This window comes from Diadema setosum, chromosome 9 (assembly GCF_964275005.1).
Source record: "Diadema setosum chromosome 9, eeDiaSeto1, whole genome shotgun sequence".
Taxonomy (NCBI): domain Eukaryota; kingdom Metazoa; phylum Echinodermata; class Echinoidea; order Diadematoida; family Diadematidae; genus Diadema; species Diadema setosum.
The window spans coordinates 12,009,671-12,081,759 of record NC_092693.1 but is presented as its reverse complement, the minus strand read 5'-3'; the positions used below and the strand labels follow the sequence as shown (position 1 = coordinate 12,081,759).

At 38.4% G+C, this 72,089-nt stretch overlaps 1 protein-coding gene across 1 annotated transcript; it reads left to right on the top strand.

Moving 5' to 3' along the window:
* Nucleotides 1–14,509: 14,509 nt before the first annotated feature.
* Nucleotides 14,510–57,631, top strand: LOC140233009 (monocarboxylate transporter 13-like). Its single transcript, XM_072313115.1, has 6 exons — nucleotides 14,510–15,064; nucleotides 43,371–43,667; nucleotides 46,417–46,967; nucleotides 47,429–47,654; nucleotides 54,737–54,880; nucleotides 56,724–57,631. Exons 1-6 carry the CDS (start codon nucleotides 14,878–14,880, stop codon nucleotides 56,945–56,947), a joined length of 1,629 nt encoding a protein of 542 aa, XP_072169216.1. The 5' UTR covers nucleotides 14,510–14,877; the 3' UTR covers nucleotides 56,948–57,631.
* The last annotated feature ends 14,458 nt before the right edge of the window (nucleotides 57,632–72,089 follow it).

Genomic DNA, 72,089 nt, shown 5'->3' with positions numbered 1-72,089 from the left:
GATTTATAACTTTTTCACCAAAGTCACTGTCAGCACATGACATGTTACGGACTGATCCTAAAATGGTTTATGGGTTACAAACAATGTTTTGGTTATTAGTCCACATAATACACGGCAAAAGAAATGAATAAACGAAACAGTTAACGGACAAATAGTACAAAAATATAAACAAACAAAGTAAACGGAAAATCATAGTAAGATAAATAATTTAAACTGTCTTATTACATAAGTGCTTAGATTAAAGGATGAAAGATGGATTTGTATCATGTTTTTGTATTTGCTATTTTTATAGCTAGTGGCATAATCATACATTTGGGAAGAGCGTGCAATTTGGACCCTGCTAGAGAGAGAGAGAGAGAAAAAAAAAAGGAGAGAATGGTGGCAAATTCCCAGCCATTCTAAACAATAAGATCCGATGGATGTCGTAACATCCAGGTTATGACCTGAGTATTGATTATCATAATGCGTGGACTGCTTAATTGACATACCAGCAATGATGCCACGAGCGGTGCTCGCTAAAATAAGAATTGCCTTTTTTACATGGTCCAGGTCTTATCAAGGGAAACCTTGACGAGTAGGTGGTTCACAGTTCGGTGTACTTAACGGTGTACTTTGAATAGATTCCTTACAATGTTTTAAAATAAGGCTTTGATTCTTTGTGATCATCTGCAACTTGTATATTAACGTTTGTCGTAAAAGGCTCTCTAAATCGATAGATTTGGATATGCTAAATGATTTTTGCATTTTGGTTTTTCGAGTGATCTACGCTTTACTGGCTATAGCTTTTCAGTTGATCACTCTTGTTCATCGATTTTCCTTTTTGTCTCACCCACCGGAGGTGAAGGCGAGACTAAGGGATCCAAATGTCGTCCGTCCGCACTGGGGGTACCTTCATGTTATGGTGCCGTAAGAGGTCACATGATAAGGTCAAAGGTCATTTGAGGTCATGCGTTAAAGTTTACTTGCAAGACTCTTATCACACGTAACTCAGCACATGTTGCTACAATGGCAATCAAACTTAGGTGATGGTAGATGTCTCTTGGGAAGTTGAAGGTAACCACAAGGTCAAAGGTCACAGACGGGTCAACGAACTTTTAGGGCCCAATGTTAAGTTTTTAGGGCGCATTTCGTTTATGGCTCATAACTTTTGATCCCTTTGTCCGTTTGTGACCAAACTTGGATGGAAGATATCCCTTGGGGAGGTGAAGGTCGTCACAAGGTCAAAGGTCACAGACAGGGGTCAACAAACTTTTAGGGCCCAATGTTATGTTTTTAGGGCGCGTTTTGATTGTGGCTCATAACTTTTGATCCCTATGTCCGTTTGTGACCAAACTTGGATGATAGATGTCCCTTGGGGAGTTAAAGGTTATTACAAGGTCAAAGGTCACAGAAAGGGGTCAACAAATTTTTAGGGCCCAATGTTATGTTTTTATGGCACGTTTCGATTATGGCTCATTACTTTTGATCCCTTTGTCCGTTTGTGACCAAACTTGGATGGTAAATGTCCCTTGGGGTGTTGAAGGTCACCACAAGTACAAAGGTCATAAGCAGGTCAATTAACTTCTGGGAGTTATAAAAAATATTAATTCCTTGTACGCGAATGGGCGAGACACAATTTGGCACTTGCCTTGTGTTACCACTGCAAATGCACTGTTGATATTCATTCGTTAATGGGTAGTAAAGGAAACTTTATGGTCTGTTTATGTTCATTCGTTCATGTGAGGAAACTTCATGGTCTCCATTGCATACAAATTGTAAACAATATCAACATAAATTAATATATACTTTGTATTTTTATAGTTTTCTGTCGGATGGAAATAAAAACTCAGTTGAATCGAACTGAACTGAACTGAATGCTCGTTGAGTTTTCTGCACCTAACCTGTGAAGATTATCGCTGATCAACGGACATGGGGGCATGGACATGCAAAGTAACAATTCATTGACTTTTTTTTTCTACCCATGCTTTTCATGGATAATACTTTCATCGTAGGGGTAAGAGTAGGAGTAATATCCCGTTTACATCGAGCAAACTTGCAACAGACAGACCTCCGAAGGTTAGTCTCTATAACATCCTCCGTTGCCAGTATGAACGATCGCTGGACGATTCACACTAAACGAGGGACTAAAAGATATATATATCATATACACGAAGTGATCGTGATGAAAGGTCAAAGGTCAACATCAAAGGTAACTGAACTTTGGCAGGAAATGACTTTTCCTGGCATTACAATAACATTATTGCACATTGCAATGACATTATCAGGTACAAAAACAGGGAAATTAACACACAATTACATCCCCTGCAATTACAGGGAATGATTAGTTTAAAAGTTGAAGGTCGATAAAATTACATTATTCAATTCGTACTACTTATGCATACATATAAATTATATCAAAAATACAATCATGTTTTCTTCAATTTGTTACTCATTATCACATGCATTTTGTTAATTTGCGTTTTTGCAATTTATATTGCAAATATAGACATTGTATATAATTTTCTCTCTTTATTTGATGTAAATGAATATACATATGCAGACTTGAATTTGAATTTGAATGAGAAATCTACCTGAAAGTGTCATTTCCGGCCAATATTCAACTACAAATGTTTTAGTTGTGTCCAGTCATAATGTAATAATAATCATGACTAATGGATATAGATGAATTAGGATGTATTGCCTGCGTGCAGAAGGGGTTAAAGGTCAATTTTTCCTCAGTGGACAATAGTAGATAAATCAAAATGTAGGGCCTAAATAAACGGTCATGTATGTGGGCTATGACTGATATGGTTGCTATAAGTGGGAAAGAGGAGAAATTAAACCCAGCTGCCTGTTAGCTGCGGTCCCGAATCGTTCCCGTCATATAATAATATAATAATGAATTTTGACATCGATGAAAAATTGTCAGGTTTGAAGGATTTACAATTTCCTTATTGATCATTCTGAAAAAAAAAAAAAGATGGACAAATACATTCTGTATTCGCGTTCGGCAGATTAGAAGTCAAGATCTTGACTGCCAGATAGTACGAGGAAACTGGTCCTAGGCCTATAGGTATGTGAGTGTTGCACTTCGATTCTGACCCTTGCAGTTCTACCAAGGTCTAACTATGACCAGACGATCTGTATATTGAAATGTAGTATATTTAGCAAGAAAATGGTGAACTTTGAAAAAAAAAACACTAAGAAATAATTTGTTGTGCATGTGGTTTGTGTCATTTCAATATGACGAAGCCTATGCCAAGTGCCAATACTACAGAGTTTAATACAGGCGTCACAGAGTCTCGAAATTGAGCATAGTATGGACAAACGAAAAAGGAAATGCTAAAATTTGGCTCTGATCGTAGAAAGTCGTTACGACATAACGTATGTCCGCCGGTAGAGTTTATCAGGCTCTATCAGGCAGAGCCAACTTCGTGTGATGTGGTACCGAAATCGTCGTGTAGCCAACATCTTTCTTTCGTGTGTACGTAGGGTAAACTTCTTTAAGGGGACATCCAGTCCAAATATAAGTTTGTCTGACAAAAAAGAGAAAATTCTTACGAGTTCAACAGTAAAATTTTGACTGAAAATGGATGAAAAAATAAGGAAGTTATGACATTTTGAAGTTTTGCTAATTTCTGCAAAACAGTTCTTTTACAGTGGATATGGATATGCAAATGAGTGAGGTAACCATGTTATAACTTCACAGTTTCCATTGATCGTGAAAAAAAATGATGAAAATTCAATGTTTCTGTCATTGAAGTTTGAAACATGATTTTTTTGTGGTTGAATAACTTCAGAATAGTAATTGTGAGGGAAAGACGTGCTCACTTTGTCATTTGCATATTCATATTGACCATTCAAGAACTGTTTCCTGAAAAATTAGCGAAACTTCAAAATGTCATAACTTCCTTGCTTTTCACCCGATTTCAATCAAAAGTTAACCGTTGACCTCGTAGTATCTTACTCTTTTCTCTCAGACTAACTTATAATTTGGACTGGATTTCCCCTTTAATAACGATTTACACCTCCGTTGTATCGTTCGTGTAGGGTTCGGGTGCCATCATTTTGACCTTCTGTATAGGCATCGTACTTACTTCGGCTGTCGATTGACTTTCTACCAAGATCGGGGCCAACTTCGCACAAAATTGAAAATTCCATATTTGCATGGCCATCTTGTGTCAATTTCGGGACAATGTGACGCCACTTTAAAGGAGGCGTCACACTGTCCTGAAATTGAGCAAAGATTGATACACAATTAAAGGAAGAGTTCGACATCGGCTCTGACCGTATAAACATCGGGTCATTCGTTAGGGCATCTTACCCCTCCTTATGACCGGTGGAGTTTCTCATTGCAGCCTTCAATATAGCACCTTCGCCAGCGACGACAGAATCTTCGCGTATAGCCATAGTGTTTTCCTACGCGTATCCTTCGGATAAACTTCTTAATAAAGATTCGCATCTTTGTGTAACCTTCGTGTAAGGTTCGGGTGCCATCGTGCGATCTTCTGTAGGCATCGTACTTGCTTCGACTGTCGATTGGCTTTCGACCAAGATCCGGGTCAACTTGGCACAAAATTGAAAAATTTTTATGGCTATCTTGGGTCAATTTCGGAGCAGTGTGACGCCATCCGACGTGTGACAGTGGGGGCGCTGTGGCATAGTGGATAACCCACAGAGCTCTCTCTGGTGGATAAGAATCCCGACTTCCGATCGGAGGACCCGAGTTCGAATCCCGTCCAGCGCTTACGTCCTTGGACAAGATGTTTTACCCATGTCCCTCTCGACGCAGGTAGGCCCTACATAAATGGGTACCTGGCAACGCTAGGGTAATAATAATAATGACAGGACCCTCTGGTAGAGCATTGGCAGCACTGAAGAGGCTATAATATATGTACCCTAGGAAAAAAAAAAGAAGACCTTATTATCATTATCATATTACATCCTAATACAGAGCGCATTCCATGTTGTCCTGCAATGTGGGAATTATAGCCATGGAGTATAGTTCAGTTCATTGTAAGACTATAATTGAAGAGTTTGCTTCCAAAAGGCGCTAAATCCACCATTTTCAATGGATTTAGCGCCTTTTGGGAGCAAGCTCTTACATTATTATAGGGGAGTTCATTGCATACATTAAGATGAGATTGAAAACACGTTAACAACGAGCAGAATAGGGAATACCACAAACCAATCTGAGAAAGACAATGGAAATTCGTCTATATTTGTATAAAACGCAAGCGGAAGCGAGTGCTTCCCTAACTTCAGTGTCGCATGCCACACAATCCTCATTTCACTGGGAAATTCCGTATATTGGAGGGCTGAAGAGGCTATATATCACAATGTACCTTGATGCCCGGCATTGATTATCATGCAAAGAGTTACTCTGAAAATACGATATTAGCCAAGAACACATTTGTCTATATTCTGACCCAAATTATTGGAATTCCTTGAGTCCCGATATCAAAAATACCCCCTCTAATAATATACTCACTCAAAAGGAAACTGATTTTTTTTCTATTGCCATCTTATAATTCTATGCTGAATTGAATGGACCAGCTGTTTAACCCCTTATCTAAGAACCTGTGTTATTATATATATTGATTGATACGTATATATTCTAGCTCCTATTATTAACATACTCATACAAGGTTAGGATATTACCGGGATTATAAATCTCTATACTACCTTGTTCTTTCTCGCGTCACTTTTTTTTTTCTCGACATACCTCTGACGAGATCGCTGTCTCTGCTGAACGTTTTTGTCGGTTCTGTTTTCTTGTATACTGTTCTGTTAATTTTGTCTCATTTTGTCTCGTCTCATAGTCAACTCTCCATTGTACTGTTTTACTTCAGTCCCGTTTCATGTTTGCTTGTGTGTATATGCGTCTGTTTTTGTTGATCTGTCTTTCTAGAGGGCTTCTAGACATTTTCTTTGCTTTCAACTGATGTTTTTTGTTTGAGGGGCCCACATCATACAAGCTTTGTCTTTTTAGTGGGTCCCTCCATTTTTCGAATTTTGCATATCGTTCAATTACTTCCAATCATCCGAGTTTTATGACTATGTATTTGTATCATCGTAAGGTGCTACAATCATTACATTCTTTTCATCCTACATCCTACGCACCTTATTTTCTGTTACCAAAAAAACAAAAACAAAAAACAAACAAACAAGTGATGTCTATCATTATGTTGTTATAATTATATATATAATATATAATAGATAATATAGATTGAATTGAATTGAAAATTTCTATGGAGCTTGTGCTGCGTGCGAACGTACATATGTATGTGCGTTGTTAGCTAACTTTCTATGGAGAAAAGTCGAAGTGGAAATTAAATATCATTTGACCTGCAATTTTCTACTGGAAAGAAGTGCATCTCTTTCAACATTACGATAAAACTGTTTGTTGACTACATAAATCACCTCGGTAATGTCATTCAAAGTGAGGAGAAATATATACAAATAGACATGACAGATATAACTTGCGGAAAGCAAGCGGTCACCCACACAGTAAGTTCATCACGCAGTTGTATAGAAATGGTAAATAAACAAGTAACAATTAACGAAGGGAGATGGGTTTTCTCTCGAAACCAAGCTGGTAAGTATACTATACGTGTCTTCATGGCCGTTTCTTTTGTTCGTTCTACTTAGTTTGCATGAATGCGTGATCCAAAATTACGGGGCTTACCATCCTTTGTGCTCAAAAGACCATGACAGGTGGGATAGGTAATTCTATCATTCTTTGGACCATTGTTGTGATATTTTGAATAAGAAAATTATTTGTCTTGTTTTGGTTCAGTTATAAAAGTCACGGTTTATAATTGCAAGTATCTCCTTTCATTGTATCTTCCTTTGTTATAGGTCTACGTGTGTTATGTTGCATTCGTTTTGTATTTCTATGATCTGTAAATGTTAAACACTTTACTGTAATTACATTCTCTTGGTAATGAAATACAGTGTAAATGAAATTAAATGAAATGAAGATTTAAGCATCGCATGTATTGAAGTTCACTTTTCATCATGCGCTAACACTGGACCTCGAATGAAAGTTTCAGAGTTGAACAAAAGAGCTGGCGAAAGCCAGGAGAGAGGTGAAATTATTCAACCTTGGGCCCTGCTGCCTGAAACGATGCAATCACACATAAGTCAGAAAACAAACGTAAGTCAAATATCAGTCAATCAGAATTGCATATTCAGAGACTTATGTTTGATTTTCTGACCTATACGTTTGATCCAAACTTTTATGCAACAGGGACCAGCTTTCACAGCTTCTCCGGGCCCTGGCGCATGAATTATTATATAACGCCTAAAGAGATCCTTGTCATCTGATTGGTTGCTTGACATTGATCATTCGGCCCATTTCACCATGACGTCATCATCCGTGCAATTGTGGCTCCATTTACCGTGCAATTTGGATCCATACGATTTGCTCCATTGCACGCTCGCTGAGAGCCGGGCACACTACGCGTGTAAAACGCTTGCGTTTGCAGTGTGTGTATGCGACAGCGCGCTAGCGTAAAGCGCTCAGTTAGCACCCTCTCCATTTCAGATTCTCCCTTGTTTCTAAAATAGTTGATAAAATATCAGATGACAAGGATCTATTTTAGGCGTTATATAAAACAAATGATAAATGTTTTTCATTCGTACAATGGACAGACTATTTCATTCGGTAAAAGATGAAATGTTTGATCCATTCAACTCGGCTTCGCCTGCTCGTTGAATGGATCATTTCATCTTTCACCTCATGAAATATTCTTTCCATTGCACTCATAAACATTCATTGTATACTGTATTTGGTTTTATATAGCGCCTGAAGATATCTTGTGATTTCATTGGTTGTTTGACATTGATCATTCGTCCCATTTCACTATGACGTCATCATCCGTGCAATTGTGGCTCCATTTACCGTGCAACTTTGGATCCATACGGTTTGCTCCATTGCACGCTCGCCGAGATCCCGGCTCACTACGCGTGTAAAGACGTTTGCGTTTGTAGTGTGTGTATGCGACAGCGCACTCTCTAGATCTCAGATTCTCTCTTGTTTCAACTAAAACATCAAATGACAAGGATCTATGTTAGGCGTTATATAAAACAAATGAAAAATGTTTTTCATTCGTACAATGGACAGACTATTTCATTCGGTAAAAGATGAAATGTTTGATCCATTCAACTCGGCTTCGCCTCCTTGAATGGATCATTTCATCTTTCACCTCATGAAATATTCTGTCCATTGCACTCATAAACATTCATTTTGTATACCATTTTCTCTTACTGCGCACATGTCATTGTCTCAGTCGCTCGTTCGCTTTTGAGTTGGTCTTTTAGAGGTATATAATAAGATACGATATTGGAAAAAGCGTACAAATATGGGTGAGTGTCTCCGATTCATATCCCAATTTCCCGACAGTCAAACTTCGTTACTTCCATACCTGGAAAAGAATTCTCTATTAAAGTTTATGAATGTTTATTTGTAACACTTGTAATATATACAGTTTTCATGACACTTCATGGCAGCATACCTGAACACATGCAAGAAATCATGTAATAAACACCCCTTGGTAATACACACTCATATTTATGGTAAACGAAACGCATGTAACAATGGTCTCATAGTCCCTCACAAACTAAATTTTAAGCAGGGAGACATTGTTCTCACACTATGCTGCATGTCTTTAGAATTAGATCCCTGTTGAAGTCCGAAACGCCATCTCCATTCAGACATTAAAGGGGAAAATCCAGTCCAAATCTAAGTTAGTCTGATAAGAAAGAGTAAAATATTACGAGTTCAACGGTATAATCCATAATTTTGATCGAAATCGGAAGAAAAATAGCGAAGTTACGACATTTTCAAGTCTCGCTATTTCTGGGGAAAACAGTTCTTGAACAGTCAATATGAATATGTAAATGGCAAAGTGCGCATGTCATACCCTCACAACTTGCCATATAATACTACATAAAATTTTGAAATTTCCAGTTTTTCATTCAAACGCAATTATGTCCAAGGCTCAAATCCTCGTAAATCTAACTGATCACTATTCTGAAGGTATTCAACCAGGAATAACATCATGTTTCAGACTTCAATAACAGAAACATTGAATTTTCGTCATTTTTTTTTTTACACGATCAATGGAAAATTGTGAGGGTATGACATGGTTAGCTCACTCATTTGCATATTTATATCCACTGTACAAGAACTGGTTTGCAGAAATTAACAAAACTTCAAAATGTCATAACTTCCTTATTTTTCATCCAATTTCAGTCAATTTTTTTTTTACAGTTGAACTCCTAATATTTTACTTTTTGTTGTCAGACTATCTTATATTTGGACTGGATTTCCTCTTTAATGGGAGCATCTCTCTTATAGAGTAGAAATGGGCCAACCTGATACCCCATCATTGTGTAAGAGTATCACCTTCTTTTTCATAATACTGTAGTAACCGTTGTGTAATGTATTTTCTTACTTAGTTATTACAATTATCAAAGGTTTATTCAAAGATTAGATTATAAAGATTTACACCCAGTATCGCCATGGATTGTATATTTACGGACTATAATTTTATGTATACTTGGACGACCTTTTTACGTTACTTAGTGTATCTTGGATCAATTGTCACGTTGTCATTTTGTGGCAGGGCCCCCAAGAATAACAGTATCACTGATGGGGCTACCATGGGTAAAGAATACTGAATGAACAGAACAATAAATGAATAGATATTCAAAATTATTATCAAAATGACCGCAGCGTAAAGGTTAATGTTTTACGTTATAATGCTAAGAAGAATTGAATGCATGCATCCGACCAGTTTAGTCCCATATTTATTCAATGGGGTTATGTTTTCGGGGTCATAACTTTAGAACACAAACACCCCAGAGAACGTCATAGCAGGGAAATGCGAGAGAAGGAGAGGCAACTACTGCTCTCCTTTGAAGTCATGCGCGGCACCGCCGAGAAGTTATGCGTTCAACGACAGGTGTTACCCATGTGCTTTGACAAAAGAGAGCATCAATAATCGGGACTAGCGCTCTCACATCTAGAAATATTTGCTCCTACTGCGATTCGCTCTGTCTTTCAATGTGATGGCAACAATGAATGTGTGTACCTTGAATTGGATCAGCGAATCAAAATGCAGTGTAAAACTCACAATTTTAACAGCAAACAGTTTAAAAACACGCTGGAACACGCTTTAACGGATTACTTTATTTGAAAGATCAAAATATCCCTTATTAAAAGATAGAAAATTAACATGCGGAAATGTGCGCATTATAGAAAAATATTAGGTTTTTAAGAGGGCCCTCTAATTTTCATTTCATTTCGATTTGCGAATTACGAAGAAACTAGAAATACATGTTAATAATATTGAATTCTTTCCTAAACTATTCTAAATCAATTCGAGTATTTCATTTAAAATTTTGCGGTGAAATAAAGCTTGTAATTAAACGAAAGGTGAAATGCGTTCTTCGTCTCCGAACTTCGTCTTGCAACTAGAGCGGTGCCGAGCATGACTTCAAAGCGTAGTGGAATGCTATATAGACATCCCATTGTAACGCCTTGAACCCCAACATGTGTTTGCATGAATTACGAAGAGTTGCCACTCCATCTCTGTAACACCTCCCTGGCTATATAATTCCTTCTACTGACTATGCTGTATCTATTTCTTTATCTAATGTCTGCTGCGCGAATCGACAAAGGCATGGATATAATGTGTGGCTTTTTCATCCGTGAAAATGTCCTTCACCTGCTTCCGGAATGAAATTAAATTTTCAAAAAAGTTGTTCAAGACACTAAAAACTGAAAGAACAGTGAGGGAACAGTGTATCTTCGCAGGTACGAATCCGCTTTTACTGTTCACTGACAGAACTGTGCAATAAAATAGCATCAATCAAAGCCGTCCGTGTTTCGTGTGAAATTACCTATATTCGTTTCGTCAAAGAGCGCAAGGCCCCATGGTAACATGGTTACAGTTCGTTATTTCGAAGGTTCTTTAGTCCGAAGGTTCGTTATTCCGAAGGTTCGTTAATCCGAAAATGTGATAAGGTTCGTTATTCCGAAGGTTCGTTAATTCGAAAATGAAACAAAGCTCGTTATTCCGAAGGTTCGTAACGGACCCTATTTCATTTTCGGATCAACGAACCTTCGGAATAGTGAACCCTATTTCATTTTCGGATTAACGAACCTTCGGAATAACGCCAAAAATGTTAGAATTAACGAACCCTTTTTCATTTTCGGATTAACGAACCTCTAGGTATAGGCAATTTGTGTGTTTCGGATTAGCGAACCTCCGGATTAACGATCCTTCGGAATAACAAACCTTCGGAATAACGAACAGCACCCGGTGATATAACATGACTTGTCTGTGTCACTTTGCAATATGCATCTCAAAAGGATACACCTCATTTTCAAAATTGCTCAAAGCTGTTTCAAAAAGTTACATGATAAAAGACCAGGTTGCCTAACATCTTTTTTTTTTTCTTTTTTTTTTAAAGGGATATAAGAATCGTGTGTACAGTCTTTAATAATCTCACTAGCTAGAAATCAAGCACTACTTAATCTATAATGAAAATGAACCAGAAAGCAGTGCACTCGTAGTCAACTGTCTGTGTGACTTGCCTCTCATACACATGCACGTGACACATGATAATCATGTGCTGCGGGTGTCGATTGTGTCGATTGTGTTGATTGCAGTATAATGTAAAACATTGCGGTAAAAACTGATCCCGTCAACATAAGCCATAATCTAATCATCTCGAAACTCGGTCAAAATAATCTGTGCATGAGTGCAATGTTAGCTCTTCTATTGAGACATTTCCCTATGCTTTAAGGTTCTATAATTTTTACTTTACATAAAATTAGTGTAACTGCGTGATTTCCGTATAAATTTGGGAAAGTCAAGAATTGCTCCGCAACTTTACTTTTTTTTAAATCCCCTATACCTCACAATACCCTAGAGAACGTTTTGTCTTTGTCGCTGTCGTTAAATGTACTGTTTACCACTGGGAGCAATGGTTAAAATGTTCGAGTTATTACATTCGATGCGTGTGTGTATATTACAAAGCATTCTACCATAATAATTATGAAAATTTTGCAGTAAAGGCGATATCAATATTTTCTTAATAAACCGTAACTGTGGACATTTATTCTAGAAACGATTTTATTATAACAATTTTCATATTTTACATATTTAACAATATTTAACATTGATTATACTGATTAAAAATTTTACGTTGCTTGTTTCTGTCACTAACTCATATTTTATGACTATTTTGAAGAACTAAAGCAGGGTTTCTATTTCATCTACAAATGGTAAATAATGCCTTTTCAAACTAGCCACTGCACATGTAGGTTACAAGAGGTGACAAGTTTAACTCCCAGCAGTGTGCCCAGACTGGTCCCTTCTTTCTATAACGAGCGATATCACCGCAAACAGAGAATTACAGCAAAAACATATTTTAATTGATTGATGTAATTATACTCTAGGTCTGCATGTGGCCACAATTTTACAAATTCTGCATATTTTCTCCTTTCTAAGCCAGTCATTCTGAACCATCTGCCTTAAAGCCATTATTTACCATTTGTAGATGAAATAGAAACCCAGCTTTAGTGCTTCAGAATAGATTTAAAATGTGAGTCAGGGGCAGAAACAAGCAACGTAAAATTTTTAATCAGTATAATCAATGTTAAGTATTGTTAGATATACAAAATGTGAACAATAGTTATAATAAAATCGTTTCAAGAATAAACCGTCTATACAGTTATGGTTTATTGAGAAAATTACTGATATCTTCTTACATTTTAGGCTTTATTGCGAAATGTTTTATATGGCAGAATGTTTTGTGATGTAAGTGACCTATACACATGCATCGAATGTGATTTTTTTTTTTTAATCACTGCTCCCAATGGTAAACAATACATTTGATACTGGAATTCCGTGCTGCATACATGTACTTTTTATGTTTACGTTAAAGCTTTCATAGCACAGTGAAGCTACCATAATGGATATAAGATGCCAAAATACATCCCGTGGTTTCCTCTGCTGTTTAAGTGCTTTCCATTGATAATGATTTTCAGTGTCAAATTCTAATAGATTGACCGATTCATTGCATGTCTTTGTAAAAGTTACTTACCGTGCATATACTCATATAGGGGATTTCGTTTGCAGTCTACTATTTGTGTGTGTGTGTGTGTGTGTGTGTGTTTGTGTGTGTGTGTGTGTGTGTATCTGTCTGTCTGTCTGCCTGTCTGTCTGTCTTTGTGTGTCTGTCTGACGACAGACAGACTATACTCTGCTTTCATTTCATTTGTAGAAAAATCCGCCTCATGTTCACCATGACTACTTATGCGTGGAGTTAAATCAAACTAACAGGATATAGTGTCAGTTTCATTAGAAAATATTGAATTTTAGAGTTTCGCAATTTCTTGGATTTCGTTCGAGACCTGACAGCTGTTACATAAAGAGTTGCAATTGATCTAATAGCAATTTACTGATCGGAGCATTGGCATTTAACTCAATCAACCACGAGCACTAATCCCCCTCCCCCTCCTCGTCCGTAGACGAGTATGCCCCCCCCCCCAAGAAAAAAAGACTGAACTAATTATCAAGACAGTTCTGATGAGTAGCTGTGACCATAGCAATCTCAGTGGAGATAACCAGTAACAATTTCTACAAAATCAATCATGAAATAGAATATATGCATATAGGTATATCACAGGTCTTTACCTCGTTCTATGACAGTATTGGAGCTCGCTTAAAATCATAACAAAAATTCGTCATGACAACCCTACATGGAAATACTAAAACCATCTCCGGCGAGTGGCATAAATCGACCCCCCCCCCAAAAAAAAAAAAAAAAAAAAGAAAGAAAAAAGAAAGAAAAAAAAGAAAGAAACAAAAAAGAAGCAAAAATAGTTATAACCGAACACAGCTATTGGAACTATATAGGCGACGAAGTTCGAAAAGTTAGCAATGTTTATTGCGCATTTACAGTTGTAATCACAAATATTCCTGCGGTATTTATTTGTGAAATACTTGTGCACTTGTTGCAAAATTTGTGAAATACTTGCCAGATTGTTCACATTATTTTTATTGCGAATGAACTTTGATATTTTACGATGATGTGGAAAATCAATGTGAATCTAATCCACTCAAATGTGTATCGTGATACTCCTTCGGCCTTCAGGCCTTCCCTCAAAAACCATCCGGTCGAATCATTCATTATACAGCTTCCGTACACTGGCAAATTGGACCGACAAAGGTGTGTGTCAGTGAGGTGTGTGTGTTGAGTGTGTGTGAATGTGTGCCTGGGAAACCGTACGTACGAGGCCGTAAAATTTGCGGGCAGGTGAAATTCGCGATGAAATGCGTGCGTTTGTTTGTGTTTGGTAGCCGAATATAGATCGCACAACAGCGATCAGCTGATCGCGCGGTTGACACTTCCACTGAAATCACCGCTTAGTGTCACTGCTGGCATGTCGTTTTAGCTTGTAGGACGTAGGTGCAGAGTCGCTCGCAGCTGCTGGCCCGGCGAATCGTCTCGGCGAGAGACATCATCGCGCATCGGGAACAGATATCAGCTTCACAGGCTCACATCGTCCCGAGGCGCAGGGTTGGAGGCAATCGCCAGCGTCGTGCTGAGAGAGGGTCCAGTAGTTGTTGCTGACCTGCAGTTACGACGACTGTCTGTTTTTTCCATCTCTCAGAGCACTCCATTTGAATTTGAGCAAGCTCTGCATGTTGGATGAACAGACAGTGAGGCAGCTAGATACCCTGCTGCCGTCCGTCCATCTCTCACGGACCGGAGTATTGAGCTGACCCAGCACCTCCTCTGTGACTGAAGCTGGCTAAAAGGACCAGTTGTCTAAAATCAAAGCCGTCCTTGCTCTTAGCTCCGTCCACCACTACGATGTGCACCTGCTGCGATCGCTTCTCGTGTCCGGGAATTCTGCCGCGTCGATTCCAACATCTGTGGAAATGGATCGTAACGGCATCTCTGGCCATCGTCTACTTTGTGTCTTGGGGAAACATCCACAGCTACCCACTGCTCTTTGGACCCCTGCAGGATGATTTCAAGTCATCGGCCATCGAAACGGGTGAGTAAACTACCAAGCTTCCTGGCGAAGCCCATAGCTGTGCAATCTCGCAGCCTCAATAATCAATACGCTAGCACTACACTTGCCCATTGGCACTTCACGCTTCCATTGTCTGCCTCTGCGGAACAGCTGATTCCGACCGATGTGTAAATTCGACCTTCTCCACCCGCACTGTTATTTCGAGACACTATTGTCCTCTCTCAGCTGTAATGAACAACCGGTTAGGAAAAGTGCGTGGTAGGCCTCTCTCCCACTTCCCTTCACCACAGAGCACTGCGTCGCGTGATAAACACAATGTGAAACAATACATCATCAGAGTCAGACCGGAAACCTCACGAATTTCAATGAAGCAGAAGTTTGTTTTTAATGAATTTCATTTGAAATAATACACGAATTTCACGCAATTTGAGAGGACATCGAGAAACTGATGTGGCGGCAAACTGTGATTCAGAGGAGTAATGTGCCATGTTTCAAACTGGTTCAGTGTGACTGTACTCCGTATTCAATGAAGTTGACTTCGATGGAGTAAGCTATGTTAAACGGTCGAATACGGAATAAAGTTAAGATTCGATGTTTTTGTTTTTTTTTTTTGTCTTAGAAGTATCTCACATTTCACAGTTATAAGAATCACAGTCACATTGTGTTAAATTATAATTCTGAGTTGATGATGATGTCATGGAATCAGAGTTCGTATAAATATGTTAAAGAATGTTTGCTATCAATCAGTTCCTTTTGTTGAAATGAAATGAAGTGGAATTGTTTTATTTTTTATTTAGATCAACTTTTGGCATTCTGTTTGTTTCATTGTCCTCTTCTTGAACGTAAAACGACCTTTCACTGTTAATGAGTGCGTGATTGTTATTTGGACTTGTTGTGAGCGCCACTTAAAGGGATTGTATAGTTTTGGTTGAGACCTAATTTCAGGTTTCTAACACTTGTTTGGTGAGATAATGAGAAACCTCTTATGAAATAAGAAAGAGCATGTCATTCCATGAGGAATTCAACATTTATTTGATGAAATTTGGTTTTGAAATGGCTGAGATATCCAAAACGGAGCGATTCTAATAAGTGTGGGACCCACGTCTTTATTATGATCGCTTTGTTTTACTTTGTTTTTTGATGTTTCAGTCATTCCAAACCCGATTTTCATCAAATAAACTTTGAATTCCTCTTAAAATGGTATGATCTGTACTCTTTCATAAGTATTTTCTTGGTATCTCGCAAAAAGTTAAAAGCCCAATTCTCATCTCCACCAATAGGCCCCTACGGTACCATCCCTTTAATCACTGTACGCCCGATGTTTGGGCTTTAATCGGGTCCAGCAGCGCAAGGAGGTATCATACCTCCTTGGGTCCAGCTTACATGTTTCCTACAGATGTCAATGATAGTGGTCGCTCATCGATGGTCAAGAGTAACGTGATCTTGATCTATCAGCTCCCTTGAGTACAGGGGGAAACGCAACTTTGCCGTTTGCATCCAGAAACAACGGCAATCAAACACTGTTTTGACCGTGTCAAATATCTTTTTCAGCGTCATAAATGGTTGCAATGACGCGAAATCTTTGAGATGTGATAAATCTTGTAGACGAAGCCATGTTGGGAAGTCAGAGAAGTTAAGAACCAGCTCACTATTAGAGGCGGCATGGAGTATATCATTTTAGATATCAATCGCAGAACGATCGTAAGAGATTCCGTGAGGTGGTAAGCATGTGTCATGTCTTCATGAACACAGCCGCTCCTCTCACGATCACATGGACTCAGGAGGTATACATGTTTTGGAGCAGCTAGCAAGGTTCCCACCTCCCTGTTTGGAGTCACCTCGTCAACTCTTGGGGTTATTGTGACACCTAAGCTCTATCAGATTATACACACTAGGGTGACATAATTATGGAAAGACATACTAATATCAGTGAGTAAAAAAGCGCGTTCATGGCAGCGACTCTTTGATGTGGTCAGGGTATACTATACCCTTGCAATATCACTCGATGTGAACAGGCGTAGACATTATGGTAGAAGGGTTCCATCATAATCTTATTTTCCCATACTACAATATTCTTTGAAGTTGATTCACAGTATTCTTTGTAACGAGTAATGAAGTAGGGCCTATTCTTCCTCGAAACATAGCTTGTAATCGCGAATTGATAATTACGACTGTGAATATAGGAGGCTGTGAGATGCTTGGAGCAAGGAGCCTATATTGCCTCGAACAGAGAAAACGATGGCTAACATCGCGTTGATCCCCACCCGCAACAACAACACACAGAAAGTACAATGCAGTATATAGTCTGATTTCCAGACGTTTGTTTTTCATGGATAATGTATGATGCACCGCACTACATGATGATCAAGCCGCGACCGTGCAGTGACTGCTCGCTGTTTGTCTTGTGTCCCGCTTCAGACACGTTTCAGTAGGACTTTTCCATGTGATAAACATTTCGAGCATAGGCCTAAATGAATTAGACATGGAACTTATTACGAAAAGCAAACATAATGTGGATTTACTTTTTACACGAGCACAGGATCCAGAATTGCTAAACGATACCATGGCAACGTTCGTTGTTAATTTTCACTCCTGGTGATATGACAAATTTTGTATTCCTATAGCAAACGCCAATCATCGACAATAACAACAAAGGGTTATACAGAAAGCGGAATAATCGACACCGATCTGCTTCTTGCCTTGCCAATTTGCATGTAATGATCTTAGGGCAGATGGATGCGGTGATATTATGCTCACAAGATTCATATGAAGGAAAGTGGATATCGCTGCAACATTGAATACCTGCTACTTGAGACAGAAATATGCAGGATTGGGTTTACGCAAATGAAAGGATTTTCTGCCAGACTTGTTCAGTTTGATGGAGTTTCGGTGCTCGCTCCCCTTTGAGAACGGGTCAGTGCAGATGATTGTGACGATATCGTAATAAAAACATTTAGTTGCTTTGCCGCTAGCATCCCCACAAATAGAACTTATTTTGATTGTGTATTTCTTTGGATATAGGTTGAGGAAAAGGGTACATATAGGCGCATAAGTAAGTGGGGTTTGAGTTTTTTTGTGTGTGAATAAGAACAATGATGACCATGTGAATTGAGAGATGCTTGAGAGATTTTTGTTGATGTTAAAACTATATGAATGCAACTATAGGCCTATATGAATGCTTTCTGTATGCCTGATGATAACTTACAAAAAAAAAAAATCACAAGTTACAAATATGCCCTGGATCACTGATCATCACACTTTGACAAATCTATAAAGCTTTACAATAAGTGTGAATTATGAACACCTGTATAATTCTCTAGCTTATGTAATAGACGTGAGTTAGAAAGGGGAAGAAGTTGTTAGCGACATTTCTGCTGATGCGTGATTGTCACTCCGGTGTTCTTAGCGCCATTAGTGGTGATCGGGGAGTGGTGTGCTTTACGCTATCAGCATCACTACACACAACTGTTTGCTGTCAACAAGCATGACGGATCTAGTTCAGACTGGTTACAACCAGCCTATCCAAAGCTCATAGGTCTCAGCAGGAGAACGACTGCTAACAAACGGAAGGCGAATATTCGGAGAGCCGACTCAGATAATGATTAAGAAATAAGTCATGCGGCTTAGAAGTAAGAGGCGCCATTTACAGTCTTATTGACCTCGTTATGACTCGGTGTCGATCGATATCAAATCATTCCACTTCGTCTAACAAAATGTTGTGAGTTGCTTTTCTTCTTGCTAACTCGAGGGTTAACATGAAAAAAACGACAGACCCGGTTTAGAAAACAAAAGCAACAGCAGCAGCAGCAACAGCAAGTTCCATAACGCGTATAAGGCCTTACCTGAGCTTCGAAACGATACCGACAGTTTACGCGTAATGCATAGATATTAGTGAAGTGCAACAGTTTCATCGGAGAAAGAGATTGTTTAGATCTTGAAGATAGCAAAATCTCTTTGAGTACATATTACAATGTATATCACAACGCAGATCTTTTGATTAGCATAGCTACGAAATAGATTCGATTGAGGGTAGCCTACGGGGATATCCTCCTGAAAGAACAACTTTGTGTAGCTGGTTCGGTTGGGTGTCAAAGCAGGGAGGTGGGAAGAGATACCTCCCTGGTCAAAGCATGAAGCGTAAGAAACATAATTATTATTGTATATGAGTGAGTACTTTCGTAGTAGCACAATCCTATTGACAGTAAAAAAAAAAATAGTATATAGTGGTAGTGTTGTTGTCTCGGTATAACCCATGTATAACGGGGAATTGCATACTATTATTGCGTAGTAATCCGATATACAGTGGCAGGTAGCCCCACTTGTATTCACTTCTGCTACCTACTTTATATAATTTATAATGGCTCATCACTGTTTTCAAGACTGCATTGGTGATGGCATTCTACCTTGAACGTGATGGGAACGTCTATACTCCATTAATATTGATGATGGACATCAATGCCATGCAATGTGGCGGAACAGATGAGCTGCGAAACGGGGAGGTTTCATGATCCTAACTGTCCTCAAATGTTTTTTTCAATTCAAAGTTTATTTCATTTTCCGACAAAACATAAGTTACACTTCTTTTGACAACAGAGAATAAGGTAAACAGAACATTATGTATTGAAAAGAATGTACAACAATTGAGGACCTTATAGTAATTATACATTGTTGTAAAGAAAGAAACAGAAGTGATCGAAATGAAGTACATGTATAACTTTGCTTAAAGTGCGAAAAATGGAGAGACCCACTAAAAAGACAGAGCTTGTAGAATGTGGGCCCCTCTGCTTGTAGAATGTGGGCCCCTCTGCTTGTAGAATGTGGGCCCCTCTATGTTGCTGGAATAAAGGATAGAAGAAGGTAAATTATTAGCAAAGTTGAGCTATGACGAAACAAATATTCTCCCTATAAGTCGCTCCCGCCACTTTCATTTTTTTTTTTTTTTTTAAATCCCATGTTCCATCACCAAGGCAGGTCTAGACCTTTCACCAACATTTCGGTGTTTGCTCGACGCAAGCCTGTTTGTCAATTGAACAGACAGGTACAATTCCATACTGGGGAGGTGGAAACTAGCTTACCACCTCCCTGGACATACAGTGGATCGGTACGTAGCATGACAGTGTGGACCCTCTTCCACCTCCCTGATTACCATACTTGGTGCAATGGAGAAAGAGCAAATTCTCAGTTTTTTTCTGTGCTTCCCTCCTTTCTATATTGGAGGGGGGGGGGATGGTTCTTTCGCCTTGTCGTCAGGATTTAACAATACCGGTCTCGTAGGTGATTGTCTATTTTGTTTTTTTCTGCCGGTGACGAGGGAAAAAAGGGGCTGGAAGAAAGCGACTGGGTGTCCACGGTTAACTGGAAACCAGTTCGCGTGAAATTAATGTAAGATCTCTTTCATGATCACCATTTTTCCTTCTCCCTTTCTTCTTTTGCTTTCCCTTCTTTTGAGTTGAAGAAAAGATTGTTTATGGAACTGCACTGTTTACACATTTTCTTTCCAGCAGAATTTGCTGAAATGATGACGTCTTATTTAACTTTGATTTCAGATTGAGCTTACATAGGCGGCAGCAGATATAAGAAGTTAGACTGTGTCCTATTTTTCGTGACCTGATCGACGGGAAAAGGAAACACTTGAAACAAAATATATTTTATGCTAGTATGATTACGTTATACTCTTTTTTTCTTTTTTTTTTCTTCTTTTTTTTTTTGGTAGTGGAATTACTTGGGAAGGGAGCAGCTTTTATGTTTACATACTGATATTTCATTTTCCCCCCACTGCACATAATAACAACTTCTGTCTTTGTCAGAAACACGAAAAGTCAAGAGCGAGGGAGCCGGAGGGAGGAGAGGCCAGGGAAGGACCGCTGACTGACCTGCCAGTTGTGTTGTCAGTCTATTCTAGATAAGATAAAAGAGAGAGCAGCACATTTTCCTCGCATGCCTGGCTCGCTGAAACATCACTAGTCTCGGTGCAACACCAGAACATTTTTTTTTAAGGCAATGTGAATGAGGTATAAAGGAAGAGAACCATTCTCCCTGGATAGGGCTTATTAACAGCACGGTTCCTGACAAAAACACATACATTGTATACTGCAGACCAGCCGCCCGTAAGTCATTTGACACGAAATTCCCGTCTGACAGTGTTGAAATCTGATGACTATCTTCCACAGGATTGCAAGTTTGAACACAGATACAAATAATATCTGCACAGATGGGTGCTAAAAACAATCATGATTTGGAAATGAAGGCCCGATATTAAAGAGCCCCAAAATGTGTACCAACTGTAATCATTGTACATGGAGCTTCCCAGTGTTGATGAAAGGCACATTTTTGTATAGTGAATCCTGAGTTTTGAGGTGTATAGTCTGAGTCGGGAATGGTGGGTAGGTTGGAGGGGCCCGGGGGGGGGGGGGGCGGAGAGAAGACAAAATCCGTTTTCGTCTTAGACAGCGTCGTCAGGGTAGGGAACTCTGTTGAAGCGGTAGAATCCTTTGGGAGTAACTCATGCATGCAATTCACTGTAGTCTGGAAGGGAAGACTAGCCCCGCATCTACGATCCAGGGACCAAACAATCGAATAGTCTGGTTTCCAGACCCCATTCAAAAAACAGCAATCTAAATGCTGTACTTCGAATTACATCAACGAAGCAAAAAACCATCGAAGATTCAAGTTCGTGCCAAGGTAACTGCAATAATCATATACAATTTTCAATGATTGCAATACTATTTCATTGGCGTAGGACATCGTATTGTATTGATGCCCTCATTTTTTCCGCAATCAGTTGCACAATCGAATTGCTCCTGGACAAAATACCTTGGGAATGAATTCCCCGGGACGCGACAGCAAACCCGAACAATTGCCCCGTGCACGAGCACGCCCCCTGTTTGTATATCGCGAGGACAAGGTCACACTCACCGGGTATAACGTTGAGGAATAATAGTTACGTTCAGACGGCAGGCCCTAACCTCGAGGTTAGGAAACCTCGAGATTTAGCTCTTGCCCCCTAACTACGACGTGTGTCCACACGACGAATCTTAACCTCGAGGTTACGAAACATCGAGGTTAAGCTTCTGCCCCCGTAACTACGAGTGGGTCCCACTCGATGTTAAAACCACAAAACCGGAAGTTTCAGCCCACACTGCTAACAAGGCGTCTATTTATTCTTTAGTCCAACCCTGTCGGACTCGCTTACAGGTACTCTTTTTCTCTGTCATGGTATGCAGAGATAGCACTGCACTGATGACTTTATGCCTTTATGAAGATATTCGTCGAAAACATTTTTTTTTTTTTTTTTTTTTTTTTAGCGTCGGAGAAAAATATAGAATACAGTAGCGAGTTCGACGTGTTCAGTTTCAGAGATCAAGCGCATGGGAAGAAAAGATGATGTTGTTGTGTCGTGCGTCATAGGTTTTTCACGTGTAGTGTATTAATTGTGGTGTACGTTTGGGAGGTTGACCCGGAAGCAGAGGGAAATTGTGGGGGCTGGAGTTTACGGCGAGGTCACTCTTAACTTCGAGTTCGTTGTTTTTTGTGTCCACACGGTGCTTAACTACGAGTGGGGACCCCCCGCGGCTCGTGGTTAGAGCGCTAACCATAAGATTTCTCGTGGCTCGAAACATCGAGCAAACCTCGAGGTTTGCTAACTACGAGTGCGTCTTCACGGTCCCTAACTACAAGCTCTAACCTCGAAGTTTCCTAACTTCGAGGTTAAGGGCTCCCGTCTGAACGTAACTGATGTCGATTGGCCGTAATGACCTGAGGAGAATTGGATGAGGAGGAGGAAAAGGATGATGAGGAGGAAAAGGAGGAGGAGGAGGAAAAGGATGAAGGGCCTGAGTAGGGATACGACAGAATGGGAGTGCATCTCATCGATCAGTGGTATGCAACAGATATTTTTGTGAAGTGATTGCATGAGAAAACGGACCTTAACAGCGCACTGCTGTCAAATTTCTGTACTCGCCCCTCCAAGGAACAACGTTTTATAATGACATCAGCATCTTTCGAAAGACTCAGGTCGATGCCGTACTGCGATTTCTGACATGATAGAATAAGCAGAAATTACGAGTATTGGACATTAGTCATTAGTCATGTCAGATGGTCACGTAATCGCCACATCCGTATGCCAAGTTTGTTGTCTTTAAAAATTAAACCCCATATGATCAAATTATTTTTTGATAAATGGAGTACAACCATAGCATAAGATTCATCAAACTCTGACTCGGATTTTGCAAGCTTATCTTGTTTTCTTGCGAAAGTGATATACCCCGCAACCATGTATTATGTATAAAAGTATAGATGCGGTTGTCACGTGAGGACCACACAAGTTTGCTATCGACTTGCACATACGGCACATAAATCTCTATGTAAGGCAGAGTTTCGAAAAAAAAAAATGAATTGAAAATAGTGAATATTATCCTCCCCATCAAGTTAGGGTGTATTTCAACAAAATGTTCAAGGTGACTTTGATATGTGGGGAAAGTTGTAAGATGATGTAACGTCATTGCCTTATCTAGATTGCACAAAATGTGATCGCAGTTAGTATCACTGTATAAATACCATAATAACAGCAAAAATCCATCGTTAGTGTCGTGTTATCTTCGGTGCAATTCTATTGAATATTCCGCCATTCTGTTGGTGTGATTTATTCAATCTATTTCACGAATTACACTGGAAATATTCACTAATTTGAATATCCTTTTGAGATGCGATGATTGCCAGTCCTGGGGGTGTTTCATAAAGCTGTTCGTAAAGTTACGAATGACTTACGAGCGACTGGTGATCAGTTCTTGTGCTGAATTATGGAAATTCCGATAAGTATAGCACATCAGAACTGATCACCAGTCGCTCGTAAGTTGTTCGTAACTTTACGAACAGCTTTATGAAACAGCCCCCTGGTTGGTAGCATCGGTTGCGCGTTCGCCCTTTGCTTCTCCGTTCTCTCATGGGAGCTACCAGTTGCTCCGTGGTTCTTCAGCGTGATAATGAGTCTTAATGACATATTTTGTGTGGCATCATGTGTGTGACATATTATAATGATATGGCATATGAACTTAGGCCACTTTGCCCTGACAGAAAGCTGCCGATCTGGTTTGGTGATCACAACCACAATGCAGGAGATGACCCCTCCACAGATCTCTGTCTAGAGATCAGTGGGCCTCTCATCCGGTCATCAGTGTGTAGGGCTGACCATGACCTCCTGAACACACGCGCACACTATACGACCTTTTTTTTTTTTTGAACTTATGGCTGCCCATGGAGTCTCGAAGGTCAATTTCCATTCAATTCAATGACATGCATTTTCTTCTTCCACAGCACGTGACAGAAAAAAAAAATCACAAATGATTATATGAGTACATACGAGTTGACTGTACCATGAAAATTTAGGGTGATTGAAACGGATTGAAAAGATTATTATGAGGCCTATATTAGTTATAAATCAACCTTGTTATATGTTACATTATCCATGCTCTTTGGAAAGAAAAAAAATGAGGAGTCCACTGAAAAGCAGAGCTTGTACATTGTGGACAACCCATAAAATCGGGTAAAAAACTTACAAAAGAAAGAAATGTAAAATCACTCTAAACAAAAAAAAAAAAAAGCAAACAAAAATTGCACGACAGACAAGACTTGCGACAAACTCTGCAATCAGTTAAAAAGCTAAGAAAAACATTACTGTGACAAATTCTGTTAGCTGTGCATGATACATTGTTTAATTTTGTCGAGAAAACAGAAAGTCATTGAAGTTTACGTACTTCGGCTGCGAACTTGTTTGTTTGTTTGTTTGTTTTATTTAATCACGGGGTTAAAAACCCTCAATCAGCCAAAAGGCTGTTTTCAAGAGAGTCGTGAATAAAACAGTAACTGTTGACATACAGAGCAGAACAGAACAAATCAAAGATACAGACCGAAACAAAATCCATTCAAACATAGAAGTGATACAAATATTAACCAAAGAAACAGAACACAACACAACGTAACAAAACAAAACAAAGAATAAATGTACTCTAAAAACAATATAATGGCATAACAGCAATCATCTGAGGTGTTTAAAGAGGTGAAATTGAAAGCAACAAGAGCAAACTAAAAGCTTCAAAGTGTGACCTGGGCCCTGTGTGTATTCATTGATGAATAAAGAGAGAGTTCACGATTTTTCAGAAGAGAGGTCAACACAGTCTTTGAAAAAGCGCCTTGCAGATTGGCATATTGCCTCTTCTGTAGAAAATGTATGAGTTCAGGGCTTGCCTTGTAGATCAAAATGAGAACAGTCTCAGGAACTAATGTGTTTCTGTCTCATTGTGTGAATTTTGTCATGTGTACAAAGCTATACGGTGATTGTGTGTGTGTGTGTGTGCGTGTGTGTGTGTGTGTGTGTGTGTGTGTGTGTGTGTGAGCCGATGACCCTCAAAGCACAAAATACATTTGTGGTATTTGTCATACGATGTCTGTTTTGTTTGTTTTCTGATTTTAAACAATGAGGACACTCGTAATAGAGTGAAGATAGTGGGCGGAAGATAAAATTGCCCAAATATTGGCACAGGCGCTTGTCAACTCTCATTAGCGTACTTAACTTAAATCATAGACTGTATGTCTTATCTTTCCACCTCCATGGAACCATGTTACGCTAAAAGAGACCAAAGTAGAGGACTCTTCTCTTTTGGCACATCCCCATCTCATATCACAGTTCCTGCCTGTGATTGTAAGCTTGTATAACAATGGATCAATAATCATTTCATGGTGGACATAATATTATTTTCGGCAACACAAACTCGCTCCCGAAGCCAACTGCACGTAAAAACTTAATGTTGACAAGTTCATAACACGAGGGATGTGCCTTGTAAAAGACAACAATAGCAAGAGATCTTGTAGTGATTGGTCAATTTAGCCCGAACAATCTCCATACCCAGATAGGGTGATCACGAATTTCATGACATTGCAAGCTATATGATAAAATGATTTTTACTTATAGTTTTTTATCAAGCTATGCATTCACCGGATTACAGATTTTTTCTTTTGGAGTGACATGTTTCCTTCATCGTTTCATTTATTTTTTTTTTTTGTCATTGAATTTATCTATCAAAGGGACTTTTTTCTTCTTTGTCTATTTCTTTTTAGATTTTATTTGGCCCATGAAAATTGATCGAAGAAAGCAGTTCTAAAACACAGACGTATATGACGCAATGTGAAATGAGTGCCCGTTTTTGTTTTGATTAACAAAACAATTTACTGAATGACCTGAGAAAAATAAGTGTGTCATTGTTGTTAGTGTTTTGTTTAGTTTTCAAAATATTTTCCTGTCATTAGGCACATCGTGGCCAATCGAAACTATAATAGTCCAAGGAGAACTGCATATTATACGCCGTGAAAGAAAAACTGCGCATGACAAAAATAAATCTCGAATTACCACACCTTATGAACGTCGGGCAAATCCACCCCCCAAATAATCAACTTTAAAGGAAAGAATATGATATCATAAAAAATAAGTGTGTCATTGTTGTTAGTGTTTTGTTTAGTTTTCAAAATATTTTCCTGTCATTAGGCACATCGTGGCCAATCGAAACTATAATAGTCCAAGGAGAACTGCATATTATACGCCGTGAAAGAAAAACTGCGCATGACAAAAATAAATCTCGAATTACCACACCTTATGAACGTCGGGCAAATCCACCCCCCAAATAATCAACTTTAAAGGAAAGAATATGATATCATAAATGATATCACAATGAAATTCATCAGTTTTGCAACGGTAATTTCACATGATATTATCTTCATTCAAATTCAAATCAATTTCAAATTTAATTCAATATCGATCTAAGGGAACCGCTGATGAGGGTCAATATAATGGTTAGCTCTGTATACACTCTGTGTTGTAAGTACTGTATATACAATGCATATCATGTTATATCATATTTTGTGGAAGCAAAATGAACTTATTGGGACCTGGCCTAGAGATAATCTTTACTGTTTGTTCCGTGTATTTGTGTTTGTATTGTTTTGGAAGGCTATGAAGCCTTGTGGAATCTGGATGAGAGCCAATCAAATTCTTAGACACGGTATGACTTCTGAAGGTTACCCTGCGTCTAAACCTTACGAGATGTGTAGATATCCAGGGAAAGTTACAGTTTCGAATTGCTGTGGTCCTTGAATATCTCCACTGATTCGGACAATGTGTGCCGTCTTATTTACCATGGATCTTGCAATACAATTCACTAATATACTGATCAAAGTTTAGTTTGTCCTCGAATACAGTACCGCATTCGATATCTTTGTGCTTACAACCGCCGTCGGTTGTAAATACTGAGTAGTAAGAATAAAAGGAACTGGTTAGAAGCGGCTACACTTCAATCGATGCAAGGATAGGTTTTGAGGTCTCGAACAGGTTTGAAGCTGTTAAAAAATATAAGGTCAAATGACACGCCATTTCATTAAACCAGTCGGAGGTCGAAAGGTGACACCGAATGATCTTTTGTCTACGCACGTTACATATTTTGTAAGCTATAGGATGACATCATTTGTGATATAGAGCAGAGTGGTGATTAGAAGGCCCGTCTCCCCCTTTATATGAAAGATCAGTTTTGTTGTAATATTGAAATGACGCAATGATGCTTTCTTTTGGGGGATATTTATGGTTGGATTGTTGATATTTTTGGTAGAACAAAAAAATAATTTTGTAGGCAATAGATAATGCCAAAACAACTGGAAGATAAATAGTTTCGAGTTTAATCGTAACAAATACTCATCGTGCCTGCAACTGTTTGTATATATTAATCGGTTGCAGAAAAAAAATATATATATTGGCACTTTCTTTTAATGAAATTTCGGTAGAGCCTATAAATACTCTCTTATTTTAAGTGCGGTTTAGGTAAAACTTTTGGTAAAACACTTGTAATATTCATTTTATTGAAACTCATCTTGAACATTGCAAAATAAGGGAGTGACAAATATGGTTGTCACGTGAAACACTGTAATCTGTGTCAGTCACAAAAGATTTACAATAATGTATGAAAGGCATTTTGGTGGTGTCAAAATAGCTTGAAATCTTGGAGCCCAATTATCAAATATGATATCAAATTTGAAAAATCATCTTCTGAAGCAATGTTGCGGTTGAAAAAGACTGTTAATGTTAGAAATGAAGGGAAAATATGTGGTATACAGAACCTTCGGAATAACGAATCTTCCTTCATTTTCCGATCAATGAACCTTTGGAGTAACGAACAGTCATTTTCGAAATTACGTATACCTGCGGAATACCGCACCTTCGGAATACCGAACTTTCGGAGTAACGAACTTTCAGAATAACGGACTGCAGCCATTTTTACATTATGTCAGACTGATTACTCGCAATAACATACAACCGACGTTCATAGATATCTTGATTGTAGTAATAATATAGGCTTATGCAGTTTTAACCCCCCCCAAAAAAAAAAGTTAAAACGTTGAATGTGTTTTCATCCATTTGAACATTATGTAAATTTGTACTACATCTTAAACTTTCACACAACACTAACTGTAGCTCAGTCAGCAAAATTTGACTATTTTTCAGTCTTTTTTGTTTCAATGCCCTTTGTCCCTTCACAAGCCTCTGCTAAATGTAATTATCAATAACGACTATGATGAAAACAATGAGAACATGTCCATGAAAGGCATTCGCTATATTAAGAATGTGAACGAGAGAGACAGTATATAGGCTGCTCGGATATTAAACTCCTCAAAATAAGTTCTGCAATTAAAGTTTGATATATTCTATTTTTCTTATACCCGCATTATCTTCATTCAATATGACATCATAAGAAAGCCTGATTAATTATCTTTAAAATGACACCCCACTTGCTATGACTGGGTGTTCTTGGAATGTGCACAACAGCTGAGTATGGGGACAGATAAAAAGTGAAAAGTCACAACAATTCTGCTATTGATCATGTACAGTTTTGATGAAAAAAATGCCACTGGAATAAACAATGCTGAAATGGGAGCACTTTCAAAAACTCCCATTTCCTAGATATTAGATGACTGTTTGGTCAACCTTTATGTTTAATTTTAATCTGCAGATACTACTCCAGTCTTCAATTCATGGATGAAGCCTGGAATCTAATAATAACCTCACAATGCACTCTTTTCAAGCACATTCCTTCCCTGAAACGACAAAAGCAAATGGGAATTACACTGTTTGACATAACACGTTTACTCTATTTTGCAACTTTTGACCTTTCCTCATATTCAGTCATACTATTCCAGGAATATCAAATCATAGCAAGTAAGGTGTCATTTTAAAGATAATTAATCAGGCTTTTTTATGACGTCATATTTAATGAAGATAATGTGGGTATAAGAGAAATATGATATATCAAACTCTAATTGCAGAACTTATTTTGAGGAGTTTAGATGTCAAGCTGTTACTGATGTTAGTGGGTATTATTGCTCCGATAACTTCGAGTAGTAGAGCGGTTAAGCCCTCAAAATCATGAGAATTGTGCAAAATTTGACTAAAGCATGAAACTTTCACCAGTGTTAGTACATACCATAAGATTCATCTTAAGATCGGGAGGTAAGTCTGATTTGACCTCTGATGACCTCCAGAGGTCAATGAACTTTAAATATCAGAATATTGATGTTTGGAGGCATTTGTGAATGATAGGCCTAGATCTTGGTTACGCTGCACTAAATATGCATTTGTACTACAAATCTTCCGTTTCCACAGGGCATTGACAGGTGTCTACAATTGACCTCTGATGACCTTTAGAGGTCAATGACCTCAAAATACCATAATATTGATCTGTGATGTTATTAGTTAATGATAAACATGGTTAAGATGGGGTCTTAGCCCCACCAATGAGGAATTCATTTCTAGTGAACACCACACCCCAATATAAGATTGAGCTAATGAAATGCTTTAGGGAAAGAAAGTTTGTTAGCAAATTACTTAAAAAAAAAAAAAAAACAAAAACATGTTTGAGCCGAGAAATCAGTTAGAGTGGCAAGCTGTAAATGTGATGACAAATCCAATAGTATCTGTACAACAATATGGTCGCCGGCTTGGAGAAAGTGGTAAGGAGCTTTTGGGAACTTAATGACGTTGTCTTCATATACATATATATAATATTATAAGAGAGAAATCGTTCAAGAGGAATGACTTTAATTTACGTTTGAAGACATTTCAAGAGATGTAGTCTGATTTGTTAAGGGGCAAATCATTCTACTGTTTGCAGTCTTGTAAACATAGGCCTACTTGTATCTTTAGCGAAAATTGTTCGAGTACGTGGACGGTGATAGGCCCCTCTAATCAAATTATGTATGAACGAAATGTTTTCTTTTGAACATATTGTATTGTGTTGAAAAGTTCTTGGCAAAATTCCAGGGGAAATGTGTACATGAAAATTCCGATGTTCAAAGCATGTGATGGGCAATGTAAACAGTATGTGCGAATGCTTCTATTTTTCCTGCTAAACTTAGTTGTTAGTGGGGAAAAGAAAATAAGAAAAAAGTCTCGCTCTACCATGTCTACACCACAACGCCTACGGATATCTAATCTGGAGGTGGGTTACTTGGAATGTCTTGTTTAGAGCACCAACCTTAGCACAGATTAATTGGCACGCTATCTTTTGAAGAGAAACAATACTTTGTTTCACATTGTTAGTGGGGAAAAGAAAAGAAAAAAGAAAAGAAAAGAGAAGTCTCGCTTCATGAGAGATGTTCAGATCCCGCTCTACACCACAACGCCTACGGATGTCTAGGCTGGAGGTGGGTTGGAATGTCTTGTATAGAGCACCAACAGCAATTGCAGATTAATTGGCACGCTATCTTTTGAAGAGAAACAATACTTTGTTTCACACACGATGATAGCAGAAAGACATTATCATCCGCTCGTGTGAAATCAAGCAGAAGTTTTTCAAAACATTTCAAGAGGCATCTTGGTGAGTTACAGTCTGTTAAACATGTCAATATAATGTGAAAAACAAATTGAAGGCCACCTGCAATAGGCCACCCGCAATACAGCCTTGCATTTTCCGACATCACAACATCTTCACGTGAAATAATCAACACGTTCCATATTATACTCGTGATGGAGAGGGAAAATAATAAACAACAACACTGCAAGATTGATGAAGACAATAGACGGGAACTGATTCCACGTTAAATACATAAACATGCACATATGTATTTTGATTTCTCCATGCATTTTCCCATATCATACACACAATCATTGCGCGCGTATACTTGATATGGTGTTCAGCTCACTGTGTGCAGACTGAGCACGATCCGATAATTCAGAACCTTTGCCTGAGAAAGGATTGTAGCCCATCCCGCGAGTCAAAAAGAAGCTTTCTTATCATCTCGTGCATCCTGTACTCTATGCGCAATGCACCCATCATAGAGACAACCTTGCCTTCACCCAAACTGTCCAGATATTGCCAATGGAAGACTCCGATGATCGTATACAGTGGCTGTGCACCTGCACGCTGGTCTGACCTCAGAATGTCCATTTTAGTCGTGGTGGAGATCTGTGTGCCGGCCGATCCGTGCAATGTAAGCTCAATCGCGTGCTTCACTGAAGACGCAGATGCTGCCCTGTCTTGAAAGAGATCGAGGGTATACATCTAGACCAATTTCAGCAGGAGGTTACACTGAATCATCAGTTGCTGGCAGAGAGTTTTAACTGGATGATACTACCCGCTGCCATAAGATTATTACCCTGATTCACACATTGGATGCAAACCGGATGGCGGCCATATTGGAAACAAGCAATATTTGGGCATGGGGGCACTACTCTTGGCCAGGCCCAATTGTTAAGGAGTATCGAGTATAAAGAAGACAATAAGAGCTAATATTAGTTCCACTCCTATTTGGAAGTGAGATACCTGAAGATGTCATTAAAAAAAAAAATGCCCCAAGTTGCCTGACTTAATGACCTAAACTATAACTGGATGACAATAGCAAGACACAGGATTACTTCATGTGGAATACATGTTAGGCCTCACAGTATGTCGTTTTCCAGATGGTCCATAACGTCACTGTATGCTCCAGGGCCATGAGTCATTCATCGGAACCATACAGCCAACGAGTTCGAAACTAGGTAGCATTGCCCATGAGCTTGACACTAAGTTTAGGCAAACCAGGCCCATAAGAGCCCGACACATGGGGGGGGGGGGTCCACAAGACCTATACACTGAATAGATTAAGCTCTGTGAAATACATATATTAATCTCGTACCGTGTGCCAAGTTTTCCTCGAGTGTCGAGCTCGCGGACCGCACAGCTTGTGGGCCTATTATATTTGATGTCGAGCTCATGGACCTTGTTCATCTAGTGTTTAGGTCACATGATGTACGACTCGTGAGCTGCGTAACTCATGGCTGTACTACTCTTGAGTTGTTTGACTTGTGACGTACACCTGATGAAGTGGGCCTGTTGTTTTCTGGTTAGCATCTTTCACCCTTTCATCCAGTTCAAGGGACTTTGCCATATGCCTGTTCACATACTATTAAAGGGAACGCAAACCCAAAGAACAATGTGGATTGAGTGAAAGCAGCAACATTGGTAGAACACATCAGTGAAAGTTTGAAGAAAATCGGACAATCGATGCAAAAGTTATGAATTTTTAAAGTTTGGTGTTGGAACCGCTGGATGAGGAGACTACTAATGTATGAGTGGACAACAATATAAAGAAAATATAAAGAAAATTCCACAAAAATTCATTTTTCATGAAAATTACAAATTCCATCAACTTGATACTGACATATGTTAAGGGTAGCAATAATTCCCTCTGCTTTCTGAAAGCGGTTAGTCAAGTGCTCTTTCATAATGCTAGAAAAGTGAATTTTTGTTGAATTTCCTTTATATTTTCTCTGTATTGTTGTCCACTCATGCGTCATAACCTCTAGTAGTCTCCTCATCCAGCGGTTCCAACACCAAAACTTAAAAAATTCATAACTTTTGCATCGATTGTCCGATTTTCCTCAAACTTTCACTGATGTGTTCTACCAATGTTGCTGCTTTCACTCAATCCACATTGCTATTTGGGTTTGCGTTCCCTTTAAGCATCAACCCAAAATATGGTACTCCTCTCCCCACTTTCCATGTTTAAGCGTACAAATTTTGTCCAGTTCAAATTTGATAATGTTGCTCATAATTTCATGCAAGCTGGGCTGCATAACTAACCCAAACATAAATATTATACAGTATATAAAAATTACCAACAGATTTTCGCATTGATAACACCCAATATGATTAAATTGTATAAATGCTACTCCAGGGTCTTAAAATATAAAATTTTAGCTCTATGTTGAAGTAAACCCCATTCGATTTGGTTAAGCGGTTACAGAGAAATGTGGATTGTTTTAAAGCATGTCATGAGTTTGATTCTTCCAAGTTTAGCACTTCGATGATCTTGTGTGTGAATACAATAGAACTTGGAGGGAAGAGATTCCTGACATCCTGTACAAAATTCCTAATTTCTCTTTGACCACTGAAGCAAATCAAATGGGGTTTCCTGTAAGATGTAGGCTATGAGTTACAGTTTCATAGCCTGATTTGTATTTAGATTGATTCAATATTTGTAAAGATATCATTGCGAAGGGACCCGTTGTATTTTTTTTTTTTTTGGGGGGGGGGGGGGACATACGGTATTTGAGGTCACTGCCATCACTGAAGACACATAAGCTTCATTTCTGAAGTAATTTACCGCTCACATTCCTGAGACCTTTTACTATGAACCAATGCTCTGTGGAATATGCATACATGCTTTGATTATGTACGTCAAGGCGTGATTTGTAAATGATCAAATTTTTAGGATTAAACCAACGCCAAACATAAATAATTTCAATCCTACACAAATTTTGATATTCTAAAATTCTGACCTCACATTGTCCTTAGATGTCAAAGTTGGACCAATGTTCTGTGGAATGAGAAGACACTTCTATTGTAGCATAAATGCTAATAGCATAAAGCGTGATTGCACACCAGGTATACAGTTAACCATTGAATATACGTCAAATATCAATATTCTGATATTTTGAGGTCATTGACCTGTCGCAGTCCTCGGAGGTCAAAGGCAGAGACATGTAAATAATTCCCCTTGATCTGAGGAATAGGAAAGTGATTAAGTTGTAACACAAATGAATTTTTAAGACATCGTTATCATGTTTATCATCAACCAATTGCGCCAAATATCAAAATTCTGATAATTTGAGGTCATTGACCACTGGAGATCAACAGAGGTCAAAGGTAGAAACCTGTCAAGGATCGGTGGAACATTGAGGCAATTCCACTGTAAAAAAAAAAAAAAAAAAAAAATGGGTTTAGTACATCATTGCCGTGTTTATCATTAATCAATGACAAAATATCAATATTCTGATATTTTGAGGTCATTGACCTCTGGAGGTCATCAGAGGTCAAAGGTAGAAACCTGGCAGGGCTCTATGAAACATGAAGACAATTCCACTGTAACTAAAAATGAGTTTTTAGTACACCATTAAGGAGCCTACCATTTTAACATTCATCAATGACGCAAAATATCTATTTTCATCAAATTTTGAGGTCATTGAACTTTGGAGGTCATCAGAGGTCAATTCAGACTTACCTCCCGATCTTAAAATTAATCTTATAACATGTACTAACACTGGTGAAAGTTTCATGCTTTAGTCAAATTTTGCACAATTTTTCGGCTTATCTGCTCTACTAGAGGGAAAGGGAGGTAATCTGCCATGGATGAGAATGTTAAAGTACTTTGTTCTTATTGTTCAGTTTCTGGCACATGGTCGTTCTTGTTTTGTTTTGCTTTGCTTGTTTTTTTTTGTGACGCGACAGTTTTGCTCCAGTCTTATCCTCTCCAATGAGGTATATAGGGTTAGGGTTAGGGTTGTGATAGGGTTTGAGGTTTAGTTTGATATTGGGGTTAGGATTAGGGTTAGGGTTATGTTTGTGGGCAGAAATTATGTTTAGCTTTGCGTGCAGATATTCCGTGGGAGCAATATTGTCGAAAGAGCAAATGTTACGGATTCTTCTTTTTTTCAATTATTATTACACGAATGCCTTTCATTGAACTTCCGACAGGCCTGTCGTTCTTTCCCAGCCACGCTTCACGACAAAGCGGATGGTAGCCGTGTTTGATTGTTCATATATTATGGCTTTCATTATCATCTCGCGTGAAGAAGGTGTATAAACTTTACCTTGGGTTGTTGTTGTTGTTGTTGTTGTAAAGGACGTCCTTGGAAGCGACACGAAACGGCTATAATTATTAACCTGCAGTCCCAATTCCCGTCCTCTGTCAGTGTGCTTGGTATTGCCTTATATAAATATGCATATACTCAGTAATTGATTCAAGCCTCAACGGTGCCAAGAAACCCCTTCATTCATTAAACAAGACCATCAGACCAACAAATTCGACACAGCAATATTTCTAGACAGCAGTTGTCGTCTTTCCTCTCTTACCATGGCCATATCATAGACACTAGTCATTATGAAATAGAACCACGCTCAGCGTCAGCATTGCCATGTGCTTCTATCTTCATGACCCACTAAGCTTCAACCTCATTAGCTGTTTACGATACCTGACCAAGGATTTATATTATATACTCACCTTTAATTGTGTGCAGCGTCTGTCGTCTGTCCAAGTGAATAAAAAAATCAAAAAAAAAAAAATCGGTGAAAGGTGACTATCAGACGATGAGTTATGGTAAACAGCATTATGATCAACCTTTACACCATCGATATTATCCCAAACGTTCATACAACTATCCCATAACTTTCCAAATCTATGGCCGTCCTTCACCCTTATATACCAACAAGACGACTGAATCAAACATTGCATACAATAGGTTACCCACGGTCGTAATAACAGAGTTGACATCATCTGCGCCATAATTCGTATAGTTGTTGTTCTTTTCTCCTTTTCTCTTTTAGGGGAAATAATTCTGACGGCATTTTTCATTTTCCACGCGAATGTCAGTCTCATGTATGCGAGCGTAGACTATTAACTAGTAATCACAAACCGTTCTTAAAGAGGAAATCCATCCCAACACAACTATCTTTTATATAGCTATCAAAATTGATAGACTGAGGATAAACTTGCATGTTTCAATGTTGATAACAAAAGGCATTGCAGGAAAACATGCAAGTTATTCCATTGTTTTCATTAATCAAAATTACATGTATTAGTAATTTAGCAATGGTTGACAGATGACGCTACTGGCAGAGTCTAGGTTTAAAAGTTGTTTTTTTTTTGTGTGTGGGGGGGGGGGATGGGTGGGGGTGTTTAAGTGATCTGAAGAAAAATAGTGGTTTTTTTTAATGAAATATGATTATGACACATAGTATATGTGAATTCTTTTGGCCGCATGAATGACGATCAGATTGTTATAATGCAATCCAACATGCATTTGCATTGCATAATCCTTGTTATGCTTGATATATTTTACATTTTGTTGGGCTAAATGCGTTATTACACACCATTCAAATCTGGTTGAGAGATCTACTTCGAGCAGTATCAGCAAAACACTTGTCGAGCAGATTAAGGCCGACATGACATTCGTACATCACCGCGACATAAATATTGACAGTACACTGCCACTGTAATTATCACAAATCTAAACATGTCTTTAGGATTTGCCCCTTGAGAAGTTCACTGTTATTTGCACACACTCAATATCCTGATAGGAATCACAATTGGATCCTAACGGAGTACGTTAATAAATATTGTGACCATGGTTAAGAAAGTCTTATCGTTTAAGCCGAACTCTGTAGATGATAATTTGGGTATTGCTGTGTCTACACATGGAGCTAACCCATGGTTTACAATACATGCATGATGACATTAATAAGGCCAATGTCCGATAAAGATGATTGTTTGAACATCGCGTCCTTTATTCTCACGTCCTTATTGGACAAGATGTTTTTACCCACCTGTCCCTTTCGACCCAGGTGTACCCACAGGTGACCCACGTGTACCTGGCAACGCTGAGTATTAGTAAATTAGTCATGGCAGGGCCTTGTGGTAGAAACGTATAAACATTGAAGAGGCTACTCTAGATAACAAAGGTTATATTATTGTTATCATTACTACTACTTCTACTTCTACTGCTGCTACTATATACTGCTACCACTACTACTGCTATATATTACTACTACATTATTATTATCATCATTGTTATTATGCAAATTTAGCTCTCAAATCTCACACACCAAATTTCCACAGAGAAAACCACGACGATTTTTATACACTGTCCAGTTTACGACAGTCTCTCGTGGCATGAACACATTTGTATCGTGTGGAATTGTACTGCTATAGAGGTATATTAATGTTCATTAGCATTTGAGATATTTCCCAAGGCATTAGTGTCGTGTGCAATCGTACTTCCAAAGGTATTGGTATTCTTTATCACGTGAAATATCCCCCAGAATAATTATATTCTGCTTATATGCTTTATCATACCTTAATCATTTTTCTCATCAATTATTGTGATATTGCCTGGACTAACGAAAATTATTTTTATATGATGACATATTTTCAAATTCAGAATAAAGCCAATCTAATAATTCTCATATAAATGCGTCATTATGCCCATACCTTGTGTACCTTCTGCCTGTTGAAGCTTTTAAATGTTCATGAAATTTATAGATATAACCTTGCTATCTTTATGTTCATATAATGAAAAAGAATTACCCTCCAGCGTTTCATCCAGATCTTTATTTGAACATGCCGAATCATAATGCCCTCAGTGCTGACAATCATGATTTTATTGATGTCAGAGCAAATGTGTCAAAGTATACAGTCTCCTTTACAGGTCCACCAGTTTAAAAATAATGATATACGTACCTTTATCCCGGTTGATCTAAAATAAAGCCATTATTTAAAAAGCGTCAAACGATCTTACATTATCTCTATTACTGAATTCATAATCTATTCTCAGTAAATTACGCTTTCGATTAGCCTTAATATTATCTTTCTCTCTCCATCTTTCTTGTTTGTTTGTTTTTTTAATCTTAGTCTTTCTCTTTCTCAAGCAACCTGTTTTTATATATATACAGGGGTTATAGCGCTTTACAGGGCCCATTGTTCTTTCCTTTTGACCCTCCATTCTCCTTAACGTACTTTGTTCTGTGTGGTTTTCTCTTCATTGTTGTCCTTTTTTAATTCCATCTAAATCAGACCAGTGTACACCTGTCATAGTCTTTTATATACAGTATCTTTTATGTTATTTTTTAAACATTATAACTATCGTCCGTTGTATTTATGATGAATGGAAACGAACTTGAACATGAACTTGAACTTTATGTTCTATTTGACATTTTTTTTTAAGCTTCTGACAATCATTTGACCCCCCGACAAGCGACAGGAAAAGATAAGTACGACGGTTTTGTGAGAGACCTTCATACCTTGTTGGCTTACCCGTGTATTTCACATCTTGAGCTCTGTTGAATCATGCACGTTGCTATTGATTGTCAATTTCCCACAGTCAGTTCCCTGCCAATATTATTAGGGATCCGGAAGTTTCCCCTTCATGTATCCATGTGAGATATCGGCTCAACAACACTCTTATTTGTGGTAGCTAGTGGCCGAATACCGATCAATAATATGCAAGTCCACCTTCATATACGTGTGGATTGAGTGAATGCTCAACATTTATTGAGCAAAGTTATGAATTTTTGAAGTTTCTCTGCAGTCACTGCTGGATGAGAAGACTACTACAGTTTATGATGTCACATGCGTCAAACGATATATATAAGAAAAATATGAAGAAAATTTCATAGAGTTTTTTTGAAAAAAACCCCCACACATTTCCTCGACTTGTCAGTGACGTATGTTAAGGGTTGTATTATACAACGTCCAAGTAGATCCTTGTAATTTGATTGGAGGATTGTTGGTGACGTGATATTAAATAAGTACTCCATTCAACGCGCCGTGCAATTTTGGTTCTATTTTTGCGTGCAACTTGGTTCGATTTTTTCGTTCTATTCCACGGTTCGAGAAATAACGGTAACACTGCGTGTACTGTGTGTTGCATATTGAGGATCGCATGCAGCTAGCGCAGGTACGTGTGCGGTACATGCATGCGCGTACGTAGGCCTACGTAGTGCTAGTGTACGTGTATGAGCGCTAGTATAGCTGTGACCTGTATCTACACTGATTGCACAAGCCAGAAAGAGAATCGCAGTGGATCCACATGTAAGTATAGCTATATTTTTCATACATATATAGACTTCTAGGCCTACTTAGACCAAAAAGATCTACTTGGACGTTGTATAAATCAAATAGTGTATGGTCTTTACTCGTGCAATGGCACGAGATTTCGCACTCGGTGAAAGATGAGGCGCGCTATTCAACTCGGCTTCGCCTCGTTGAATAGAGCGCCTCAATCTTTCACCTCGTGCGAAATCTCGTACCATTGCACTCGTGACCATTCACTATTTGTATATTATTCCCCCTGCCATCTGAAAGGGGGAGCTCCAGTGCTCTTTTTTCATGAACTATTTGAGAAAAGTGAAAATAATAGATGTTGAATTTCTTTATACTTTCTTTATATCGTTCTACACATGTGACATCAAACGCTGTTGTAGTCTTCTCATCCAGCGATGGCTGCACTGAAACTTGTCCAATTTTCAAATTTTCCTCAAACTTTCACTGATGTGTTCTATTCATATTCTTGCATTTTGTCAATTCACATGTATATGAAGGTGAACTTGTCCTTTAATTCTCATCTTTCAAAGATGATCAGGATGCACATATTGGACAACCACGAGCAAATTGTATAACGACCTGCCATGTGGCCAATCAGTGTGGGTGAAGGGTGTTTCGCATGTTAACATTTCCCCATGACACAACCATTGCGCAACTGGTGTGGTTATAGCAGCGTCAAGCAGGAGTGAATTAATAAGTCCCATATAAGTCAGTTTGGAGTTCCTCTTTGCGCATGAGCAGAAAAAAAAGGTCACTTGTACACATGCACAGGCACGCTGCTGTTTTTTTATTCACTTTGATAAGCATATTTGAGATCATATTCATTTATGTATTTCTTATAAGCGATGATTGCCTAACGTCCACCTGACCAAGCCTGTTATTTGGCAATATTTATACGAAGGGGTTGTTTATATATTCAGTGCAAAATGAAGACATGGATGCTTTCCTTAGGTGTTAACTGACGGGTCATTCTGGTCATCTGGTCAACGCAAGTTTATTATTTGTTTGAACATGATCGATGAATTCCATATATTGTTACGCCAGACAAGCTAATGCATTTTGTAGCTTTGAAAATGAGTGAAGTGCCTATCAAATGCCCAACTGAGAAAAAATAAGGTCATAAACAGAATCAATGCACTCAGATGAGCCGTTGAGGAACTGGTTTATTGAGAAGACCCACTCCTTATCCGTGGTTTACCGCAAAAGTACTTGCAACCCGACCTGGTCTTGAACCCTGCATGTTCACCGCTCTACAATCGGGGTCTTATCATCGATATTTCACCTCGTTTGCGTCAGATTGTATCACGTAATTGCGTTTCAATGCTCATGTCTGGTAGCAGAAGTGTCTGTTGAAGAACTTGTGTATGCATCACTATAATGACCGGATGCACACTATCTTTCTACGGATATTGTCGACTGTTGACTATTGTGTTTCCATGATGATATGAATTTACAATAGGATACATTTTTGTTGTTATTTCTGTGTTGTAATTTGGTCTTCTTTCCTGCTATATGCCGTTGCAAAATATATTACGACTACAGAAACCTAGAGCAGAAAAAGTGGTTGTTCCGTTCGGTAATCTTAGGAGTGACCGCGAGTCCCATTTTTTGAGATCAGGTATTGTGTGCACAGCCGTTACCATGTGGTATCAGTAAACAGTTGTTGTTGTTGTTTTATAGAGAGAAAGAAGAGAGAGAGAAAAATGGGGCCCTATACAAATATTATTTGCCCCAGACAGCACTTAAGACAGCAAACAGGGTCGTTTAATTCACATTGTTTTGTTTTATACGATTTCTATCACTGAAGAAAGTGAGATGTATGTTACGTTATTCTTATTGTCGAAAAACGAAAGTTAATTTGAATTTGAATTATTTGAATCTATATTTATCTATTATTTTTTTTTTGTACAGACTACAGTAATGGTCAAAATACCGCGTGACTTCATCTCCTCTTCCCATTCACTATCAGTCGGTAAAAGTTAGATGTTTTATAGTAGTAACTCTCTTATGTTTTTAGACCTGTTTTTGGTGAAACCGTTACCATTCTGTTGAAATTGAATTTACTCATTTTATTCACCTTTCTGTGCTAGGGACATTCGACAGTGTGTGCAAAGCTATATATGCTTTCGACGCCAATCGGCACTAAAGAGCACAGAAAAGGTTAAATGCCCCTTGAATCTGACGTGGACTCGCATTTTCAAGCAAGTCAGAGCTCATTCTGATGCACTGGGAAATTGCAATCGTACTGGATCAAATTATGGAATATCATTTATACTTTCACAGATGTCATAGTAGGCATACAATATCCCAAATATGTACATATCCGCGTCAACAGCTGTTATAAAAATGGATTTCAGAATCTCTGTAATCTGATTGGTCCATTGTCATGCGTTGATTTTACTGATCCACAATGAGCCATGCGTCGGGTAAAATCCGAACGCATCGCTCAAGCCTTGTGGTAGGTGGACCGGATGCATGGTGAGGAAAATAAAATGTTGTATTTCGTGAATCTGTACGGGCCCATTATAACACGAATGATGCACAGCCGTAGTTCGTGGATCGGCGAGAATTGGAGCAGTGTTTAAAGGGACTGTACAGTACTAGTTGAGGTGGGGATTCATGTTTTGAACATAGTTGAGGTGGGGATTCATGTTTTGAACATTCCTAAGTAAGACAATGAGAGACCTCTTATGAAATATGAAAGAGCGTGTAATTTTTAAGAAGGATTCAACGTTTATTTGATGAAAATTGATTTTCAAATGGCTGAGATATATCAAAAAAAAGTGATAATAATAAAAGGCGACAGGCCACGCCTTTTATTAGGATCTCTTTGTTTCACCTTGTTTTTTTGATATCTCAGCCATTTCAAAACCGATTTTCATCAAATAAACTTTTGATACCCCTTAGAATTACATGCTCTTTGACATCTCATAGAGTGGTTTCAGAATATCTCGCAAAATGTGAAATACTAAATCCTCACCTCGACCAAAACGGTACACACCCTGTTAAAGCCCGCTCGCTGCGTTCGTTGGTTTAAACAGTTCCAATTCTCACCGATCCACTCTGTCCTGTGCATCATTTGTATATTAAGCTATTCCCGTCCCTTCTTCCTGCTTGACGGACGCATTCGAGATCGAGTAAACAATGCCTTACCGAATATCTCTGTCCATCGTCGGTGTTTGCCCGTCGTCTAATTCCAGCCCAATTATTGGTCTAGAATTAGACGATCTAGCAAATCGTGTTCTACGACAAGCTACAAAAAGAACTGAGCGAAATATCTCCACTGATCTCCTCTCTCGTTTTGTACGTTCTCTAACTGATATTCTGTCCATTCATAAGAAGCAGGGTGTGCGATATGTGCCAACAAGCCTGTCGTCCAGGGCCTTTATCATGATTCATGTCTCGCAATGTAAGAGTATGCTTTTTAACGCAAGCTCTATATAAAAAGGCAAGTTTTGTAGTGCTTGAAATCTGTGACTGCCAGATGAGATGCAGCCTGTTGAATGCATTCCAAGCTTTTGCTTTGCGAGTCATGACGTTCTTCCCTCATACCTGCGGTTTGGTTTTTTTTTTTCATGTTGTGTTCATATCATTTTTTTTCAAGGAATCTCGTGCAATGTCAGGATGTGTGTAATCTCTCGAATCGTTCAAAAAAAGTCTTGACCAATTTGAATAAATTTAATTTCTTAATTTCCCACTGTACCTTGACAGTCACAGAATACCACTCGATTAAAAAAAACAACAACAAACAAACAAAAACAAAAACCCCACAACACACACACACACCCAAAACAAAACCGAAATAACCGAAATAACTAGTGCTTGCATGCATGCAAGCAAGTTATACTGAAATTCAAACTTGAATTAATAAGTATGTACATCGAGTGTTTGATTGGTTGATTTTTGTCTGTATTTGATCTCTCCTGTTTTGTTTATTCACTTATTTCATTCATTTCTTTATTAATTCATTTATTACAGAGAAATATGCTCTAAAAGAAGGCTGCTACCTCCCAGTGTTTTTTCCCCTTTCAAGAGAACAGTGAAACTAGATATCCTGGTAGTCATTTCGTCTGAAAGAAACATCAGATCGTATAAGCAACACTATAGAGGCATGGATGAAGATGTAACTTTCTGCCCTGTATGCTTGCTCATTCTCCAGGATGGGTGGGGTCAGTCACTATTGGCGTCAACAGCCTGGCCTCACCCCTTGCAGCCGTCCTCGAGCGGAAGGTGGGTTTCCGCATGACCGTCATCCTCGGCATCCTTCTCTCGTCCGTCGGGGTGTTCGTTTCGTCGTTCGCTCCCCAGCTCTTCTACCTGTACTTCACCTACGGCGTCATGTACGGGCTCGGCATCAACCTCACCTACCATACCAGTCTGTGTCTGATGGTGCAGTACTTCCCCAACAGGAACTGTCGAAGGGCTACCTCTATCATCATGTGCGGGGGAACAACAGGTCTGTATATTCTAGAGAAAGAAAACAAAACAGATAGTCCAAAGACATACGGAAAGCGGCATTCAAACCCACAGTCAATACATTCATTTCTTATAAAAGATCGCATTGCAAAGGGTGTGAGAAGGAAATAATATTATATCAGACTCAACAATCAGTGTTGATTGGCAAAGGTACCTTCATATCATAAAAAGACATAATTTCTTGGCTCTGCCGACAGAGTTTGATCCTGAAAGAAAAGTCCAGATGATTATGTCTGTATGAAAGTAAATCTTACTCGTGCGTAAAAATCAAAATCTCTGACATATAGAGCACGCAGGGGTACTTCTACTAAAAACTATACATGTATTGCACAGTTCTTCAGAGTTGCTCAAGAGATAACACAAGCTCGCCAAACTCTTCACTATGCAACTCTGCTCACCCTTAATCCAAACCCAGACCGAAACCCCAACTTAACCCTAGCTCCCATCCCAAGAAAAATCTTGATTGATTTGTTTAAAGCACACACTCACACTTACACAGGAGACAAAAATAATTCAGGGCAAAATTTCTGTTATAAAAAAAATAATAATAAAAAGGATAGAAATCAATATTGTCATCATTTATCTGCATCCAAGTCAACTGCACGTGGTAGTCGAGTTGTTCTGCCCCCTTTTTTAATGTTCGTCTTTGTTTCTATAGCAAGTTATTGGTGTCTCTGAAATTGCAAAAAGATCCTTCTAAACCTATTGGAAACCAAACGGTCTTTTAATGTGTTTCCTCGCTTTGCATTGCATATACGGGTTGTAAAATCGGACAAACCAAACCAACATTATACGAATGAAGGGAATTTATTTTACGAAGAGAGTGTAGTCACTTAGAGATATTTTCTTATTTATTGTTACTCTCCTCCCTACCCTCTGAAACCAAACAAGACGTTAGTGCATATGCTTGTTTCTTTCCGTTTGGCCCTGTTGACTACCTTTTCCTCTTCTGTGACTAATTCCATTATCTTTTTGTTTTATAGATGACTTCCTCCGAGAAGGGAGCCCAAAACATTATGTCTCCCGATTGTCTGTTTGTCCGTCTCACATCTTGTTATCGCGGCTAGTTTAGACAAACTGCCCAAATGAATTTTCTTGGTAGCTTTCCCATGTGCGCTACATGAAGTATACATGCCCTGAATAGATTTTTGGGTGAAATTCTTCAAGGTCAAAGGACAAAGGTCACTGAACTTCAGATAGAGATGACGACACCTCACTACTTCGGGTGCACGTCACTAGTCCAATACCTACGAGTCATACATCCCACAAGTCATAACCCTCCAGTCATGTTACAGCCCATGACTTCGACACTAGGCAAATAAGGCCCATTAACTTTGACACTTGACAAACAAGGCCCACGAGACAAAACACATTCGACATTACATCACGGAGGTTAATGTCCGCAGTGTCGGTCTCGTGGACCTTGTTTACCTAGCGTCGGACTCGTGGACCTTGTTTGCCTAGTATCGGACTCGTGGACCTTGTTTGCCCTGCGTCGGACTCTTGGGCCTTTTTTGCCTGTAGTGACAGCCTCATGAGGTGTATGACTTGTGGGCTGTATGACGCATGGACTTTTTTTCCAATATCTTGCTCGTGGGCCGAATGACTCTTTGATGTCGGGCTCGTGGGATGACCCCATTACTTCAGCTAGGAATGTCCCATGATGGATGTTGGCTGACAAGTTAGAAAGGAATCTCTAATTGTTTGCTTTAGCATAATACTGGTGATAGATCAAAGCCCTTCTGGCTCTCAGCTGACGATATGTAAAGTCCTTCCCTGGTACAATGTCTGTTGTAGGCCCCTATTATTGCCTGCAGAACGCTTCGCAGCTATATTTTCATTTATTTTCCAGTGTCTGTCAGAAAGAGAAACAGTTCAAATTATTCAGCAAACAAAACATTTAGAGACAATACTTAACTGCCAGAAGTTTCGTTTGTTTGGGGGATTTTTTCAGAATTTGTCGTTTTGGGAGGTCTCTCTCATGATATTTTGCACAAACATTCGTCCTTGCCCTTAGCCTTTCCGATGCTGCAGTTCCCTAGATCCTGAGCCCTAGATTTCTGGTTTCAACCATTAAAAATTCCCTACCGTTGTTCGACTCACCTATTTATAGGCTTATTTGGAATCACTGAGCTAACTAATTGAATTAACCTCAGGTTTTTGCTACAATGGCCACTGAAATAAAGGCAATTAGATTTGATGAGTTGCTGAAGGGGACCAATGAATCGTGGGGCAAATTTGGCATTGATTTCATTGCCATTGTCTTTTCAGTACTTGTCACTTCAAAAGAAGGTCAGTCACTTTTATCGCATGTCCCCCGCGATCTTAGGACAATATTATTTCCCTGTAGAGTGCGCAGGAAATAGTTGTTATCGGTAGAATTCATTAAGCACATGATGACGAGCTAGAGTTCACTCTCAGGCCCATCTTATCGAGCTCATCCGGTGCGACAACCAGATCTTTCTAAATGCGTTCAAAGAGAGGAAGTTTCATAAGATTCACCCTTGCACTTTACCCAAAGCAATGATGAGCACTTGGCACTACAAGTGATTAATGGCTGTAATTGACCATCACGGCTATTGCGGCCGAAAATGAAAGAAAAGATTTAAGGGGGCGGGGGCGAGGTGTTTTACACCTTCAATGACGCCTGTAAAAAAAAAGTCTGAAATCATTTTTATTCTCCACTCAAAAGTGTTTTCCAACCATCTTATCTCCTTCCGTCCTTGCAGGGATGCTGGTCTTCAGCACGTTGATGGAGCGGCTAATCCGTGGCATAACATGGCGAGGCGCGCTCCGTGTCAGTGGAAGCATCGTCCTCATATTGGGGATGCCTTTCGCACTCCTCTGCAAATCTCCCGAGGAGACCGCCTCCGAGCTCTGCGCACACGCCAAGGCCGAAGGCAAAGGCGACGGAAGCGATGCCGAGACTGGCAGCAAGTCCAAACGAGGCCTCAAGAAGGTCCACCCGGAGGATGCTCCGGTGGATGACAAGAGGGCGTGGCGATCGGAGTCATCCGAAGAGGAGGATGGTGGCCCGGAGATGACAGAGAAAACCGCACTGCGTGACGGAGTGACTCACGAAAAGACCGCACCCTACAAGTGCGAGAAATTAGGCAATAAAGAAAAGGAGGTCCTGTTTCTCCTCGAAGATTTGCCCGAGGAACCAGCGAAGTCGGATTTCAAGAAGTGGCTGACGATTTTAGGCAATTGGAGATGCTGGCTCTTCATCGTTTCCATCTTCATTTCCACATTTTCGTGGAGCTTTTATTGGGTGAATTTAGTAAGTTTACGTTTCGTCCGAACATGGTATTGTCAATGCTCAATATTAATTCTACGCCTCCACATGCTGATAGACAGTTGTTGTTATTGCATCGTGGATAGCATAATATCATAATACGATTTACACAGTTAGAAAAAGTATACATTTTTATTTTGTGTCGTCAGAAGAGAGCACTCTGTCAGGTCATTTCCTAATGCATCGAAGTAACTTGCAGTGAAGTGTGCACTATACTTCTCGGTCATGATATTGTAGTTGTTTTTTATGTACGTCTACTGCTCCGTCATCAGCAAACTAAGGCGTAGCTTTCTTGTCGTATACTCTCTACTTACAGAGCAGGTCATATATGCCGATGCATTGCGTCCCAGACCGTACGGGGGAACGTAACACGCTCTCTCTCTCTCCCTGTCACTGGGTAAGTTCCCGCGTTTTCTGACCCCCGTGCCCGTTCTCTCTTCCACAAGGTCAGCCATCTTTCAGACGTGGGGTTCTCGCAGCGGCAAGGTGCCTACGTGTTGACCACTTGCGCGGCCGCGGAACTGGCCGCCAAGATCCTGCTGGCCGCGGTTGGCGACAGGCTCCCACTCAGCAACGTAACCATCTTGGGAATCCAGGGTCTCGTCACAAGCGCCTTCACCATCGGCGTCATGTTCATCCGGAATTTCGGCGGCGGGATGGGCATCATTCTAGGTAATCAACGGTTACGACCACTGATCTCTAGAGGAGGAGGTATCTGGATATCTCATAGTCCAACCACTTTGAAGCCACCACGCGGCCATCTTCCCACTCACATCGTCCATGCATTAGATTGTAGACGGGACTCACGACATCACGTGATCTTGGTGATAGTCTCTGTTGGAAAATGCGTCCAAATCCTCATAGAGTGCGCCTAGTAAGATGGCGGCGCGACGGCTTCATGTGTTTGTACTGCGTGAGTGGTCCAATGAGATATCCAGATACATCCTATTAAGAGATCGGTAGTCACGACTTGTACCTAATTAGATTGATCTACACTTTGATAAATCTATGCAGTGGTCTGCAACTTTTGGGCAAATTTAGATTGGTAATAGGTCACTCATTCCTTGTGTAGATTCACAGTAACTTCAGGGTTGTTTTTGTTGTTGTTGCTGTTTTTTTTTTTTGTCAAAAGATTTCTTCTCAGTGGAAAACAAACAAACAGCAAACATAGCCAAAAACAAAAACCAAACCGATATCCATAAAGACACAAGTGCACTGGTAGACAGAAAATCTGTGTGCAACGGGATATAATATTTGGTAAACTGAAAAAACACACTTATGATAAGCATACATAAATTCTATACGAAAATTAGCGTTCATTCTTGTAATTGGCTTTCCTACACATAGAATGCGTGATTTAAGTGATCTAGGAAAGATCTTTATTCGTTTATTCATTTGTTTGTTTGTTTGTTTATGATCGACAATTCTGGTAAGTCTCTTCATCTTGCATCACACGTTTACTCACATACCTTCCATTGCGCTTGTCGTATGTGTTAGTCGGAAAGTTACGACTATATAGTTTTAAACAAATGAACACTAGCTAAGAAGTTCATAAACAATGTTTGGAGTGATTCAGAGAATAATTCCAACGATGCTTGACGCACTTTATAAATCCTGCACGTTTGTATGCTAGCATATGGACCTCCAGATGAACTGACGTTGGTTGATTTACTTCCGGAACCAAAATATTGTCTTCCCGCCAAAACGAATTTCCTGTTAATGGTCTAATGGCAGACGAATCATGTCAAAAAAAAAGAAGAAAAAAAGAGAATGAGTACATGACCCGTTGTAGCCACAGAAAACAATCGACATTAATTTTTATTCGTCATCGTTAATTTATATATCCAGTGAATTACTGCTCATGTCATGGGGATGTAGGTCTATATAAATGTGATAGACTTGCAACTAAGCAATATTTAATATAATCATACGATATATTTGAAATTGGGATTAGTTTCAACGCCTTAAGGGACATACTGTGTCCTGTGATTTATTTGAAACTTGATTAATGCAGCTCTACTAAGGTGCTTACACTTGAGAAACGGAGTAAATATAGCCCTAGCATTCGATTGTATGAAGAAAAGGATGATGGCCTTCAGTTACCTGAGCTAGAATAATACAAATTACGGTCACCGTCGGAGCATTGTTTAAAACTGATAACGTGGAGGTTATCTGGCAAACTTTCTGATAAAGAGAAAGAAAAATACCAGGCGTCATTCTGCTCGACAAAGTCAAGAGACGCGCACTTCGTTTGAAGTGCATCGAGAGGAAATCACAGGCATGTTGGGATAAGGCGTGTGAAGAAAAGCGACAATACTGGCACGGATTCCTGTTCGGGGTTTGAATTGACTTTACTGTTCCCACCCGTCATACGTGTTGTATCCAGCATCACGCCATTCGTTTGAGCCGCGCATCATGCAATTCATGCTGCAGCAGCTTTTTTTTTTTTTTTTTTTTTTTTGTTAGGTGTACTTCGCGGATACATGATAATTACATCAGCATTCGTGTGACCGTTTTAGACAATCAACAGTCGCGGCAATCAAAATGCCGATGGTAATCTGTGAACCATGGTTCGGTTACCGACTTCCTCAATTTCAGGATGTCTACAGAAATACTTAAAAAAAAATTTTCCCGTGGATGAGGTGTCTGTACTTACCGCGAGTATCTGCACATTTGCGGGATTCAACAAACATTAATAACCATCATGTCTTTCGTGGTATTGATGATAACCCCTACATGTCGTATATAAACTGTACTAGATTCCTAAAGTTCTTGAAGTTCTTAGAGCCAATTTACAAACCTGAACATGAGATTCCTTTCATAAGCTTGTACAAATATTGTAGAAGTAATAAGTAATTCAGACCTTTTCTCAGGATCATAAAACTATAAAGACTTTTTGGATGATGGAGAGGGAAACAATACTATAGATTTCAAGTGAATTAATTATCATTTTTAAATCCTTTTCGCTGCAAAGGGGGAGTGTATTCTCAAGTAACATGTGCTTAGTTTTTTTTTTCATTTCCTTGAAAACAACAACAACAACAACAACAACAACAACAACCTCTGAGGTTACTGTAAGATTTCATACACAATGTTGAGAGACATTATTTTTCAACCACACAAAATGCATGCAATCGTGACGTTTGCAAAAGAGATTTCTACGACCTTAAAGGGGACCTCCGGATGATTTTCAGACTTTTACATTTGAACAACTATAAATTAGTTAAACTGAGTACAGAGTTTCAGAATTTATAGTGATTGGAATGAGCAATAAGAACGTTTTCAAAATTCGTAACAAATTGTAATGAACAAGGATGATGACATGGCAGCCTCACCATAAGAATGCATGAGTTGGGGCTCAAGGAAGCAGAACAAAAGAAGAAGGCATGCATAGATTCTTCACAGGTGAACTTGTTGAGCAAGCGATATTGTAATGGATTTACACTGCTCCATTTCTGAAATATGTGAGGCTCTGATGTCATCAACACTGTTCAGTGTAATTTGTTTAAGATTTTCAGTTTATTGGTTTCTCTGCTCAAGGACCACAAACACGAATCTATACCTGGAGCTGTCGATTTATGTACTCCATGATGTGAAATTATGAAAATCGTCTGGAATGGCCCTTTAAAAGACCTGGTATCATGGGGATTCATGGGTGACCCGATTCATTCGCTGCCCACCGGGGTACATTCGAAAACAACGGTTAGCACCGGTCAGCGAATAATGTGCTGCGCTGATCGGTAACGGCCGACTCTAGTCGAGATTCTTCGGCTCTGTGTGTGCTCACATAGATATCAGTGATAAAGCTATACACAATTCATCACGGAGATTCTCGAATACATAATCCGAGCCGGGCCAGCCTTCCCACCCCATGGTATCCCCACGCTGAGAAAGAAGCAACAGCTGACAGTGCTATGTCCACTGGGACATGTAGGCAATCCGTTTGTTCGCCCCTCGAGAACTTTTGGCCATCCTCCCGTTACCAAGATTTTGGTCTTAAGAAGTATTAGTAACAGGATCGAATCAGTCGAATATATGGTGTACCTACACAAAGGGAATTTATCCAGAGAAAATATGATACAAGCAAATTAAGGAACGAATGTGAGGTGCAATATTTAAGTCAAGCAGACCAACCTGCATAAAGATGAAAGCCAATAGAGAGTACACCGAGATTTATGAGTCACATAACCAGAAACCCATTTCTACGCTGGGCACGCTCCGATCAGGGAGGTGGAAGAATTTTCTTCCACCTCCCTGCTCCGATCATTCAACAGTGTCATTGTCAGTATTTGTGTGTTGGCCGTCTTATAACCAGGAATAGAGTTAGATTAATCTGAATTCTTACGAACCAAAGGTGATGTGTGGAAATGGGTCTTAGACTCAACCCCTGTTTCTCTTTCGGATTTTTGTTTTTAAACTATTAGAATGGATATCAAAATCCAAAACTGTGCTATGTACAGAGGTGATACAAAGTGACCATTCAGGAACCAACAGAAAGTCGTGTGTTGGGTGGTATTATGTCCTGTGTGCATGTGTGTATTTTGTTGTATGTGTTTGTGTTTTACTGTTCTTTGTTTGGTGTTTTGTTTTTGTATTTTGTGTTGTTGTTGTTTTTACCATCTGGACACATTGTAGCCAGCCATGGGTATAATTGATAATGATAAGTAATGTTAACATACATGTAGATAAGTGCAATGTCAAGAAGTTGAATCAAAGAACTGTTAACGAAGTCTTTATAGACTTCGTTAGAACCTTTTTTGGCCCAAGATAATCGCCTAAACTGTGAACTGGAAATGACCTCACGGCTATCAGCAAGTATCATTTAATTCTGCACAAGCTGTCATTGACCAATTAAGATGACCAGCTAAAGAAGAACAATGCGTATGCAAATAATGATGAAGGTGGCCTTACCCATAGACTGGTGCCTTGCTTATCGTCCACGAAGTCGTTAGGCGGTAGTATACTGTATATTTGACCTGCAACTCGTAGAACGATTAAGCAGTAAAAGAAACAACTGTATATCATTGTTTTATCCATACACTATAAGAGCTTGCTTCCAAAAGGCGCTAAATCCATCATTTTGGAAGCAAGCTCTTCACATATTGATTTTGTGTGTGTTTCTGCATGGATTAGGTCTGAACATTAGAACTTTATTCTCTGTCAATCGGCGTTCGACACAGGAATATTTGCCTATCTCGACTAGAAGCCTGCAGCATGCAAATATCTTATAATAATATCCTAATATAATAATCCTATAATCCTATTATTATCATGATCCTTCCAAATAGTAGGCCTATTCAGTCAACGAGTTTCTGTAAAGGCTAATGAAAAGAGCAGAGAAAGAAACAAAAATGGGAAACAAATTGATTAGGAAATAACCACCGAAAAGACGATAATCATGTAAGAAGTAAGTAGAGATGAATGATAGATTACGATACAAAAGACCGTGTGTTGTAAATAACCGTCAGGGCATGCTAATTGGGTCTGCGTGGTAGACTATCTCCGTATTGTCATGATAACCGTGATACGGCAAGGGGGGGGGGGGGGGGCAGGGGAGTAGACCAGCTGAACAGCGAGATATTGCGTAAGACGTGTAATTATTTACTGACCTAGCTGTTAGCTTTGCATCGAACCTTTCTCATGTTCAATTAGTGTATAGCTTCGTTAGCGGCCAAATCCCTATGCTTACTCTGCGTAGACCCCCATCCCCTTTAAATCTTGTACGAGGTGCGTTGATATATAATTATATGTGGGTCAACAGGGTATGGCAAAAATATCCTTTGAAGTGCTTGTGTAGAAGTGTCACTTGAAAGCTTACAACGCAGTCATTTTCATGCAGTGGTAATCAGAGACTGAAAAAAAAAAGAGTGGTGCGGTGTGAAAAGAATCTGTTCATATCTGACGTGGATGAAGAATAATAGTGCAAACCACTCCTTCGGGGCCTACTTTCTCTTGAGTATGAACAATGCAGAATTGTGAGTGAAGCCTGTATGTAGGATGAAAAGGGAGTGGACGATCTACAGTGTCACAGTAACTGTTTCATAGGCTTCATTAACAGTGAACTCTGAGCTACTTTTGTCATGGATAGGCTGCATCAAACAACGTTTACAGTGTGTTTACCCTACCAGTGCAGAATGTAACAGCATGCATTGACATTTCTGTCATGGACGTGGAATTTATGAAAACGTCTTCGTTAACGTCAGAGTTGGATAATACAAATGACAGATCAGTTAGTAATTTGCGCGTGTCAAAATCCTTCCTATAGACAAAGGCATCCCCTAGAGACATTTACCTCTGGATGTCTATGATATGCAGAGGTACATTATGTGTATTGTAAATGTAAATGTAAAATGATTTGTGTGTGTGTGTGTGTGTGTGTGTGTGTGTGTGTGTGTGTATGTGTGTGTGTTGGTCAAATAAAAGAGGTTGGCTCACGAATAAAGGACTAGAATGCAATAATTTTCATGACCCAATGTCGCGTGAAAAGGACAATATTGTTGAGTGGCTTCTTGAACAGCGCCATTCTAGCCTTTCATGTTGACTTCGAGTGTGTAGTATGTCAACATAAACCCCTGTTATCAGCGTTTGTTGACTGTAAGATGCGGTTCTGTCAGAATCTGTCAAGATTTCTTTCCTTTTAATAGATAGTTTATGATCTCGTAACTTGTTCAATGATTACTCCTTAATCATGTCTGTAAGGCGTGCTCGCCTGCTGTGAAATCTGTGCCGTTTGCGACCCATTCAACTTGATTTTATGATCAGAGGAGAAGTATTATCGACGTGTGATCTACATCATATAGCAGTCAGAAGAGTTTATGTCTGTAATTAAGCCTACTTAACCCCATAGAAAGAAGGCTTGAGCGTAAAGTCCACCGGGGAACATGATTGGGTGAACGACTGTGTAAACTTCAAACGCGTCATTGTGTTTCTTTGGATGAACTCTAAGGAACTTATTATTTGTTTTTAGAAAGGCACTACCGGCCAACTAAAATTGATAATCAATTTCTGCAGCCCATGAAAAATATAAGATTTAATATCTTCATCCCCCCCTCCCTCGAGAGCAAATATTAATTTCTAAATTGTTTTTTAAGAGGAAAATATTTAGAAAATGATATGACTAAAAAATCAATAGAAAGACAGTCAGACAACACGCTTGCAAATTAGAAAAGAGCATGGACACAGTGATCCTATCTACAGAGGCTGATGCGGGACCACATGCAAAGATAAATTTCATCGACGGTAGATGGCGCTCATCCTATCCGGTTTGAAATAAGATAGAATAAGATAACAAGGAAATAAAAAAAAAAATACATGAAAAAGATCTGAGCCTTCTTATCGCATTTCAGTTATCTGTAAGTCGTCTGTGTCGTTATCTGTCGGGCAGTAAGATTAGGATCAGCGTGTGTCCTACTTAATAAGCTTATGCCCCAGCGATGTCTAGCTGTGAAAAACAAAACAAAACAAAACAAAACAAAACAAAACAAAACAAAACAAAACAAAACAAAACAGAGATGTTAGTGGACATCCGTCGTCCGTACTTCCAGCAAACAGCTTGACAGGCCTAACTATTTCCATTTTTTCACTCTCCATTCATTATCTATTTATCTATTTATCAGTGTGTGCGTCTGTCTGATCTATCTACAAAACATGTACGTAAATGTTGATGATATATTCTACAAACGCAATGTATTCTACAAACGTATCAATCCGTTAAACCATGTTTTATATTATCTGTCTGTCTGTGTCCCGTACAGGTGTTGGTGCAATGAGGGGGGTTTACCAGGTAGTCCCCTACATGAGTTGTGTGGAAATCATCGGGCAGCAGTGGGGAGATGAAGCACAGACCCTCACGCTCGTCGTCCAAGGCATTGGCTACCTAGTGGGGGCGCTGCCATCAGGTAAACACATCCAGACTTATATATCTCAGTTGATTCCACCAAAACTCAGATTAAATTGATTCTTTTTTAATATATAATTTAGTATTTATTGCAGGTAAAAAAATAAATGGTATAAACAGCAAACAATAAAAAATCAAGTAATTACAGACTCAAAAATAAAGGAAAAAAAGATGCAGCATAACAAAACAAGTAAAAATAAAATATTACGTAACAAATGACAAAGTTACCCTTTGTTTTAATCATACAATTTCAAATTAAATTTCAAACCTCCATTTTTGAAAATGAGTGGCAAGTTTACCTATCTTTTTGGAAATTCTGTATATTATTCTTTATTATTTTTAGGTATAAACCTGAAAAGATGTCAAAATAGGGGTTTTATTCTGGCATTTACAGACATAATTATGATTCTTTGTGTCGGAATACTGAGGAAATCACTCTCATAGGCACTGTCTATGCGCCGTCAGTTAAAAGAAATACATTGTAGTTTACAAAGTTGTAATCTGATAAAATCAAAATAACAAACCTGAACCTTATCATTGCACTCTGTTCGCCCAACCATGAGAAAAACAAAAACACGAAAATATATTCTTTACGCGAATTATCTCTATTCGACGTCGATAAAACAAGTAGCAAGTTCCCTCACAGAGAAGATAAACCAGATTGTCGGTATACCACTTTCATCGGCTTATAAAAAGTTTCAGGTTTCTATACGAGTTTCTATACGACCTGGTCATAGTCCCATTTATTGAAACCCTCTGAACCTCACTGCAAGTCTACACGTATTTGCAGTTTACTGCATAATGTCTCCCATCCACTTTGCGGCTAAGCGTACAAAAGGTCTCGTAAAGGGCAATGAAATAAGCCTTTCTGGATTCACTCACACCTTCGTGTCCAATGTTGCTATAGGTAAATCAGGGACGTATCACAAAACATAGGAATGACATCAATGTTAACCATCCTTGGGAGGAAAAAAAAACCCACACAACCCAAAACAGTAGACTGTGGTTGATATCAGGGTGAATTCCTCTTCAACATGCACCACATCCGGAGGCTGAAAATGCTCTTCATTAAGTTTGGTATCATTGTTTTTGTTTCAGCCCGAATTCACAGCACACGGATGACTTTTTTTTTTTCTTTAAGTGGCAGGATTATGGTTCCCTATTAACCCTTTTGTTTGCTTTTCAGTGCCGATTGGCACAGAAAACCCCATAGCGTTGTACACAGTGTCCAACGTTCCTAGCATAGAAAGGGTTGAGGCAGTGGTTGAGGACATCTGGTCAGAGTCTGAGCATAAAACCAACGTTTTAGATAACTTTCAGGGTCGAAGGACAATAGTAACGTGGTACCAAAAATAAAACCCTTTGAAGTTCCCATCTGTCTATATTTTACATGTGAAATTCCATACACATTATCGCCATTATCGCCATTGTTACTATTTTTTTAAACGACATGTATGTGCATGAGCGTTTTTGTGACACGTGTTTGTGTGATTGAATGTGTGTGTGTGTGTGCGTGTGTATGTGTGCTTGTGTTGCATCTGTCCTATGTAAATATGTTACTATTATACTTCCTGTTAATATGCTTAAACTTTAGTATGTTTTGTTTTATACGTTTATCCGGGACCCCTTTTTTACAAGCTCTGCTTCTTTTGGGGTCCCAAACCATTCATTATTCTTAATGCTGTATCCTTTTGTAAAATGTCAAACGTTTAATGAATTGGTTTGATAAAAACTTGAAACTTGAAACTTGAAACTTGAAACGACATAGGGCCTATGTGAAGACATAACGTGTTTTACGCATGCAGTTCTCACGGATTCATTTTGTTTGCTCACTCTTCTCACAGGCGCCATCTACGACATCACGCAGTCATACCGCACGTGCCTTCTGATGGTTTTCGTTCTTTTCATCGCGTCGTCCATGGCGCTCTACATCATTCAACTCTTCGACCGCTTCTGCGCCAACAAGTCGAAGGCGCAATGCGTGGACATTAATTCCAAGACTGTGTCCGTTCCAGAGGCGTTTGTCCGGAGGCATGAAATCGTGCTGGATAGAGTGACATCAGTGTAGTAACTTAATTCATGTAACATGAGGAGGGGAAATGGGAAATTGTATTTTTTATGAGGGAATGGCGTTGATATACTGTTCTGGTGTTCTTCGACACAGCGTAACATTATTATGAATCAGTATTGTCTTTTAATATTGATTTTTGCGAATTCCTCTCATAACACTGCCGTACTAAGGTCTCGACTGTGGCTTTTATCATAGGATTTTGATAGATTCGACTTATCATAGAACGTGTGAGAAACTTTCTGGCACCACACCGAACACATGTCTTGATATGCAAAATCCTTGTTAGAAAGGTCAATGAAAATGTTTGACGCATATTTCGTCGAACACAAGGAGTCAGCAGTCTCAATTGTTATCAAAGACACATAGAAATTTTGGACGAAACAAAGCAAAATTCCAATAGGTGTAATAAATAATACACCGCCAATATTGTCTTGGGGCTGGGAGCTACAGCACACACCCAAATGTGTACTCCAATATTCACATTATTTGTTTCTGAAGCTGCATAAACTGACAGATTTTATTTATGATGATAGGGCAAGATATTGAAGAATGTGCAATATACACATATTTATTTCACGTCGACCGTGGAAGGAACTCTGCTCTCTGTAACACTTAAACGCCATTTCATGGTTCTCAGAAGCCTCGTATACCACAAGTGTGAGTGTCGAGTGTTCATAGCTACAGAGGGCGCTAATCATGTTTTTAGCCAGCAGAACAAAGTGCCAGTATCGTGTGTGAGCCTCCACGATGTATCGCAATTATTTCGACACCATGATAGGCTCTCTGCCGTCCCGACTGTGATATTTTTCGTAAAAAAGCTATTACCCATTTCATCAGTAGCACTGTACTGACGCAATCAAAGGTTTTGTTATTGTCACGTGACCAGATAGTCTTGATATCACGTGATCGTTACATCTCCCTGGGTTATTCTCTTTCTGAATTGTTTCCCTTGTTATCAATTCGTAAATAAAAGTATGATGGAGAGTGTTGTCAAGAAACAATAAGAACACCAAGCGGCAAGAACGGGTGGATGAAATCAATGAAAAAAAAAAAAACAGAAAAGAGAGGGGGAGAGAGAAAGAAATATATGTAGACAGAATGAAAAAAAAAAGCAATAAAGATCAATAGATACTTAGTATATAGAGAGTAAGAAAGATGGGAGAGCTATGATAGGAAAAGCAGCTACACTGTATTTGACTTTCATAAAGAGCGAACATGATGAGATGCTTCCGTTTATCTCATGGTTGTGTGTGGTTCTCATCGAGCAACAGTAAATCTTCCTGTAGGTTTGGTATCGCTTGCATTGTCTTACATTATGTTTTTGCAAGCTGCGATTTCTGCAATCTGCGAAACCACTGTAAAATAATCTACCTCGAAAGCTTCTCAGATGCAAAAATATATTTTTATACGGCAAATGTGTACTTCCTGTACTCTAATGTGCCTGTGGGTGAAATTCCAGTGCCTCTTATTTCGGAAAGTTCTCAGTTACTTTTATACGGTGCATATCGCTCGCAATGATTGTCATGGTTGTGAAAATGAACTTTCTGCATGTAAAATTTATTATTTCAAGTTCAGTTTGAGGCATGTTCACGGTCCATGAAACAAAGGGAAGGCGACTCACTATATATACCACTGCGTGTCTAGAATAAACGAACTAAGAGCAAATATCTGCTTTTAGTGTTGCTTACGCCTATAAGCAACAAAATAGGAAAGGATAACTTTGACTCATTCCCTTCTTAAAAGTTTGACGTGATTGTCTTAATAAGGGTGTGACGGCATGACCAAACATAACATTATCTTTGTTTTCGATTAGTACATTATTTTGTAGCAGTCGATTGTTGTGCAGCCTTTATAGTTTGCGTTAGTCTGACTCACACCCTTGGGTGTCTTCACTTAATGTTGCATCCACGAATGCGATATAAAATAAAGACATTTTTGCAAGATGATTATGCCGGCGGCAAGGTACACGTATTGTTGAAATCCGGTTACTATAGTACCGTACAGACTTACTTCCTAAAAGTCAGAAGCTGTATTGTATAATGCAATATTTGCAGGAAATAATACATTATTATGTAAGATGCAATACCCAGATTAGTGCATAACTGGAGAGGCTACCAAAACTGTGCGTTAGGGTATGCACTAGTATACCCAAACCATGCAATGTGTGTACTTGCATCGCAGTGTTGGCACGCGATCACTAGCTCGATAATGTCGACCAATTTGCACAAAAATAATAATAAAGAAAATAAATAAGTAAATAATTAATTAAATAAATGAATAACGAAATAAATAAATAAGTAACTGAAATGAAACACACACACACAAAAAATCCCGCCTTAAAACAAAAACAACATTAGATCACGAAGACTAAGAATTTATATAATATTAGCTGATTTATGTTGGGAAAGAAATTGTGCATTCACCTTTATTTGGCATGTATTGGTTAGCTTACTTTCCAGAGAACTTGGTGAGGCATCTAATTCTTATTAACCATTTCGGTGCCAGAGACTTTGTACAGTGTGTTGTACAACGCCATGGAGTTTTTTTTTTTTTTTTTTTGTGCCAAATCAACACTCAAAGCACACAGGGTGTTAAAAAATGTTGCGCTTCCAATCGCACAACAGATTCAAAAAATGGTCTGTATCATTCCTTGTACACCATAACTAACTTAAGTACGGGATCCTATGCCAAACAAATTTCAGTCGTATTGTTACGCGTGGTGGAGAAGATAATGTGTTTAATGTCAACAACACCAAAAATGAGGCTACGTTGTATAATTCTCCGCTTTTGATGACATTATACATGTTCAACTCGAGTCAAGAATATCACTATGCAAAGTGTGTAAGGGTAACGAGAAAGAGCTTTTTTCATTTCCGATCATTCTGTACATAAAGAACTTTATGAGCGTACGCAAATCATTCCCATCTAAACATTAATCTTTTATTACTCCTTTCCGTTTTATGATTTTTTTTTTTCTACTAGCCGCTGTGCAATGTGATATCCCATTTGTTCTACCAAGCTCTTTGTTTTGTGTGTGACATATTGCTTGAGAATCCGTGGTATATGTTACTTGTACCAAGTATAATGTATCATGGCATGACAATTTGGTAGTATTTCGTCACTTTTTACCTTTTTTTTTTTTTTTTTTAGCTGTCGAATGATATGGATCTTTCGACTCTTCTTTTTAAGTATAAAAATGTTCGTTTTATTTTGAGTCGTGTTTGCCTTTGTAAGATGGTTCATTATTTTGTTTATGCTCCCACCTAATAGCACTACTGACGTGCCTGGAAAAATGAATGCAAATTGCCTTCTTTCAGTACCTTTCAATTTATCTACAAAGTGAGTCTGACAGATTTTGAACGTTCACAACACTGTTGCATGATGGCACGAGATTTGTTTTGGTTATTGTTATACGTATACATTTATGGTTGATATGTCCTTTGTGACGTCATCTTAAGCAGCCCGATGTTGTCCTGTCTTTATTTTCTGTCGGTCTCTCACCCGAGTGTGAATAGTGGATGACAAGATCCTGTACAGTACACAGGGTAAACGGTGAAGTGTTTTTCGTATGACATCTCTGTGAGTTTATCGCGAATGCTAGATCGCAACCAATGCACACTGACTGCGCAAAAGTTTGTTTGTTTGTTTGTTTGTCTTTTAATAGAGTATGTCATTTAATTCTGCAGGCTGGTTCGTAAGTAACTTTAAAATGTAAATTAACATTTTGTGCATACTGACATGTTATAAATTTGATATAAAACATGTAGCTAATGATAGATTGTACGTTTACATACTTCCCCAGGATTGTTCTTTGATTGTATTCCAGTAGTATCTTCTTGTTATTGTTGTTGGTTTTTGAATATTTTTATGAGCGACTTATAGGGCCTACTCTCACATCCGTTTAGAAGAGGATAAATAATGTGAAAAACACAGGACTTAAAATGACGTTGAAATACGCTCCCACACAATCGAGAGATCTAAAATTTCATTTCACCATTGCCTGATAAGGAATGATATTTGTGATATGATAAGGAAATATTCAGAGAAGATCAAAATTAATTCATATGCTGCATGGTAGTTTCATATCAGTGTTCAAACAGTGACATACTTTACCTTCTATATACAATTACCACAGTCTCCGGGCATTGACAGACGACGTGTGAGGAAAGGAGCGCTAACTCTTTTGATGAAATTCTCGTATTGAGTGAAGAAAAACAATGAACATGTAAAATACGCTACGCCTTCTGATTCGCAGCTTTCAATGTTAACTTTGTCCCGTAGTGATACGAGTAATAATGTGTCTTTGTCCATGGCAAATTCCGTAATTTTCCTTCCTCTGCTTGACGTGGAATATAAAAACTGTCAAATATCCCTATTGTGATGTGTCGATGATGTCACAATAACAATTCCCGTCCAGTCTCTGACTTACTAATTTGTTGAAAGCTTTGACTTATTGTAGCACATGTTTAAAACGTAAACTAGATTCTCACTGTTTGATTTTGTACTGTTGTTTCTTTTCTTCTTGTTTTTTTTTTTTGGTTACGTTAAGAAATCTGAAAAAAGTCAACCTCATATATTTTGTTATCTCTTAATCCACGCTGAATTCTAGATTTGAAAGGGAATATGATTTTTTGTTCGATGATGCAGTAACTGACATATATGTATAAAGGTAGCTCTGTTATTTTAACTAAAGAGTGCACGCTTGTAGAAATTTAAAATGCTATATTGAAATGTTATACTATAGCAGCCAAGTGAGACACCCAACTACAAAGCCGTTCGTAAAGTGCTGGACAAGATCCTCCGTATTGATCTATGGAGACTATGCCTTTAAGAATCCGGCGTTGTGTGTGACGTCACAACGGTCACATGCATGCCAATATCGACTTGAACGCCCAATATTAACCTTCTTCCATTTTGTTAAAATGTGTAGTCGATCATGAGCAGTGAAGCTCTTGAATGCCGACGTGTCAGAGGTTCAGTTTCAAATAATCACATTCATGTCTCTATAGAAACCGCGGCTAAACAATCCGTATCAGTTGGGGTAAGTTTGACACGACCGACAACTCGTCGCAGCACGAGGCATACATGCTCGCAGATATGAGTGGACGTTCTACATCGTGTGTAACATATTGATTCTAAATAATATTACTCTTTAACGGTAATACAGGGGCCGCAGAATATTTTTTTTTTCCTGTATATGGGGGGGGGGGTGGTGTTCATGGTTGGGTATAAGTCAAACGTCAATGCTCCCTACTACCCCCCCCCCCCCAAAAAAAAAAATGAAATAAAATCAAAACAAAAACAAAAACAAAAACAGAAACAAAAAAACTTCTCTTTGACTGGAAAAATGCCCAGGCCGAACGCTCGAAAGTCATAAGTTTTCTTGTGTGTACTAAATTTTTAAGATTTTTCCTTCTTTTTAAACCAAAAGTGCGTGGAGATGGGGGTAGCCCCCTCCCGTTCCGCTGCCCCTATTGTATGTGCGGACTATGATATATATGAATTTTGTTGTTGTTGTTTTAAATCATCTTCTATTGTATTCTATTGAGTTCAACACTGATAATGTAACTGATAACTTTAGCATTGCGATACATGGGATGGTTTTGAGCCCTATATATAGAATTAAGCACGGAAGACGGTTTGATATAATTATTATAATAAACTAAAGCGTGATTTTTGTCGTTGTTTCTCTTTCAGTGAAGGGTGTTCGAACAAGCTCATTAAAGAGGCTATTCTGTCAGTACCTGACCATCTCCATATAAACTTAATTTTTATATTTCCTTTTTTTTTTGTGGCCCACATTGAGGTTAGGTATTTCATGACTTTATTGATAAGTTGCATATAATATACCCCTCTTTGTGATATCACAATATCTCACCCGTAAATTGCGTGTAAATGTCAAATGGATAAACTCTGAGCGAAGCTGTCTGTTTACATCTTGCCTGGTTTATGTGGGTCAAAAGTCAGAGCGATAGCATCAATTCTGAGGTCATTATGTTGTACAGTTGGGACAGACTGTACAGAAGTTGATCGTCACTTTCCATAGATATACCTTGGGTCCTTTCACGCTCCCTAGCAATCGCCATCATATTTCATTCTTTTGACAGTGTCTTTATCCGTACAGGACGTATGCGATATCAGTGAAGAGTGTGTTGATTCCAACAACAGGATCGTGATGTAACAGTGTGTTAACGTGTAGATTGTGATAACAATGTCAGTGTTTGCGTAAATGTACTAGAAGTAACTGTTGTAGCCACTGACGTGAAAAAAAAAACAACAACAACCAAGTATCGATGTTCATTGTTTAGTGAACTGAAGAGTTATACATTACAAGTTACTCTGTTTTTTTTTTTGTTTAGTGCATGTATGTGACGCGATGATGTTATTGTAATGTTTACATGTATTTTGTGTAAAAAGGTAACTTATATACGAATTCGTAAAAAAAAATATAGATGTTATTTGCCTCGAACAGACTTATTGCCACGTGTTTGTTTGCTTGTTTCTTTCTTTCTTTCTTTCTTTTGGTTATGTGTATATATAAAATACTGAAAGAAGGATGTGAGTTGTTGAGATATTATGTTACCAGTCTGTGGAAAGAGAGAGAGAGGGGGGGGGGGGTGGATTGGATGGGGTGTGCGATGGGGTAGGAATGGTAACGCATGTAACAATTCAGGCCTTTGCTGGTTTCACCAAGAGCCAATGACATTCTTGTTTATAGGCAAATTTTTGCATCACAGATCTGGGCAATGTACAATGATGTTTGACATGTACGTGTATCATATTTCATGCTGATGTGTGAGGTGTAGTGATGATTCAACTACAACCACCACCCCACTGTAACAATGATAATGATGATTACGATTGATAATTTCTATGATGGTGATTAGAAGTGGTTATGATAATGCCAAAGGTATTGAATGTGATGATGATGATGACAATATGTATAACAATAATGACAATATGGTAGAAGTACATTGTAGTAACTTTTCAGTCGGAGCACAAAAGTGAGACTAGTTTAATATTATTGGTCTTCGTCTAGCATGCATGTGTCGAGTTTATTATGTGAAGTATGTCGCCTGATCTTGTTCCTCCACGGTTAAGTCTTCAATTTGCTCGAACTCGCTCGAACTTATTTAGATCTGCCTAGAAGTGACTGAAATCAAGAACTATAGGGCTGCTGGATGCAGATAAATACAGCACATTAATGACATAAAGTCGTCCACCAGCGTATGGTAGGCCGTGTGACCGGAAGGCGAGCTCCATGCAGGCAAAACGTCACTTCCGTCTCGATATTGTGATATCATTTTCAGGCTATCGTCAAGGACATTCAAATCTGATAAGGAGAGTATCTCCGCAATTTCAGGGCACGAAGTATAAGTAATGATTTGGAAAATTACGTGTTACAGTTATCAAAACAAAAACAAAAAATCACGTCAAAATTTAGAGAGGGAGCGATAATTTTGTAACTTTAAAGAGAATGTGTGCACACGGCAAGACAGACCTTGAGATTTCGTGAGAGATGAAAAGAAGAAGAGAATGGCAATGACAAACATATTGATATTTCATTCTGGTATTATAAATGGACGAAACCAGTGCCATTTCTTCCCACAGTTGGTGCATTACTCTCCAACGTGAATCAACCAGTTGAGTATAGTATACTTGTATATAGGATTCAAAGACATGGTTTTATATCTCTTTCGGGAGCAATATTGTTATCTACACTCGGACCAACAATAGATCTAATTTGCATGTCAACCCTCGCGCACCATGCAACGATAATCGCGTGTTATCAGAGATATAAATAGAGAGATAGAGATAGAGAAATAATGATAAAGAGATAGAGAGAGAGAAAAAAAAAAAGATATGGAGAGAGAGAGAGATAATAAGAGGTATATCACTGGAAGTGTTTTAATACCCACATGCTCCGTCTGATGACGGACTTACTTTAAAATGCAAAAAACAAAAACAAAAACAAAACAAAACAAAACAAAACAAAACAAAAAGAGATGGCACTTAAACTCTCTTGATAAAGACAAGGGCGTTAACTTGCCTCGAACGTTTGATTTACTTTGTGTTATGTTTTGTTGAAAGAAAAATGAGAATGAAATAAATGAAATGAAATGAAATGAACATGTGCACTATTAGTTTAGAGGCAACTAAGTCATTCTCACCCGACGTGTTTATATGTTATATTATAATGTATATGAAAATGCATATGCATATAACAATATATACTATGTACATGTATATAATTTCAGTGAAGGAAGGTAAAGTTGTACTAAATTTTGAAGTACAGAAATTATTATAAGAATACCTGGTTTCGTTGAAAGGGTTTCAGGCCAGCAGAACAAAGAAAATTGAAGGGAACGAGGGAGAGAAATAAAAGAATATAAGAAGGGCGGTGATCGGACTCGTTTGTATAAGGGCCTATTGCGTAACCGAATAGGGCGTTTGGGGATTGTTCCGGTATAACAACTGTTTTGATAAAAAATAGGGGAAATCCCGCTATTTTCTTGGTTTCTATATTGTAACGACAATAACTTACATCATAGCATGTATAGAGATCATCAGAAGGGTAGTCAAATCAAACATTTTACTATACAAAATACACCTCTCTTGTTTTCACTATACAAAATACACCTTTCTTGTTGAAACGCTATCATTATGATGGTTTGTTGAGAAAAAAAAACACCAAACAAATGGATGAATAAACAACGAAAACAAAGGCACATCAGATCACTAGTTAATATTTCTTCTTTTTAGAGGGCATTGCACAAAATAAAAAGAGCTATATACATGGTACTATTACTACTACTTACTACTACTATTACTCGATTGTATATTACTATACTATTACTACTACTACTACTACTACTACCACTACTACTACTACTACTACTACTACTACTACTACTACTACTACTACTACTACTACTACTATTACTACTACTTCTTCTTCTTGTTTATAGGTACATTTGTATCTACTTCAATCATTGGTATGACGATTATTTCAGCAATATAGCCTTTGGGGTGTTTTGCTGATGCTACGATCGCTTTAATGCTGGCGAGAAAACGGCAGCACACAAGGGACTGAGGGAAGGCAAATCTGCAAGTCATGATAAAGAATGTAGTGAGGTAGAGCAAAGTATATTAGGACTATAGACACACGAACTTGCAAATTATGCGTGTAAAATATCGTTGTATTCTCTTGCTCGAAGCGTAATTATGGAAGAAGGATACATAGTTTCTTGAGGGAAAAACAAGGTGAAGGTCGCCATGCTCTGTCCATACTCAAACCTCAAGAATAACAGATGAGTGGAAGCGATTGACGACATCATTATCATTAAGAACTATCGGTACTGAACCTACACGTGTAATTATCGTCTTACAGCACGGACCTTTATTCGGAGATGTAGGGCCTGAATGTTTTTTTTTTTTTTTTTTTTTTAACTTCCCCGCTGTGATAATGGAATATTGCATGTTCAAGGCATGCTTAAAGATTTTTTTTTTCTAAATTTTATTTGATGTGTGACTTTGGAAACGAAATTAATTGTTAATTTCATTGGTCCCTTCAATGTTTCAATTGGGATAGATTATCATGAAGTTCTATACAATGTTGAGTGGCCCACATTTCTACAATCTTGTGTTTAATTACGTGGGTCCCTCTTTTCCATTATCGCAATTATTTTGAACAATTAGTTCCATAATAGAATATTCTTTTGTTGCATACATTTTTGTTTTACGTTTTATTTTCTTTAAATCTTTATCGATAACTAGTGTGTTATCAGAAGTAAAATTTCATTTGAATTTGAATTTGTTTGATTTCCTGTTTCATTGTATTTACCGAAATGATTTTGACCATAATTATGAAAATGTCTTTATGCACGTATGTATTAATTCTTCATATTCACTTAAATACTCGTTCTTCGGGTACTTCACGTTGGCTGATAATATGAAGAGTTTCATCACAAAGTAAATAATGTGTAGCTGTGCGCCACTTCGTAAGATATTAGTAGAATAAAATACAAACTTTTCCAGTGATACCGCACTTGAAACATGGCAAGGAATGTTCTCGAGATTATGATCAAAATACCTCTCATTTTCTTACGTTTTCTCTTTTTTTAAAGATTTAAACAGCTTTAATCGCAAATATCTTTATTTACAAAAAAAAATGGAAATACACTGTAGCTCGTTTTGCGATGAAACTCTTCACATTATGCTACATAACATAAAACAACAGATCAGTTTGCCTTGTAACAGTCTATTTCTCACTTAACGGTTGAGGGCGGGATAGCTATTCATAAGTGTGGCCACATAACACAGGCACACCAGCGTGCTGGTGCGGTTTGTTGCAGCCCACGTTGAGCGTAACGCACAAAGCCAACGTTCCTGCTGAGGAGGTGTAATTCAACTTGAAGCCAAACGCGGGCAAGCACCTGCTCCACAGTAGCCGTTCGCGTTATACATAGTGCCTGTGTATCGCCAGACTACACTCCAAAGTGGTGTGCGTGTCTCGCGCTTGGAGGAAAAAAAAGGGAATAGAAAACGAGAAACAGCACGGACGGTGAGTGGGTGCAGACGACACTCGGCTAATACTGAATGATTTCATACGACTATCGTTGCTGCCACCCAGCAAAGGATGCCAATTACGATGTCAAGGAGGAAACAGAGCAACCCTAAACCCCTTATATGTAAGTTTTGATCTATTCATTTGCAAAGAAATACATGTTTATTGCTTTCCGTGCCAATATGAGCGCTAGCGTAGATCAGTAGGTTTTTAACCCGGGCGTTTGGGCGGCCTTTGTTGCCAGCTGCACCCTCATGCGCGAACTATACGCAAAGAAGAGGTATTCTTATCTGATGATGGAACCATTCATTTATTGTGCAGTCAGAATGTTTTGGGATTGCTCGTTGTTAGAGCATTATTTCCAAATTGAAGATGTGTCATAATCCGAGAAAGTCTCGCCTTTAAACCATAGGTTCTAAAGTAAATTGTCCAACTCTTCTGCTGCGGAGCCGTGCAGTCCAACAAGAAGGACGACCCGTAGATTTTACTCATAGTTCGGCGTTATCGCAGCGAGTACACACTGGTCGTCTGGATTGTGCTCTTCTATGGCAACCAGTTACACGGGGCGTGTATTGAGAACCGCCTAACTCGCGATCTTTCATCCGTTGCCTTATTATCACCGGATACTCGCACCGTGACGCTTATCGTCTGTGGTGATCAGATATGTCTTGCTCTGCCCTTATCTTTGCCATACTCATGCCGGTGCTATCTCGAAAAATAGAGGGGGGAAAATGGAAGAAAAAAAAAAAATCCATGCGATAGTAGCTGCAATTTGGCCAGTGGAAGAAACTTTTGTTGGAATGAAAATATATGACACAGTCAAAGAATGAATCAACATGTGTGTGGATTTAAAACAAATGTTGTTATATTTTGTTCAAAAGAATATATTATTACCATAATTCCCTTGTATATTATATCATGTAATTTGAACAGTTTGTAGAACCATTATACGACGTGTACATAGTAGAGCACTACAGTTCAAAGTTTATAGTGGTATTATTTTTTAGATCTTTGTGGTTGGAAGGATAGAAACACCAAAGGTTTGGAGAAGATGGTATACTCTCGTTCAAATGCTGTAAGTGAAGAAATTGTTGTCATTATCATTTCCTTTCAAATGTAAGTAAATAAAGGGAGATAATTTGAAGAGTTTGATATGAAAAAACTGATACATACACTTACATCAGCTCAGAAACAAAGAAAGTAATTAAAATACTTGTGATAATTTTGATACAGTATTTTGTAAAATAATGAGTGCGGTATCGGTGAAAATATCAAGGTTTCTTTATTTGATTAAGACCTTAACTTTAAAAAAAGTGAAAATGGCATATCTCAGTTTTCAATCTCTTCTTTTGTTTTTCATTTTATTGTGGAGGTGTATAGTGTTGGCCAGCATTTATGATGCGTGTATGTGTTTACAAGTACCATACTAACTGCTACTCTTATAAGTTGTTGATATCTCTAAATTTTCATTTGACACAAAGGACCTGTAAAGGGGAATGAAACCCAAATGTATATTTGGGTTTCAATTTTCAATTGGCACAAAGGACTAGAGGAATGAAACCCAAATGTATATGTGAATTGAGGGAATAAAGCAATATTTGTAGGACACACCAGTGAAGTTATAGGATAGTCCAACAATCTGTTTAATAAGTTATGAATTTGTAAAGTTTCAGTATACACAGCCATTGCTGGATGCTTGATAAGAAGAATACAACCATACAACATGTCACACATGACAATATTATAAAGAAATCAAAAGAAGTCAACATATTTTCATTTTTCTAACTTAAAGAAAAAGCACCAGTTTGGCCCTACCTCTTTCAGAAGGCAGGGAGAATATTAGCCTCAATATATACCTGTAACACATATTGAAGGAATGTGTACAATTGTAAATACCATGATAATATATAGGAATTTTATGGAATTTTCTATATATTTTCTTTATATCATAGTCCATGGATGATATCACAAACTGCTGTAGTCTGTTACTTTCTTATCAAGCTGACTATGGTACTGAAACTTTTAAAATTTCACAAGTATTGAACAGATCTTCTGAATTCCATTATATGTCACTGCATTCTCTCAGTCCACATATATTTGGGTTTCATTCCCCTTTAAATCTTCATGCCCTCGGCATTGCACAAGAACAAAATCAATATCCTTGATAGCTGATATACATGTAGGTTTACACAGTTAAGGCCTCTGAATGAGTCACAGCATTGGTGATTTTTAACATGAAATGATGATTATGATTTGTAAAAGAGAAAAATATGTATGAAACTAGAGTCCAAAGAAGGGTTTTTTTTTTTCCTACACAGGGTTACATATCAGATGACCTGCTAGGAATGTGATTGTTATTTTATGTTTCAATCAGTCTGCTTAGATTTTGAGGTATATGCTTCTATATTATTCATTTGCACTGCTTTTCCTTTCACTGGACAGTTAACATCTTGCCAAGATATCAATTCTACTGAAGAGTGAATTTGAAACATGCATATCAGTTTCTATTTCCAAAAGCAAGACTGAACATAAAAAGAGACATTTTCATTTTGCATATCATAAAATTGCACTTTGTACAAAATAATACATCACCACATCAAGTATGTATGTATGTGTATGTATGTTGTTGTTGTTGTTGTTCTGACTGCATACAGCACATGTTCATAATCATGTAGAAACTGGCAAAAATGTTCACAGTTTGGAAAGGAAATCCACCCCAAAATGAATAAACTTTAGATTTAGGACAAAAAGATTCCCCACAGATCGTTGCAATACAAATGTGTAATGACAAAAATTTGATAAGAAACAATGAAGATATGACATTTTGAAATGTCACATTTTTTTTGGAGAACATTCTTGACCAGTCCTTATGAATATTTAAATGAGTGAGTTGATGATGTCATGCCCTCATTTTTTTTCATGTATGGTATATGAAATTTACATAAATTGTTATTTTTAGGTGAAACAGGCAGGTAAAAGCATTATCCCATACCAAAATATCATAGTTAACATTTGTTCTTATTTATTTTGGGTGGTTTTAAAGCATGGTCTATATTCATGCAGCTGAAATATGAGATTTTGTCATTTCTTTTTATGAAATGAATAGGAAATTGTGATAGCAAAACATCATCAACTTCTTAATTTGAATATTCATATTGACTGGTCAAGAGGTGTCTTAAAATATGAAATTTTAGAAACTTCCTTTTTTATGTGATTTTGATGATTTTTTTTACACTGTTCTGTGGGGATTTTTTTCTCCTTCCTTTATATGAAATTTACAAAATTCTGGAGTGAATTTCTTCTTAAAATACCAAAACTTAGCTATACAGCTTCAAGAGGAGTAGGCCCCAGCTCACATCACCCAAACTTCACAGGTTTTACCAACCAAAAACTGCCCCAAAATGTTCTTTATCTATAAAAGAAATCAAAATTAGTATGTTATAATTGAAGGAATATGAGAAAATCTATATTATGTAAAAGAAATATCAGACACAAAGATCAAGACATTAAAGGTGGAGGTTGATAATTTGATGTTACTGTTTGTCTGATAATTTGATGAATAGTATTATCATATAAACTTTGTTCATGACTATACTTCCACAGTCCAATTTACAATCAAGATATTGGACAAAACTAATGACAATCAGTAGGTCTAATGTGATTTACTAATGTTTCTTACATTGTCGTGTCTAGTAATAATAATTTTAACCCATTGAGGATGAGTCCCAATTATACTCGGGCAAGTGTTGTTCATTTATCATGAGAAATGTTTGTTGTAGCAAAATTAGTCTGTCTGACATGAGTTAAAAACATTCAAGTTTGTACATAAATTTTGCATATATTTTAAATCAGAGTGATGGAACCAAAACTTTGACTCAAATTGACCTTGACATTATGCAGATATGCTGCAATGAACAGCAGTACACAGTATGTATACAGAGACTCCAACCCAAAGCACCTTCTGATCTGGAGATTCTCCCGCCTGAAACCCCTAGCAAACGGGAGACTCCAACTTGATGTGTGCGAAGCGCGAAGTTCCTAGGGTTCTAGATGCTCTCTTGTGCTATCTAAGGCTTATTTTTTCAACATACGATAGAAATAAGTAAGAAATCCCTTCCAACGGGAGACAAAGAGCCAGGGCGGGAGGAATTAAATCTCAAACGGGAGAACGGGAGATTTTGCAAAAATGGGTTTTCGGCGGGAGATCTCCCGTCGAAAACGGGAGAGTTGGAGTCTCTGTGTATACATAATATGTTTGATTTCATTACACATGGCACAATGCTGCAGAACACAAAGCATTCAGACATGATATAAATTCACTATGGAGGGAGCCTCTCTATGATCCAGCTATTGAACTAGTGTGCTGAGGGCATAGTATCAGATGACATTATGATGTGCAGTCAATCTTGCTATTAAAGTCGACCTCGCATAAGTCAGATAATCGCCTAAGTCGAAGATATTTCCAAGTCCTCTTCTCTTTATATTCTATTGATTTTAATCCCTTATTTTAAAAAAGTCAAATTTTCTGTACGTTGAAGCTATTTCTTCAGTCCAAATAGATTCGACTTAGGC

Coding starts and splice junctions, on each gene's coding strand:
- LOC140233009 (XM_072313115.1), top strand. CDS start 14,878: ATGTGCACCTGCTGCGATCGCTTCTCGTGTCCGGGAATTCTGCCGCGT. Junction 43,668..46,416: donor CATGTGCGGGGGAACAACAG/GTCTGTATATTC, acceptor CCGTCCTTGCAG/GGATGCTGGTCTTCAGCACG. Junction 47,655..54,736: donor CGGGATGGGCATCATTCTAG/GTAATCAACGGT, acceptor TGTCCCGTACAG/GTGTTGGTGCAATGAGGGGG.